The 72,089-nt window shown below is 38.7% G+C and overlaps 1 protein-coding gene across 1 annotated transcript; it reads right to left on the reverse strand.

Moving 5' to 3' along the window:
- Positions 1-15,382: 15,382 nt before the first annotated feature.
- Positions 15,383-41,469, reverse strand: HTRA3 (HtrA serine peptidase 3). Its single transcript, XM_027642987.1, has 9 exons — positions 40,752-41,469; positions 31,583-31,682; positions 29,590-29,812; positions 28,738-28,932; positions 26,113-26,145; positions 25,374-25,488; positions 19,301-19,349; positions 17,505-17,600; positions 15,383-16,358 (listed from the first exon to the last, which is right to left on the reverse strand). Exons 1-9 carry the CDS (start codon positions 41,173-41,175, stop codon positions 16,193-16,195), a joined length of 1,401 nt encoding a protein of 466 aa, XP_027498788.1. The 5' UTR covers positions 41,176-41,469; the 3' UTR covers positions 15,383-16,192.
- Positions 41,470-72,089: the final 30,620 nt, after the last annotated feature.

The raw sequence follows: 72,089 nt of genomic DNA on the forward strand, positions 1-72,089 counted from the left end.
TCAGTAGTAGCTGGGGTACAGGCTGCACACACACAGAGCAAGTTCAGTTGTTTTCCTGAAGCAGTTCCAGTCCGCAGTAGGAAAGGAGACCCAAGTCACTGTGGTACATGCAGCAGTCAGATGCCTAGTTTTCAAAAAGTGATTTGAATTCATTTATGCCCCAGAAAGGAAAATCCTAATAATAGTCTTATCAGTACTATGACAACTTTATTTGGAACTGGAAAATAGGGGTGTAAAGGTTCTTTTCTGAGATCTGCCAACTCTTCACTAAAGGATAGAATTTTATTACACACTATTGAGGATCGGATTAAAGCTATTCTGTTGGAGCCTTCTTAAACTTCCATTATTGGCCATACGACCTTCTGTATCACCATAAATGGATTTAGAAAAGGAACTGGAAAAAGATCTGAACTAATTGCAGAAGTAAGTACAGACTTAAGATTCAAGGCTATGATGTTATGGGTTACTTTTTCAGTTTTCAGCCAAAGATTTTAAAAAGTATTCTTATAATAGGCCACCACTAATTTGGAGATTATCCAAGAGGAACAAAATATCTGCTGTAAAGAAACAGTTGCCACAATTTGTGGAGTTAAAAAGGTATATCTATTTCATATTCAATTCCTGTTTGAACAACAGGATATTATTGCAAGACATGTCATGAGAATAATTTCATTGTGTATCAAAAAATGCATCTCCACGCTATGAGGCTAGGAGCAACCACTAAAGTTGAATGTTTCTATCAATACTTCCAGCTCTATAACAAACTTTATGAAACTGGCTTTGGTGTTGATTCAAATTTTAACCTGCTGCAGTATTAGTATTGAAAATATAATTTTGTTAGTTCTGTGTTTATGCACTGGAGGTCGACTGACATGCTCTCACAGTATTAGAGGCTGGGACCAGATTTTTCTCTTGCATCTTATTCTAATTATGTGTTGGATCTGGTATTTTGAATAGGAGGTTATTATTTTGATTCTTGAGATACCCCTTCACTAACCCAAGAAAAAATTAACATGACATCCAGGCTGTTTCTATGGAACTGTGTGCTCTGTTACTCTTTCAAGTAATCACAGGTGCTTGTGACTTCATATTTCTCACTTTGACAGCAGCATTGGCTATCTATAGTCTAAAAACCTTCATCATTTAGGAAATGCTAGTGCAAAATACAGTTGCCCATCTCTTCAGTGACAACTTGGGTACAACTCTTGACTGATCACATACTTTAGTGAAGCTCAAGGTCCCAATCCCTTTACTGCAAAATGGCCAATATCTGACCTATGTATGTGGAAATCTGCCCACTGGAAAAGGACCTGGGTGTGCTGGTCAACAGCCAGCTGAACATGAGCCATCAGTGTGCCCAGGTGGCCAAGGCGGCCAATGGCATCCTGGCCTGTATCAGAAATATTGTGGCCAGCAGGACCATGGCAACAGAGTCTCCCTGTACTGGGCACTGGTCAGGCCAAACCTCAAGTTCTGTGTTCAGTTTTGGGCCCCTCACAACAAGAAAGACATTGAGGTGCTGGAGTGTAGTCAGAGAAAGGCAACAGAGCTGGAAGAGGATCTGGAGGACAAGTCCTGTGAGGAGTGGCTGAGGGACCTGCAATTGTTTAGCCTGGAGGAAAAGGAAACTCAGTGAAGACCTTATCACTCTGTACAACTACCTGAAAGGAGGTTGTAGGAAGGTTGGACCTGGCCTCTTTTCCCAGATAACCAGTTACAAGGCAAGAGGAAATGACCTCAAGTTATGCCAGGGGAGGTTTAGATTGGATATTAGGAAAAATTCATCACGAAAAGGGTTGTAAAGCATTGGAACAGGCTGCCCAGGGAAGTGATTCAGTCCCCACCCCTGGAGGTATTTGAAAGATGTGTAGATGTGACACTTTGTGACATGGTTCAGTGGTGGAGTTGGCAGTGCTGGGTTAATTGTTGGACTCAACAACCTTGGAGGTCTTTTCAACCTAAATGTTTCCATGATTCTGTGACCAAAATTCAGGATACACCTAAGCTGTTCTGAAATTCATCCTGATCAGAGTAAAACTCTTCTGAGGGCAACATTTTCTTAGATGTTAAACTTACTTTGTTTTATTTAGCTAAAAACCACAGACCATTACATAATCATATTACTTTTACCGACTGTATGCACTCCTTGAGAAGAGTATCAGAGAGTAGTACCTTGTGACTGCCTAGTCACATTTTTGTTTATTACCACAATGAGGTCAAGTCAGGTCAGAATAGGACAGAATAAGACATAGGATAGGATAGGATAGGATAGGATAGGATAGGATAGGATAGGATAGGATAGGATAGGACAGGCCTGATCAGGCCAGAACTAGACTGTCGTCCATTTGGTTTGATGTATCTGCAATTTACCTCTTGTAATGTTTAAAAGGGATCTGAATACTTTTAGCTTTGTTTCTTCAGGAGTCAACTTAGTAATTTATACAGATCTTAAAACTGGCTGTATATTTTCCAGGTGGCCACTTGGCTCAAATCCAGGTCACTCCTTCACATAAAATTATAGCTGTTTCATGATGAATGCAAAAGGGCTTTGTTGCTCTTAGTTCAATTCTCAACAGTTTGCAAGTAATCACAAAGACTAGGACCTTATCTGTACTTGCAACAAATATGGAAGTGAGACTCGTGTCTGGATTTACTCTTTGCCTTTTTCATACTGCTTCTCAGTGTCACCACTGAAAATAAAATCAGTATTTATCAGATAATGGTGTTTTTTTACTAAAAATGAAAGTTTATGTTTTGGAAAATATTGTTTTCCATCCTATAAAGAAGTTTTTTTGTTTACCTTTATTTCATGATAAGCAAATAAATAAATCTTACCTCACTAAATCCCTCTCCTCTGATTTACAATATTTAATGTAGGTAATAACAATGTAGCTACTCCTGTTAAAAAGTTAGAATTTCTCAGATTTTTCTGTTCATAAATCCTGCCTTTCTTTGCCTGACATTTCCCCAAGCTTTGCTGCAACTATTTGGCAAAAAGCAATGGGTAGGAGTGGAAAGATAGGATAACAAAGCTAGAGATTATTTAATTTGACAACTTGATCTAACTGGTGAAGCATAAAACATACATAATTAGTATGATCCCTAATGGCCCTTCTAAACACTTTACTAGCAGAAAGGCTAGATCCTTTCTTGCATGTTGAGGAATAAAAGAAAACTACATAAATCTTGTCTTCTGTTTTCCTCCTCAATACTGGCTTGCTCAGAAGTCTTGCCAGTATCAAAATAGTTGACTGATGAGTTTATACTGTATAATGTGCACAAATTACTTACCTTATATTAAAATCACCTGCTGCTATATTATTCCATGCACAAAAATAGAGAATGTCAGCCAGTCTACGCACATTCTGCTTTCTAACAGATTTATGAGGAGGCTGACAGGTGACTTGTAGTTAGCCACTTCTAGCACACCTTAAAAGCTAGTTTTCATAGCTCGAACACTCCAACAGCCCTCAGAGGTTTCAGATATTCCAGAATCAAAATACTGTTAATGTGAAAAGATGTTTATGCAGGTTTTTCCTGTCCCTGACTGTTGTAATGTCAACTTACTTTGTAGCTGGCTGACAATGGAAGCTGCTTTCCAAAAAGACAACCTTGTCAGACAAATATTTGCTGTGGTTGTGCAGACAAGATCTGTCAACACAGGCACAATTTTTGCACACTAACACATTACTCCACAGCACCGTGTGTCAGGCCCACCAGCTGCTGACCATGGGCTGACTCCTACCTGGTTGAACACAATTTGGTAGATACATCACCTTTCAAGCACCGGATACAGCTTATAGATATGAGTAACTCATAGAATCCTAGAATGGCTTGGATTGGAAGGGACCTTAAAGACCATCTAGTTCCAACCCCAAGAACGTGCCCTCACTTGTTACTTGTCAACTTGGAAGGTAACAAATCAAATTAACGAGCCCAGATGTCTAAATACTAATGCAAATATCTTTCATAAGTTACTCCGAGTTTTTTGTATCATATAATTAAGAGAGCAGCAGGTCACAGTTCACAAAGTGTTTCCCATTGGAATCCATATGGGATTTTTTCCTCCAAGCCTTATAAAAAGTGGAGAGCATCCTTGCCCTTTAACTTCTCTGTGTTTTGACTCAAACCCTGGACATTTCATCCCCAAAGGTATAAGCAAGTGGAAGATCTTCTGGCAAGGCTGACTTTATCCTGTTTAACATGTCAGCTTTAAGTTTTTTCAGTAATAAAAAGCATGGCACTTGCTTATGAAAGTTAGATAAGAAACGTCCTAAGGGATACTTTAATTTTATATTTACTCTTCTGTCTTTAGATTATAAGAATATTAAAAACTTATAAGAATTTTCTAGTTTAGACTTGACACACAAAGAAAACATATATATATATATATATAAAAGAAATGCTACCAACATTGATTCTTTCTGGCAAAGGGAAAACAGAGTATGAATTTAAGGCAGAAAAACAAAACACGCTAGAGAATGGAAGGTAACTTATCAGGATTTTAAAAAAAAAATCATTGAAATTTAAACTGTCAACTGAAAAAATCACTCCAAATTAAATGTTAAGACGCTTAGAGACAATACCTTGACTAATTGGGTATGTTGTCTTTACCCTGCTGAGACACTAAATTCAGACATCTATAAAAGCTCATATTCACAGCCATGAGCTAAGGTTTCAGTGAAGGGACTGAACATCAGAGAGGAGGCAATGTCCATTTAGACATCTGTCTTCTTGCAGACCACACAAGCTCATTCAATCTCATTGTTTCAATCAAGTAGAGACAGTATTTGCAATTTGATAGCATAATCTTATTTTTCTAAGCTTTCAGGGTGCTTCATCTTAACATTGTTACCAGTTACACCTAATGGATGCAGGAACTGAAGCAGAGTTGAATAACTAGTCCAGCATTGATCACAGTCTGCAACAGATCTAAACATCAAACCCCCTACTTTTCAAAAAAGTTGCAGAAAACATTTTATCTGTATAAATGTGCTTCTTTACCATGGCCACCTCCTCCCTCACTCTCTAAATGCCACGTGATTCCCCTTCCTGTGGTTTGCACAAATTGCAATCAAAATCATCCTCTTAATTCCAGAAATTTATAATTTACAATTTCAGTTCATTTTTTCAGCTGCAAAGTTATTAGTCTGTCTTAAAAATTGCATCAAAATCCATGCTTCGATGCTTATTTATATGTTCATCAATTAGAAGCCTTTGAAATTGTCAGGGATCTTCCACTCTCACTTGGAGCAATTCATGAAGCATCACCACAGTTCTAAGTTTTACAGAAAGATGACATTAACTATTAGACAGTTTGGACAGTTTTCAAAACAGCTAAAAGTTATTTGAACCTCATGATAAAATAAGAAAAAAAAAAAGAAAAAGAAAGAAAATAATAAAAAGGGAAAAGGAAAAAGAAAGGAAACAAAAAGCCCTAGCTCTAGACACAGCTGTCTAACTTTATCCTGAACTACTGTTGAACTGTAAAGTATTTCATCATTATCATATGAACTGACTCTCACATTTGGTACTATCTCATTTAACAATACGTCTGTACTAATCACAGAAGCAAATATCTGTTAGACACTATTTTCTGCATTAATGTCAATATTTCCAGCAGTGCTTTTAACTGATCAAGGATAAGGACAACTCTTCTAAAGTTCTCAGAACCAGATTTTCTAATGTCTGATAGCCACAAAATTAATATTTGATCTTTGATTTACCTGGTGAATACCTCTACAATTTTTATATTCTAATTTATATAAATTCTTACTTTTTGTATCTTATATTTGTACAGACTGCATATGCACATAAAAAATGAATGCATGGTGTATGTTTTATGGTATCTATAACCTGGAGTGAATTAGGCATGTATGCTATTGTGTTCATCACTCATGAGATCAGGGCTACTATGGACTTGCTACTAACAGCAGATGAAATACATTGGCAGATCATGATCACTCAGTTACAGAGATTTGGAGGGATTTTTTAGTATTTGCAACATAAGAATTCCAGCATGGACCAGATCTCAGTGTTCACTAATGTATTAATCATGTGCTTAACTTCAAGAATATTTTTTCCTTCCCAGGTTTTAGGATCAGGTCCTAGGTTTCTATGGTGTACTTGTGCTGGGCCCACAGACACTTTATTTGTTAAGCAGATGCAGCTCCAGTGTCTGGAACTGAAAAGCAGATGATTATTAATTTAATGGATAACTAATCTACCTGTTTTCACTTTTAGGTTTTTAGTTGCATTACATTGTCAATCATTCTCCTGTTTCGAATGAACCAGCATGGTGTTTTACCAAGGCTCTTGAGATTTAGCATGGAAAATGAGCAGAGTTATTTTGATTCATTGTTGTAACAGACTATAAACCTCTCCTCTGTTTTTAGAAACATTTACCATAGCAGCTGAAAAATGATTTTTCAAAATACTATTGCTACAGCCATGGGATTAAGTCTTGGGTTTAACCCAAAACACCCTCTATGCCACTAACACCCCCCTTTTCTAATCCTCCTAATCTCTGCGCACACACACACACACACATACACACAAGAAAGTTAAATAGCACACTATTTCTCAGGGAAAATTCTGTTTCTAGGGGAAAATTTCAACCTAAAACCAAACCTACAGTGTGTACTACGTTACAATCAATATGACTTTCTATTTGTTAATGTTGGCACAACTAGAGGTGGAGAATTATCAGTGACAACAAGCAGAATATTTTTTGGTTCCAACAGCAGAAAGACTTCTGCTACACATTTCTAAGCAGTTAGCCTTAATTTCATGTAGAACTTTCCTATTTTGCATAAATTTAAAAGCTGGGTATGAAACAGATTCTCAAAATGCTGTGATTTTAGCTTAAGATGCTTACTACGGAGTGAAAATACATTTTTAAAATTATTATTACCATATAGCTGCCATTAAAAACTTAACTAATCGTGTACAATATCAAAATATGCTTGTGATCGTTGTCGTCTGTTTGCCAGGTGTTGGTGGGATTTCTTTACCTACCACTCGCATAGAGTCTAGGATTCAGATATAGAATCGACTTAATAATAAATTTCTGTGCTTTATAATATGTGAAATAAAATTGTCACCTCTTGCCTTACCTTCTCTATTTGCTCTGAGATGTAAAACATTTTATTTTTTTTCTGTCTGAGCTGCTGCTCTGTTTGTAGGAAGATAAATGAGTCTCAAAATGTGTCACTGTAATTGGAAGCATCAAGATGAACTTGAGGGAAATCTTTGCTCCAAGAAAGATGTTTACATTCTGACATCTTCTCCCCTAAATCAGGACACAAACCAGTGCTGTGGTGTCAGATGCTGCCACACGCACATAAATTTTGTCTTATGGTCAGTCTCCAGGAAATATAGTACCCATAAGCCACACACAGTGAATCATGTAATCTATAAGGTATTCATGGCATACCACCTACATCTTCTGGAGAATCTGGACCTCAAATGCCATGGGAATGGGACTGTGTAAAGATACAGACTGTTAAATAAACCTCTGCATCATCTAACCACTCCTGACCCCAGGAAGAGGAAGCTGAGCTTCAGGCCATGATTGCTTTTCTCTTCTCCTTCATTTTCCTCCGTGCTAATAGAGAAAGCGGGATGGTGGGGAGCTCATTTTTCACTCTTTGACTTCTCCCTTCTTTTTTTTTCTCTAAAGATAAAAAAGGCCACAGAGGTTTGGTTTCACAGAAGGTACATCTGTGACTATAAACCTGTGCTGCAAATGCAAAATGAAAAACTGTGCCAAGAGTTGCTTTTGTTCAAAATCTAAGATTTTTCTAACTGCATAACTTGCTACTTCCCTGACTACCTGAAGCCTAAAAATCTCTTTGCATTTATCGCCCAAAGCTCATTGAACTGAACAGGGCTATAACTGCAGCAATTTTTTACGTTAGAAGAGGAATGTGGGTGACTTTAAACAGGAATCAAAGTTTTCTGGAAAAAAGGAAACATTCTCAAACCTGGTCAGACGGAGGTGGATAAAGAAGCTCTGCCATCAGCAAGCAGGGGGATATAACTTCTCCCCAGCTACTGTAATTAATAGCAAGTGCTGCAAACTCTCACAGCCTTCACAGTTACATAAAGAGGCAAATGTATGCCTGGCCTGCAGCAGCCAGTAGAATCACAAAAATCTACCCCAAACCAGTTTCAAAAGTAAGTTTTTCAAATACTGTTCCAATGAGAAGCAAATCTATAATGCCTACCAATGAAAAATGTGTAAAAATTACTGTTTTTCTTTTCAACACAAATATTAAATTACTTTATTACTTTAAATAAGCTGTAGAAAAGCTTGCTTTATTCTAAAGGGTAGTGGTGATATACAGAAGTTTTCCAGGCTGCTTTCAGAGGCTGCTCAATTTCAATTTGTCAGAATTTAATGCTGTGTCTATCTTTTCCTGCAGCTGCTGCTACAACAAAAACCAACAAAACCAAAACACACAACCCCCAAAACAAACAAACAAACAAAACCCAAAGAAAACAAGACAAAAAACACAAACCCCAAAAGCCCCATTGAGCTCCCTCATACTAAATTTGATTTCTGTTTGTGGTTGTGTAGCCTCATGTCAATAACACTAAAGATATTGAACAGTAATGTCAGACACCTATTCCTTAAAAAATATCAGGAGCACTGAGAAAATTTACTGCAACAAACCCAGAAAAAACTTAGACCATATGTACAGATCTTTTGGGGACAATGTATCAAACAATGGCATATATTCATCATTGCACCTCTCATCACTTTCTCAGATTCTGCCCACTGATTTCTCCTCTTCATATAAGATCTGACATCTCAATCCACTGAGAAGCTGTAAAGGGCTTTTCAAAGCATCAGAACTCCCTTAAACCACCACAAAAATTTCTCTGCTTTTCCCTAAATGCGGATTTCAATGTAAGATTTATGGGCCAAAATGGCAATATTTTAGTATACCAGAATGGCAATATTTAATCCCAGAGGAGTAACATATTTCAGATGTTGAAGTCTTTCTGTAGAGGCACAACTGGCAGCTTTATGCCCCAAATGTAAGCAATAGCTAGTTTTCCAGAGGGATATAGAGCTTTCAGTAGGTGACATGCATAACTTTCAGAGGGAAACAGAGTGCTGGTGTCCAACCACAGACTACCAACATGCCAGACTTCCAAGTTCAGGTATTTTTATTTACATAAAAAAGGTATTTGGGAGCATTTCTGCTGGTTTAGGTGTATTTTCCTATGTTCCTTGCATCTGAATTTATAGACAGGAAAGAAACAGCTTTAGAGGTGAAACAGCTTTAGAAGTAAAACAGCTAGAAAGGCAAATGTAATTAATGTGTTTCAAATTCTGATAGGATAACTTTTGCTGGGTGGCTTTGGTGGGCATGTCATGGTGTAGGGAGCTGAACACCTGACCAAGGTAGGATCCAACATTTTCCTACCTTCAATTGAAAACCTATCTAGTGCTCATGTAGACAAACCTACATGATACCATGAAATATCACGTATTACTAAACTCATAAAGTACATTTCTCCCATTGTCACAGAATTTTCTGGTTTACTTCTCCTGGACAAGGAACAAAGTTGAGATTTTTCTTTTCACTCCTTCAGAATTAGGATTGAACTTTAACTAGTAACCAAAGGTGAAACCTTTATTATTCTGAATCTGGTTTAAGATTGTAGGGTTGCAAGTCGTCTCACCTAACTTGGGATTTGTACAGTGCAGACATGTACATCAGTTCAGGTTATCAGAGGCCTCTTGACAGGAAAGAGGCTTCATAGTAAACATTTTTAGGGTACAACTTTTTGGACTTGTTTTGAACCGCTACTTTCTGAGAAGAGGAAAGCTACTGTTTCTTTCCCCTGATGCTAAGGAACATCTGGCCATGTAGCTTAGATGAAATGATCAGCAGTCTACGACACCAACCCTGAGGGGAACTTCTTCCCACAGAAGAACAGAGCAGATGGAACTACTGTTGTAGTGCTGCACATCCTCTTGACCAAGAGATGTTAGAAAATCATCTTCAAAAGCATTACCACCATACTCTCTAGCTTCAGTCTCTCTTTGACATTTATCATCTTACTGAGAAGAAACTTGAAGGCTTTTTGTTTTCTTGTTGTGTGTTGGGTTAGTTGTTAAGGTTTGGTTTTGGTTTTTTCCCAAGCTGCTCCTGAGATTTCAAGTAGCAAATCATCATGCCTGGCTATTTATAGTAACAGAGGTAGAAGATCATTTCATAGCAGAGCCCAACTTCAGATGGAGGCAATTGAGAAGTCATTGAACTTCACAGCTGTGCAGCTGCGTCACCAAAACCCTCATGCTGCCCAATTATTTTCCTTGGCGACTGCTTCATTTAAGAACTTGTTTTTTCCTGACTATGCCTCAGTTGGCTATTTGTGAAGGCCTGGCCAGTGTTTGTTGAAGAAAGAAAGAGCAAGGAGTTGCTTCTGTTATTCTCCAGAGATCTTTATAGGGGAAATGCTGTTGAATATTGACATATTCTCACAGTCTCTGGGGGAGCCTTCTGACAGAGAGGGAAGGCAAAAAGAAGGGAGGATGAGTGGCAGACCTGCACTGTCTGACCTTTCTCCCCAGAGGATAAAAATCAAAAGAGAAAAAACAAATATATTTTTCCTCCTTTTTTTTTTTTGTGACTGCCGCAGCCTGAAGTTCGTCTCCTCTATCCATGCTCTGTTCTCCCCAAGCATTAGTTCACTGCTAGTGAATATAATGTTGTCCATTTTTGAGTAAAAAAATTAAATATAACATTGTCTCTAATGTCTGGTAGAAGACAGAGAATTGGACCAGCCAGCAAGGTCTTCTAAGCAGTTCTGTCTTAATTGGCAGTGGTTTTTCGTTCTGCCTTGTTTTACAGCCCATGGTATCAACCTGGAAAGTTCTTCTACAGCAAAGCTCCATCAAGCTGTTGTGCTGACACTAGCTCTGGGAAAGCCTGGATAAAAGACCAAATCTACTATTTGCAGAACACCAAAGTTGCAAAAATAATCTGCTACTGTGGGAATAAGGATCAGAATAAACACAGACCTGGAGGCTTTCCCTGGGCATGTCCACTTAAATAAAGATTACAGAAAGCCAAGTAAATAAGAGGAATAAAAAAAAACCCCAACAAACCCATGCTAAACTCCCTTTCCCTTCCCTTGTTAAGTCTTCTTCCTACTTCAAAGTAATCCTCAGACTTCAGTCCTGTATGTGGGTGCAGAAAGCATACACATACTGTCCATACACACCCACTTTGAGGTAAGCCCTCAGCCTTGTATGTCTTTGAACACCAATTTCTGGCTGGTGGTGCCTAAACAAGTAGCATCACCTTCTATATACTGCAGTGTCTTGTGGTTAAATAAACTTTTCATCAACCCACTGCCCTAGTATTTTGCTATGGACTTGAAATGCTCAGCACAGCACTCCAGACTTCAGAGCTTGGGAAACAAAAAAAAAAATAAATTCCTCCTTCTTCCTGATTTCTGCTAAACCAACAAAGCCTCAAGCAAGAAACAAGCAGTCAAAACAAACTTAAAAGAGTGTAAGACCACTGTCTGGGATATTCAGTGGTATGGAATAGCTGGTGCAAAGCCATAGGAGAAGAGCAAAAAGAGCAGCTGCTGCTGAGGGCAAAATGCAGAGGTGCATTAATAATAACCCCTGCAGCAGATGCTGTGGGGAAGTGCTTTTCATGGAATAGCTGGTGCAGAGGCAGTCCCAGAAGATGTGCAGAAAGGAGGGACTGCTGGCTGCTGTGTGGTTGTGCAGAACACACAGAACAGCAAGCAGGGAGCACGTTGCACAGAAGAGCTGCCATGCACTCATCTTCTGTGTGACCACTGAGGTTCCCCAGTAACTTTTATTTCTGCTGCCTTTTCAAAACTTTCAAGATCTCCACAGGCCAAAGTTCCTGGAGCTGCAGCAGGTAAAGCTGCTAGACCATGAGAGTGCTCTGGACAACACAACAGCCATAGCCTGCAAATCACCAGCTTGCACACAAGCAAGTGTAAAAGCATGAGTCTTGGCAAGCACTGAGACTCACACACCTCATTTCATGCCCAGTTCCTTGAGAGGTACAGGATACACTATAAAGGAATTCCCTTGTTTTTCCTTGCTTGCAAGTAGAAAGTGCCTCTCTCTTTCAAGTGACATTTTTTAACTGATATCAGAGGTAAAAATGTGTTAGAGCACTCATACACTGGGGAACAGAGAGTCACAATCAATCAGCCACAGGAGCTGCTATGTGGGGTTCAGGGGAGATGACAAGGCATGTGCCACACTGACTGCATTCTAAAGGCTCTCTCTCCATTACTGGTTCTTCTTGGGGAGAATCACTGATGTTTTGGGATGTTACCTAGGACGGACTAGTGGGAGGGGGAGACCTTCAGGCTCTGGGTGCCAGCCCATTACCTGGAAGGTGAATGCTCTTCCCCCCTGCCCCCACCATGTGGCCCGATGACCCCATAAGGAGCACACAGACCACCAGGGAAGGACGGACGAAAGAGGAAGTTTATTGTGGGGTCGGGGTTTATAAGGCTTTTAGGAGCGTCAAAAGGGGACCAATCACAAGTTCAGGGTCACATAGAAAAAACCAATCAGGTAAAAAGTCAACAGCCAATAGGAAGGGGTTAACAAGGACCAATAAGAAACACCTCAGGACATCTTCCCAGGACACTCCTGTATGGGAGACAAGTCCCTTACAGGGGGTGTCAGGAAAAGGGAGCAATGACTCTGTAGAAAAGCAAGAGCCATTTTAAAATCTGTTTAAACCACATTAAAAACTTCTGTTTCTATAACATTTGAGCTGTTTTCTTTTTCTTCACTAGTCCATCTCTGACAGGACTTCTTCCATCCTACATATGGCAAATCCATGGCCACAGTTACCCATTTTATACTGCTCTGAGGGTAGAGTTATAAGATGCCATCTCTTGCAGAAAGGGGTCTGCAAGTACCTGACAGCTGCACAGCAGTCTGGCCCAGTGTCATGCCCATTTAGTTATAGGAAAGAAAGCAACTGACCTAACCCCTTTTTTTTTTTTTTTCCTAAGGATATCATTATTTTCTTATTCTATGCTGTTTTCTTGCTTTCTGTCCCACCTGTACCTTGTCTTCCTAACAGGTACGATCTCTGTTTGTGAATGGTACTTTATTGGGCATGGTGTGTTCTCATTCTTTTTTTGTACTGAACACTGAGCCTGAGAAGTTGTCCTTAACATTCTCAGCCCCACTGCAGGCACAGATGAGCAGGACAGGTGAGAAGGAGCTCACCAACAGGGGTTAGTTTGCTGGTGGGGCTGTGCAGCTCCCACTGCAGATCTTGCTGGGCTGAAATACTCATATCTGTTGTATTGCCACTGGTGTGTGTTTCTCTCTCTCTCATTCCTTATTTTGCTGATTAGGCCTAGCAGAAGTAACGAGGTCAGTGACCCAACTTTGACTTGGAAAAGCTGTAGCTGCCAGTCCAGTTCCTTTGAGGGATGAATATCATACTTTTTTTTTCTTTTTTTTTTTTTTTTTTGTCCTGAGAGACACAGCCAGTAACTGCTTATAACAGAAAGGCTGCCAGAACATTTTATTTTAAAGGGACACTGACTGCCATCTTACCTTCTTTTAGCCAAGAAACAGAGATATCAAAGTTGGGTCATAAACTCACCGTTAACTGCTGGCATCGGTAGGTGCTGACTCTATCTTTCAGTAATTACCCTTTGCAGTTCTGGCTGATGTCAGGGGGACAAGTGGCAATTAATAAAGTCTACTCGTGTCTCAGCAGACAAGGGTCACACCACAGATGAAATGATACAGATGCTCTTGCAGCCAAAGGGAATGACAATGCTTGCTTTTTAAAAGAACCTCATCTGACCCTCGTTACCTCAGAGTGAAATCTTGCTACAATGCCATGGCATTTGCAGAGCATTAGATGTGATGTGTGAGTTCCACGAGGTTTTCGGAGACAGCTTAGAAAAAACAGAAACTGTTGGTAGAATGCAACATTTTTTGTTGAGTAAGGAAACAGCCTTTCTCCCCACACACAGCGACCTGATTAAAAGGCCAAGGCAGTTAGCCAGCACCAACAACAGTGTATTCAATTTTTAATAATGCTATGTCACTTCCAGTCTCTATCTAGTCTTGCTGTAATAAAAGTTCTTATGCAATTTATTTCAAAATCAGCAATTTGTTATCTGGAAGCCAAAAAGTTTCTCTTACAATAAAAGAAGTTGATCACTCTGTGGGTCTTCCTACCAAACAATTTCTTGGCCAAAATCTGAAAAATTAGCAATAAACTCAGAAATACTATAATTTCTTTACTATTATTCAATGGTCACAAACAAACACCTCTCACAAGCTGTAAAATGTCGGTACTAGCATGGCACACATGGATGGTTAGGCTTGACTTTAGCCATGACAGGATCCTTCTGCATGCTACAGCTATCCTAAGTTCAGAATACATGTAAGCTTTTTGCAAGCCTGGATGCTGAGGTTGTACTTTAACAGAAAGGAGTTGGAATATTCGACAGGTACAACTAAGCGCCTAAGGGGTGAAAACAGCTCTTTGTTTAGTGACAGCAAGGGGTGATGCCATTAGTACAGGCACAGGCAATAATGTGATGGATGGAAACACTATTAATTTTTAAAAGGATGATACCCCATCAACCTTTGAACTGCATCATTGCAGTCAAGAGTCAGCCAGCAAGGAATGAACAGATTGCTCTTTTCTGCATGTCTGGCATCATAGAAATGCAAAGAGGTAAGGCTGGTTACACACAAGTCAGTTGGTAGAACCAGAAACTCTAGACATGATGGTAACCAAAAGGGAAGGTTCTTGATGCAAAAAGGAATTACTCTTTGGGGCAGCAGAGCATAACAAAGACACTAGACCCAAATCCAGAAAGTACAAAAGCACAACTTGCTGTAGAAAATGCTCCAGAAAGAAATGCTCTTCTGCCTCTAGGGGAACTGTAGCGATACTCAGTAAGGAAGAATAGAGTTGTTTGGTTTAGGGTACCTAGGAGATTTGGATGTAGCTCTTAGTAATTTCTCTCCTGGGTTTATTACTCAAAAGTCTGACATGCTCTATAGTTCTTCCTTTCTGCTTCTTGTCACGTACAGGCAGAACTGAGGACGAGCATCCCAGCTAGATACTCTCTAAGTGACATCAAAGCACAATTCATAAATATGGAAAAACGTGTAAATAAATGACTTGTGTGCAAAGCATTTCTAAACATAGTCTAAATAAGGGCAGCATAATTATATCACAGGATGCAAAGGGCTGTCACAACATCAGGACCCAATTTTCTGCGAGAAAATGTTCTCTTGGGAGAATCTATTCCAGTCAGACAGAAGAGACAGGAAAGACTGACTTTTTTAAAAAGAGGTTTGCACCAATAAAATATTTGTGTAAACTTTAATCTCCTTACAGTAGAAACATACACGGTCCAAGCCAAAAGTAGTGTAACAACTTTACAGTAAAGCTTACCAGTAAAATGCAAAAGTAGTTTGTATCAAATTCTTAAAAAACTGTGCACTTTCTCAAACTTAACTTTGTTCAGCACATCGTTTTGATTTATATATAAGGCATTAATTCTATAAGAATCATTTACTATATCCCAAAATCGCATGACCTAGGTGTAACACTCTATAACCTGATACCATTTTTGTTCCTTTCGATATTTACAGATTTAATCTACCTGCATTGACATGGAGCACAGAAGCACTAAGAACAAATACAGGCTTTGCCAATAATAGGTTCACATTGAAAAAGTTACATAGAAAAAAAATTAGCTCAATTATGCATTGCAATAGCTTGGGTCTGCTGCAGCCATGACTGTAGTTTTAGAATAATTTTCCCTTTCTTGTGCTTTCTCACTTCCAGTAGTATTTTGGTCTTTCAAAATGCAGAACTGAACCTGCTCTGAACCTGAAGGAACTGGAAGTGGGCCCCATTTCTACCAGCTACACAAAATTTGGTTTTCTCCTCCTCCCCAGAAGACAGTTCTTAAGTTTCTCTGAAATTTAAATCTTCTATAAAAGGCATCGCTTAAGTCATTCTAGCTACTATGTACAGAAATGGCTCAGGCAATTAAGTAAGTCCACCTTGTCATTAGTCAACAGGAAGTATAATTACTGTAGCTGTAAAGGAGGTATCTAGTGTTCCAGAATACGTGAGTTTAATTATGGTGAGAGCTTCCTCAATTCTATTTACATGACAACTTCAGGCTCAATGTTAAATAGCAAGTCATCATTTCCTCGTCGAACTTCAAGTAGTAGAGGTGATTCATTCATCACAGCCTCTTGCAGGTCACTGGAAGTCATCAAAGGACGCCCATTGACTTTCACAATAATATCTCCATCCTGGATCCCTCCTCTGCGAAGACAAGAAGAAAGAGACAGTAAGTATGTACTCCACACAGAGAAAAAGCACAAAAGCTATTTACCTCCTCTTCTGCTGACGTGATAAATTGTTACTTGTTTTTGTTTCCATTGAAGGGAAATCCTACCCTTTTGACTGCAAAAGAATAACGAGTAGTACTTGATAAATGCAAAATCGGGTTTGGGTTTTTTGATTGAGGATTTCCTTCTAAAACAGCAAAAACTATGAGTCTTAACTTTCTCTTTGACTTCCACAAAATTACAGCAAAGGAGAAACAGAAAATACTTTTATCCATGGTTGACTCACTTCATCCACTTACAAGATCATGCTTTTATGTCTCCAGTATTTATTTCAACCATTGGAAATTAAACTCCTCTCAAAACTTCAAGACAAGTAGAGTGCACCAGCTGAAGTACTCGCAAATTATTTCTCTCTTGCTGTTCAAATGTAATCCAGAATAGCTGCTTTCGTTACTTTTTAATAATTCCTAAAATAATTTTTGGATACATTTTATTTATTTTGCAACTGTTCTGTCAAATAGTCTCTTCCTAAGATGAAGTATTGTCGCTGATAACAGTTCTGACAGTCTTATGTGAATGTCATCCTGTCTCCTGTTTAAATTTTATCCAAATTTCTATTTATTAATATTCAGTATACCTTACAAAAATAAAATTTGTCCACTGTATTTGGGGTGCCTCAAGTTGCACGAGGGGAGGTTTAGATTGGATATTAGGAAATATTTCTTCACAGAAAGGGTTTTCAAGCACTGGAAGAGACTGAGCAGGGAAGTGCTTGAGTCACCACCCCTGGAGGTATTTAAAGAGGTGGAGATGTGGCATTAGGGACATGAGTGGTGGCCTTGACAGTGTTGCGTTAATGGTTGGACTTGATGATCTTAAGGGTCATTTCCAATCTAAACAATTCCATGATTTAAACAGCTCTGATATTGAAATATTTAATTTTGTAGATGTGAGTAGAATCTTAGTACAAATATTTTAAACCTAAAGGCACAATTTTTAATTGTTTAAATACAGATCAAGACTGGTATGAGAAATTGCTTAAATATAAATAGAAATATTACCTTATTCGTATCTATTTGGAGATATAAACATGGTGAAGAAAATAATGTGCTCTACATACCTATGGGAAGGTGAGTTTGGAACAACTTCATGTACATAAATTCCACTTCTGACATCAGGAAAATCAGCATTGTTGTGCTTCAGTTCTTCCACCAAGCTAAAAGAAGAAAACACCACTGATTACACCACACAAGAAGAAGCATTCAAAAATTTTTATTTATTTATTCTTAGATTTTTTGTGGTAAAAGAAGAAAGACTTAACAATTAACTGTTTGCCCCTTGTTCTGTGATGAAAACGTAGGGTATTTCAATTTGGATTTAAACAAGTTACATAGATTTTGCGAGAATCAAAATTACTTAATGGTCTCATACATCTTCTGCAACAACCTGATTTTGCTCTCTGTAGCAGTAGCACAAGGACAGGAGCACTCTCTGTCCTAGATGCTGTACAGGGACAAAAGATATTTCTGCCCAAAGAGTTAAGGCTGGTGATGGGGCAGAAGTTTGCTACCTATTTTGCTTTTTTTATTTTGCAAGTTGTTCCTAATTTGTCTTTATCTAGAACAATAGAACTTTTGATAATTTCAGCCAGCAGATAGATCAGAACTATGAAACTTTTCCAAGGAAACTTCAGTTTCCTCAAGTTTTCTTCAGGAATTGTTTGTGCATCCCTTTTTAATGAAAGAAGACAGGAACCAGCTGCAAAATAAAGGCTCTACAAACATCCCCTCATTTCAGAGTTGATGACATCATTTCAGGTCTGTGTACAGCGTGGGTTAAAACCCATTTCTAGAAACAAAAGGGTTTAGATCAAGGATGGATAACTCTGCTGTCTGCCACGAAAAACTGGGGTCCTGAAGATGGAAAGCAAACTAAAATGGCTGCAAAGATTCCTCTTCACTTGACTCTACTCAGGAAGCTAACAATTAAACGACGAAAGCAAACACACAAAGGGAAGTAGTCTTTTTCTGAAAAAAGGCCTGCAGACACCTTACATGGCTTCATAACATGCCAAAAAAGCCGTAAGATCTCACAGTGTTCACTTCACAATTACTCAAAGGAACATTCTGAGTTTCTTTCCCTGATGTTCATGCCATTACACTGATTCATTCCAGCTGAGGATCTGACCCTTCAGGGAAGATTGCAAGAGTGTAACCCGATAAACAAAAATGGCTTCACTACAAACCCAGCTGGAAATTGTCTTGTTTAATTTCATAGTCAACCGCCACACTGGAAATGTGCCTACTGCTGGGAAGGAACACCAGCATAAGAGCCCTCATTTGTTATCCCAGAATATATCTGGGTAATGGCAAGGCACAAAGCAACGTAAGAGACAAGAGACAGTAAAGAAGTGCAGGAGGGTGTCCATATTCCGGCTTTGTTAACATGGAGGCGTGGAGCTTTAGTTCAGCATTTTGACTGGAAAGAAAGTAGTTGCTAATGGTTAGGCACCAAATCTTACGTCACATGGCCTCCACTGATACAACTAAACCCAAACTAACCCCCCTGTCAGCTGATCTGTCATTGGCACTCACAGTCACCTGAAAGCAGTAGCTTGCTTAAATGTCACATAAAACCTGGTATAACTCCAGACCTCCTCCTCATGAGCCAAAATCTGTGTTCAGGCTCTTCCTAATTTCCCTCAGCTATGAACATGGCATCCACCACTATCAGTATTTACAGAATTTTCAAGTCTCAGAACTCAGATTTCACCAATATCATTAAAACATTTGCAGACTTCTAGAAACTAATGACCACTTCTGGATTCTCTGGAGATTTGTAATGAAAGCTGAATGAAGTTCTGAGCCACTACTGACCACATCTTGTATGCATGATCATACATTTTAAGATACTTACGCAGGTGTTATTGTCAGCATTCTGATGCCAATAAAACGTTTCTTCCCATCTGAAAGTAACACAGAGGATATATAAGAAATTTAGGCAAACACTGACAAAAATAACTACTCTGATGACCTAAAATATCTGAAAATTAAAACAGGATGTATGAGCTTAACAAAGCTAAACAAAATCATAAGCATCTACATTCAGGTTACTTTTTAAACTCTGGTTAGCCTTGGTGTACAGAATAACAATCCCTCTCCCTGGAAGTGAAGGCAAGAGAAAAGCTCTTTACACTCTGTGAGAATTTTTCGTTCAAGAAATTCCGGAAATTTCTGTGATCTGGTACCACATGTTTTCAGCAAATGGAAAATTTCATAACCTACCACCATTTAATCTGAAACTTGTCAAGACAATTTAATCATATGCTGTTCTCATTAAAATGTAGAAATGAGATTTAAAGAAATTTAAATTTCCACCTTTCTGAGACAGGACAACCAAAAGACTCACACTGATTGTAATGCAAATGGCTTGTTATTCTCACCCCAAAGAATGAAAAGCAAGTTAAAAAAACCCCAACACTTAGATCTTAGCCAAAATGATCACAAAAATGCTTGGAGGGCTGGAGCACCTCTGCTTTGAGGAATGGATGAAAGAGTTGGCACTGATCAGCCTGGAGAAGAGAAGGTTCCAGAGATACCTTAATGAGGCCTTCCAGTACTTAGAGGGACTTATATGAGATGGGGACAAACTTTTTAGCAGGGCCTGTTGTGACAGGATGAGGAATAATGATTTTAAATTAAAAGCAGGGAGACAGAGGCTAGATATAAGGAAGAAATTTTTTATGATGAGAGTGGTAAAACAATGGAACATGTTGCCCAGAGAAGTGGTACATGTTCCACCCTGGAAACATTCAGGGTCAGGCTGGATGGGGCTCTAAGCAACCTGATCTAGTGAAAGGTGTCACTGACCATTGCAGGGGGGTTGGACTAGATGACCTTTAAAAGTCCCTGCCAATACAAACTACTCTAAAATTAGCCAGGACTCTAATTTTAAATGGTGAAAATTCACTCCTTTAGGGAGAACACCACATTTCTGTAGTTGGCTTTTAGTAGTCATAATATTGCACAGCTGTCCTATGAAAAAAAATGCATTTTTTTACTTATGACTTCCTGAAATGAGTGCTCCAGTACTTAGTTACATCCGGTATGAAACAATATTTCCCCTTGTTCCAGCACAAGTGCTTCACAAGATCTTTGAGTTTCTCCAGGTTCTCATGCGAGGAAAAAGATGATGTACACGGACTCCTCTAACTCTTATTCTTTCCAAGAAAAATACTCCCAAGTAAAGGAACTAGTTCTGAATCTTATGCATGTCCAATATTCCCATCAGGGTCACTGAAAATGTTGACTACTAAACACTGGATTTACTACACTCTACACAGTCTTACATCTGTAACTGTCATCCCTGCTTTGCTCTGAAATGTTCTCTCTCCTTTCTATTTTGAAGTGAAACTATTAAGATCCAAATCAGCTATTGTGAGAGTGTCATGAAGTCCAATTACTCAGAATCGAAGTCTCAAGAGGGCCATGAACAAGCTCATACTGCTTCTCTAGTCTACATGGCATACATGTAAGCTTTCACTTTTTAAAAATATCCAAATGTGATAATTATCCCACCTGAAGATAATCCCCTGGCCCCTGCTATGTGGATAGTTAAATGATGACAATTAAATGTGCCCTTCAAAAGGCACATCAGTGACAGACTCTCTAATGACAGTTCTCTGCATTAAACAATTTGCTGTTGGTCATTGCCTCTGTTATACAGAAACACGCAGAAGCACAAAGGATACTCTGGGGGCTGAGACAGGAATGTTCCCGTGAAAGAAAAATGAAAAATGAAAGAAGGGACAAAAGAAATTCATTTGGAAGAAACAAACCAGCAAGAATGAAAAACCACAGCAGAAATGCTGCTGAGTCAAAGGGAATTATTTCCCCAGTGCCTAATGATACATGTAAACATAAGGCTTTAGGGAAAAAAATAAATCTAGTAACTAAAGACTTCAAAACTAAAAGTTTCATTCTATCTTCATCTTTGTGGTATTATTTCACCCCTGTTCATGTGTTAAAATTCAAAAAGGCCTTCTGCCCTCTCTCTGCAGTAAGCTTACCACACTGCAAATAGCAGTTGTACAAAGTAAAACTAACATCTGTGAGCTATGAGTTACTTTAGCAGCAATCATGAGGCAGAATGAAAAATAATTAGAAGAACAGGAATAAAGTGAGGTTTTACAACTGATGTACTAAGTACATCACAAGTGTGCAGTCCCAGCAGTAGTTAAAAGAAGGTTTGTATGTTGGAAAAATCAGGTTGAGCAAATGCAAAACCATTGTGGCTTAAAGTTGGAGCAGAGCACAGCAGAGAGAGATACTCAAATCTCATTTAATTTTGTAAACACCAGGCCAGATTAAATACCAGTTCCAAAGTTAAAAAGTCAATCAAATCAACCTCAACCACTAGTTTAAACTTAAATCTGTTTTGTGTTAATAGAATGTCACAAGCAGCTAACCCCAAGTATCTAGAGCTGGTTCACTGTTTACAGAGATTTGTTCCACAGTATGGAAAACATTTGTTCTACTGTTAAACTTTATTTATTGATCTTGTAACAGTAGAGATACAAACCTGACAGATAAACACCAGCTGAAGGCAAGAGTGTTTATGGCTTATAAACCATGGCAAAAAGAACTGATAAATCCAAACTAAAGGGTCATCTACTCAAACTCTTATGGGCAAGAGCAACTCTCTGCAGTTGATTTCAGTGGCGCCAAGATTTCACCAAGATTTATAAGTGAAGAAATGGATCCTGTACTTTTTATTCAAGTGGCAGGTAAAACTCCTGTTTCTCTGCTATTTACTTTTGCACTTGAAGCTCATCTTGCAGATTGCATGAGCAGTCCTGAAAGCATGTATGATATTCCACTGCCAAACAGAAACCGAGGACAGCTCAAGTCTATAATGTGAACTGTGTGCAGTATGCCTTTTATAAGAACTGTACAGCTGAATTTAATCAGTAGTCTGAATCTATACTCAGCAAGCTTCCTAAGCAGCCCCTGTGATTATTGGTAATAATTATCAGTAATAATCATCCAAATACACAGATAAGCATATAGCTCAATCACAACTAACACAGTGTCCTGAGGATGTAAATGAGGATTCACAGAAACGATTTGTTGGATGTAGTCAATACAGAACTCCCCCATTTCTCCTTGCCCATCTGAAACAAGGTTTATTCTTTTTCTGTAAACATAATATAAGAGGCCAGGCTGACCTCTTAGGCTGAATTTTCTCTTTAATATTTTGTCAAGTTGCTAACTTATTCTCTTCCATCCTAAAGGATACAAGTTTAAACACTTTCTAGTTTTACTGTTTTGCTCAAGTCTAAACTACGAATAGATGATAGAGCCAAAACTGAAAGTAAGAAATTTTTACAAGATACTAAAAAAAGACACTGGAGTAAAAGAATCAGCCAATGCTTAAGGATAAATTACTTCCAGAGGTAAAGACAGAGTACACAGCTGGTTACAACTGAGATATAGATGGACACACTTCATGCACTAGTTTAGAAATTCCTAACTATGAAAGGAGGATAAACTTAAAATTAGTACAGGTTTTCAGACCAACAGACAAAATCTCTGTTGCAGTGCGGTAAATCTTCGGTAGAAAATACATTAGGTATTATTATGTATTACGGATGCATTAGGTAATATCAAATTTTTAGATAACAACAGTCAGGGCAAATATTTCATTCAAATGCCATCCTCTCCTTTTCTTCCTCTCTGCTTCTGTACTTTAGTAGATCAGATATTTACAGAAATGTACAACAGATGGGACTTTAAAGAATTTAGTTATATTTTATATAAAACTGATAGTTATCTGATCTCCAGAGTAAATCTGGAAAGAGGGGTATCCTAAAGGAATTTTATCATCTTCAGGCAATATGGTATTAAGAGTAATATGGTAATATCCTTAAGCTTCTTCCTATGACTTAACTGTACCATAAGGGAAGATTCCAGTGAAACTACTGCAATATAACTGGAGCAAAACAAGACATAATAAAAAAAATCCCAAAAATTCTTCTTCATAAATTCATTATGCCAAGAAATAACAAATATACAATAAACCTGAAAATTATTAGTAAAGGCCTAAAAATTACAAACCAGGGCTCAAATACATGGTGAAAATATCTCTATGCATCAAGAGATGCATCGATTTTAAATGACTTCTAAACAGCTGTTCTACCTGTAGCCTAAAGGTACAAGAGGTAATTCAGAGAAGCAAAGTAAATAAATAAATAAATAAATAAATACGAAAACAAAAAACCAACCAAACAAACAAACTAAAAACAAAACCAAAAAAAACCAAAACCCAAAACCCACCACATTAAAATTGCAGTGACAATCACACCGACACTAAGAGAAAGTGTGAATCCTTTTGATTAGGTGATAATGTGAATGCTTAAAAAAACCTAAAAATCTGTACGTTACAATCACAATATAAACTTGAATATTCCACAGTGTTTTTTTCTTGGGGTTCCATAGGCAAAGTTATCTCCGGGCCCTTAGCTGGGCTCAGCAGGCACATCATTTTCCAGAGGCAAAGGTGCCTGAAGGAGCAAGGTGATTGATTTCAGTGGTATCTCTAACCTTCACTGACTTTCCAGCCCATTACCAGGAAACCACTAGTAGATGGTGGGCTTTCTGCTCAAGGCTTGTGTTTGTGCCTCTAAGGCCATTCCTGCAGGATGAGCCACTGCTCCTCCCTGGTTTGGGATGAGAAGTTTGGTTCTGAATGGTAACCACTAATGGTACAGACCTGTTTGTTTCAAAAGCCAACAATCAGTTAGTAAACTGGGTGAATAAACAGGCCTTTTGACTTGTTGGCCAAAAACAAATTATGTCAGCTAATTTGAAATATACTTTTCAGCACATAATTAACAACTTCTTTCATCTACACCTCCCATAACTCCCCTCAAATCAACAGTGAAAATAACATAATTTATGGAATTAAGCAAAACACAGATGAGGAGACTCATCAGAATTGTGATGGTCTCATATATACAAGGAGATGTATAACTTTAAAACCTCTAACTAAGGGAAGTTTCTGAAATAACAGAATTTGAAAGAACACAGAGGACAATGGTGTGGGGAAACAACCCTGGCATCAGGAACTGGATGAACTCAGGAGAAGACAAGATTAATAGCAAAAAGATTCAAGAGAAGAAGCAGCAGCCAACACTCATGATAAAAGATGAGTAGTAGGGTGTGGAGAGATAAATTGGCAAGCAAAAGAGCAAGCAAGATTTGGCCTGCATGCAGCATTATTAGATCAGCTTCAGCTGTGCAGCATTTACTATGACACCTAGAACAGGGTGACAGATACAATGCAGGCACATAAAAAAAGTCCCAAGTACTGCAGTTGTCAGTTGCCAGTATATTTAGATTTATATGCTCTTTGGTGCAGAGGCCATTCTTTTTTTTCCTGTTTCTCTCCCATCTTCCCATGTATTTCTTCACAAATTAGTACACAGCCCTTCTTGCACCAGGGTCTGAGAGTCTATCATAATAATAGTACTGACATAGATGACCATGTTAAAATAAAGATCAGGTTCTACTGACAAGACATACACTACACTCCATCTGCGGACAGGTGTTTATAAAGGTTTTCACCTTATTCTCCACAGTACACCTTAATCTCCTTTTTCCTTGGACAATAAATAAAAGAAGACTCCTTCACCAAGTCATCATCTGTTCTCAAAATCATTTGAGACAGTGATGACTCATCTGTGTCCCCACTATCCTCAGAGGCCCTATTTCCCAGATTTCTAAAGATACTGTCTGCTCCTTGGGTGTTTGAGTAATAAAATATCTCTCCCACCTCTGTGAAATTGTTTTCTATTTCCAAGTCTGTGGTGCTTTATACTGTAAAATGATGCTGGTCCTTTCAGTAATAGGACCCCAGAACCCTGTCTTCTGGCACTTCACCAGGATCAGGATGATAATTGGAAGACGACGTTGTTTCTTGCAGACTTTACCTTTACTTTGCTTGTCTTGTGACTCTGTGAGAAACTGAGTGATACGGTCTGAAGGAATAGCAAAAGAAATTCCAGCTGTGACCTTCAAAGTGTTAATCCCAATAACTTCACCATCCTGTTGAGAGACAACACCCAATTAATTTGCTCTTAAGTGACAGGGTTCAGCTCACTGCCTAGCATTTCACATTAAAAGCTTGCATAAGAAATTTTGGAGTGTTGTAATCACTCCAGAAATAAACATTACTTGTAAGGGAGGATCTGGGCTCTGATTCATTATCCATTTTGCATTTAACTGGGATGGCCAGAGAGATTACAGTACAGTTTGTTCATCCAAGGACCACTCAGCAAGAGTGCTCTCTACTACCACTACAGCCACAGTTCACTGACCTGCAAAACCAGGGCTGGTTTAAAGGCATCTATTTTAAAATAGTTGTGCAGGTTAGGTCTCATCTTTGTTGTGCATCCCAGGTTCCACAGTGTGAATGAGCATAACTGCTCATACCACGTCCCATATTCCTCACTGCTATGTAAGATTTCGTCTGCTCTATGGGGAAATGTTTTCCTATGGTGTATGAACTGAGATCTAATTTGCACAGTTTGCACTGGCTTCATTAGCTTGAACAAATGGAAGCTGGTGTGACCTACGAATCTCTCCAAAAGAACATTCTCCCACTTATTTCAAACTAGCTTGAAACTAAACAAACCAACCGACAAACAAAACCAATTCACATGGACTTACCAGGTTAACTAGAGGTCCTCCAGAGTTTCCATACTGTAAAAATGACATAAGGGAACAATAAATTAGTGCTTCACTATAGGAAATGCAATTCTAATTTCCAACAGTATTTTGTTTGTAGGTAAATTAAAGAGAGGAGGTCATTTCTTAGGCAGCACTGATGGACACAGTATTGATCACAGAAGATTACAAGTAGGTTTTACCCCACCCATTCCTCAGCTCTTATCATTAGAATTATTTTCATTTCATAAACAGGCCTTGAGTTAGGATCTACAACTTACCACTCCAAGTAGTTAGACCATAAGTTTAAGAAGAGTTATTAAATAGCTAAAAACTAGTATTTTGATTCTTCTGAAGACTGTCAGAACAAGGTTTTGAAATAATTAATTGTTATTTAAAGTTATACTTCAGTGAGATGCTCATACAGTTTTATTCATCACTTTGGTTTGTAACCCTGACAGTCTCTCACTCTCCACTGGAGAAGAATGCAGTTTTTTCATACTTAATCACAGCATATTGTTATGAGGTAGCTAGTACAAAAGGATTGATTTAGTAACCACAGATATGCAACCCTCTCTAGGGACGGCATGTAGCAGCTCTGAGCAGCCCAAAATTGCCTAATACCTAATGGCTTTCAAAGGAAACATGCAACAGGACCACAGGAAATGAGCTGGGGAAGTTGCTTGTCCATCTTCGTTGGCTCAACAAGTTTGTTTTTGAGTGAGGCCAGAGTTTTCAAGCAGGTTTGCTGAACAGCCAAGAGCAGCAACTTACCAGTCAAAAGAAACAAAAGCTAAGTGATGCATGACAGTAATGTGAGACACAAACTGTTTATGCTTAGATAGCACTGCACAAATCTTATAGATTCTCAGGAAAATAAAGCAGACAAAGTTTATAAAATAGCTTCGAATTTCAAATTTAAACAAACAGATTGGTTCCTTATATAGTACCTCTCCACTTGATTTTTATGTCTGAATGACACAAAGGAACCAAGAAAATGAATTTCGGCCTTCCTCAGCACATCATTGTTCATTCACTTGTCTTCTGCTTGAAGGATGTGATAATGAAAGAACAGCACATGCAATATAGCTCCATCTAGGAACATATGGCCCTGTTTTCTCCTGCCCCATGTTCCTGCTGTCCCAGCATTTCTCAGAAGGCAGCTGCATGTACATTCCTGCAGCAAAGTCTTGGCTGAGCCACAGGAATGCTCTGAATAGACCAGCTCTGAAACTCCTCCCATTCTCAAGAGAAAACCAGTGTATTAGCTAAGCACAAAGCATCCTTATGCCAGGGACCATCTTCATATTTTGTGGTCTCAGATGGCAAAGCAACTCAAGTATATTGCCATTATCCTCACCTCCTCTGCTATCACACTCTTCCTTTGGTCTAGTGTTATCTGACACGCTTTGCTATCCTTGACTAAACCTGCTCATTAGCTTTGGAGGGCACTGACTACCTAACTATACACACCAGGAAGGAGTCTGAGCTTGAAAAATGTGTATAAGCAAGAAGTCAAGAATTCCACGTTCTAATTCTGTCTCTGTCTCTCAATTCAGTGTGTGTTCCCAAGTTACCCATCTTGCCTAAGTTTTCCTAGTCTCCTTAAATAACTGAAGAGAGTAATTCTAATTAAATGTCTGAAGAGGTTCAGTTCCTGGATCATACAACGCTTTTTGAAAAAGTTCACTTTTATGTCATATCTTAGCACAAAAAAATAATTACACTCTTTTATCCCCCTATACAATTTCTCTCAAGTCTGTGACAATAACCATTTGTGAAGCACTTTGTAATGTAAAATGTTGTGTTACGATATGTCAAATTTGACATTGAGTCCAACAAATAAATCTTGAAAATATTTTCCTTTCAATGTATAACAGATTTAAACTATAACATTTCAAGCTATTTTCTACTCCAGATATGCATGCAGTGCTCTTCTCAGAATCAGCACAAGTTAAATACACACCCAAGGACTTCACTTAAGCTCTCTGGATCCCTCCAGGTTGCTCTGAAGGGTCATTATTTTCATGTATTTTTATATGACATGCAGTGCTAGGACACTTAGTTCCAAACTGTATCTCAGTCTTTATGTTACTTCACATCTGGATTCTTACTTGGAGTAGGTGATGTGCAGAGGGAAAAGAGGAATAACAATAAAAAAACCCCAGCCCTTTAATTAAGTTCTTACCTGGTTGTCCTGTCACTAAATTGAAGCAGATAGTATCAATTTGATTACTCCATCTGGTTCTAATGTATGGAGATGAAAGAAACTTTGGCTCTGTTCTACAGCTTGCTTTGGCCAGAGCAACTCAGCAAGCAGAGAGAGAAGTGTATTGATTTACTGCTGGTTGATACAACCATGTGATACTGCACAAGATCTACAGAATGAGAAGGGTCTGTCCTATGCAATATCTCAACAGACAACCTCACAGAGGGTAGCTTTATTCGTCATACCTTTCACAGCACATCTTATAGACACTGCATAGTCACTTATAAAATAAGAGTCTATCACTGATTTTAAACAAAGCTGCTTTTATTTAGTGGATTCATTTTTCAAAGCAGGCATTTCCATACTGAATTGGTGGGGAAGGACTGTAAAGGGAAACTCATCACATGCCTAGTACTTACATTAATAATAGCATCTGTCTGAATGTAATCCATGTCTGAGTCCCGCAGGCCGAGTTCTTTGCCATCTCGCTGAGCAGTGCTGACAATACCTGTTGTCACAGTGTTCTGTAAGGCAAATGGACTTCCAATTGCCACCACAAATTCTCCTGGTCTCAGGTCAGCAGACTGTCCCAGTAACAATACTGGTAGTTTTTTCTTAAATGAAAGAAAGAAATATGCATTAGTTTATACTTGAAAATAACCTGATTGGGAAGATTAAAAACTAGCAACAAGTTAGCAACATACACTTTCCATTATATTAATGAAAGAGCCACTCACTATCATATACCCAAAGCACATGCCAGGAGTGTTGCTGTTTTAAAGTGTCTTCAGAAACAAACAGTTAGCAGTAGTTCCTTGCAATTTCACCCAGGAAAAAAAAGCCACCAAGATTCTGAAAGAGATTTCCCCATTTTTCAGCAGATTGTTCCCTCCTCCTCCTAAAAACAGCATACAAAACAGCTGTTGATCAGCCTGCCACTCTCTCTACACTATGCACCACCCTGCAGTCCTTGCATATTGGCACAAAGGTAGAATTAGCCAAAATAGCCTGGGTCTTCAGGTAAAGATAGCAGAATTTTGCCACATATGAAATGAGCTGCATTTTTTTTTTATTTAGTTTTTAGCAGTTTCTAGCAGAGAAGACAAAGTAATTTAATTTTAAGATATGAAAAATTTCCAAGCCTGGAAATTGTTTCCCACAGATATGTTTCCAGGCAATCCCTAAACATATATTCCAGCCAATTGCTCTGTACTAAACAAAACTGAAATAGAGTTGCCAAATGAAGTCATTCATCTCTTTATGCCACTCACCTTAGGATGAATCTTTATTGTTGCAATGTCAGATTTCTTGTCAATGTCTTTGATGGTTGCTTCATAGGTATCTCCATCCTGTAGCTGCACTTTCAGTTGTTGTCTCCCTGATATTGCATTGGTGCTTGACACCACGTGGGCATTGGTCACAATTAAACCAGAATCAGACATAATAAACCCAGATCCACTGGAAAGTGGGACATTTCGACCAAAAAGAGGGTGCCTGTACAAAAAGCAAGTAATTGTATGTCATAAGGGAAACACAAGAGAAGATTGCATTAGATGTCATTTACCACCTTTCACCCTGAGAAATAACAAAGCATTTGATGGTGAATTTTACAACCCTTACTAAAATTAAATTAAAAAAAAAATTACAAAAAAAAGGATCCTCTACTGAAAATTGTGACTTCTTTTAGTCAGTCGGGGATATAGGAACTGAGGTTTACAGAAAACCAGCAGGGTTCTTTTCCTTTGGTTTCCAATTCTGTCTATAGGCTTCCTTACACAGAGGCTAGGTGACCAAAAAAAAAAAAAAAAGAAGCAGGAGCCCATCTGATCCCAGTAGTAGTTGTTTTTATACGAGAAGAAAACAATGACAGGAAATAATCGGTCTGACAAATGGACTGATCCTCTACTGGGAAAAGGGAAGAGGAAGAAGGAACCTTGCAGCTGGACAGAGGCATAAAAGAAGAAGTGAGGTCTAAGAGGATCATGAAGCCCAAGCATAGACTGGCAGGAAAAAGCAAACCAAAAGGAAAATTATTTTGGAGGACAAAAGGACTAGAAATGTGAAAGAAAGAAATGAAAAAGACTAGCAATGGGTAGAACCTGATGGGAAACAACATGTCCTGCAACACAGACAGTTAAAAAACTTTATAAACTGTCTGAAGTACTATGACTTTTCTCTCTGAACAGCTGCAGTAATGACCTTAGATTTGATGGTGGAACAGAAAGTGCCTGGGTAGAAAATGAGAAAAAGGTCCACAAATTCTTCTTTCTTCCAAGATGTGGTCCATATTAGGATATTGTTGGAAAGTTGTGGCCTGTTCAGCAGTAAAGAATCGGAGCCAATCCCAGGAAGACGTATCACAATTAGTGCCCAGGATTAGTGCTAGACAAACATCTACTTATAGGGAAAGCAAAAACAATCTTAACTACATAGGAAAAGGTCTTAAACATCTACAGCTGTAACATTGTCTCAAAAGACCAGTCACCATGTGCATGAAGCTATGTCTCCGAAAACATGATTTTCTTGATTTTGCATATTAAAAAAAGTCTATAAAAATTCTCCAACAAATTCATAGGCCTATGTCAAGTCAGAGTACTCCAGGTAGAAAGACATTCAGATAATGGAGTACATGTAATATTTGCAGTAATTTGTTCTGACAGCAGGTTGTTTTTAGCACTCTCATTTAAACCTGCCTCCTAGGTTGTTTTGAGCACTCAATGTTGAACTTGCCACCTCAGCTCCAGCTTCAGTACACTGAATATTGGTATGTTCTAGTCAGCAAATTTAGCACTTTTTTCCCCATCAGAAGTAATTTCTGTATTTAGATAGGTTACATCTGGTCAACATTCTACCTCTTAGTGCTCTCCCTGCCAAAATAAAATCACCTCTCATTAAAAGCAGTATAAGCAACAAAGAGCTATGTTTTTCCAGCTTACCTTCTGGATTATTTTTTTTTTATTTAAACTGAGATGATAATGTAACAAGCAACACATGGTAGTGAAGGCTGAAGAGACCTTCAATGATGAAAGAATTATTTCAGGGCAGACAGTATGTAAAGTACTGTAAAGACTGTAAACCCAATAAAATCTACTGCACAGGAACAAAACACACAAATGTGTGGTTCTCTGGATAAATGAGCCTGCTGTAATGTTTCAGAGTATTTTGTAAATATCACAAATTCAAAAGGAAAATTACTACACTGAAAAAACTTTGTAGACCTTTGTTAAACAATGGAACTGAAACAAAAAGAATGGAAAGTGTTACCTGAGGAAAAGTTCGATGTGAACAACTGCAGGTGCAATCTTTTCCACCACATCTGCTATGAAGTTGAATTTGTATCTTGGGCTGTTGGACTGTAGGTGACCTATACTAGCAGAAAGAATTGGATATGTTAATAAGACAATACCTTTTTTTAGCAAGGAGGAGAGATAAACCTGTCTTGAATTGGTCAGTTTCTCCTACTACAAGTTTCCAAACAGGTATTGGAAAAGGAATCAAAGTCATTAGGATTGTTCAAAACTTATCTAGCATTTTGCTTGGTCCTGAGAAAATTAAACATCAGCATAACAGCTATAAATTCTTAACTTAGCTATAAGTTCTTTGACTTTTCTTAAAGTCTACAAGCCCTATCTCAAGCATTTTTCTCAGGACAACTACTAACTACTGACCAAAACATACAGGATTGTAGTATAGGTAAGGTTGGAAAGGAGCTTAGGAGGTCTCTAGTTCTACCTCCTGCTCAAAGCTGTGTCAGCTACAAAGGCAAACCAGGCTACTCAAGGGCTCTGTCCAGCTAGGATTTGCAAAATTCTGCCAAGGATGGAAACTCCAGAAACTCTAGGAAACTTGTCCCACTGCTTCACTGTCCCCTGTGACGTAATTTCTTATAGTTAGTCTGAACCTCTCTTGTTGAGACTCATGTTTCAACTGGTGCCCATTGTTTCTCATCCTCTTACTATGCATCCCTGTAAAGGGCCTGGCTTCATCTTCCTCGTTACCTCATGAGTACAGGGAGGCTGCTGTTAGGTCATTCTTGAGCTTTCTCTTCTCCAGGCTGAACAAGCAAAGTACACTCAGCTTTTTCTCACAGGAGATATGTCCAGTCCCCCCAGCCATCCTCATGACCTTCTCCTGAACTCCATTTTGTCAATGCCTTTCTTATATTGAGGGATCCAAAACTGGATGCAGTATTCTATATGTGGTCTAACAAGTGCTGAGTAATACAGCTGCAGCATTTGGGAGCCACATTTAAAACCCAAGTTCTAATTTTGTTGAAGTAGACACATTAGAAACCTGCTGTAAATCACCACCTTTGCCCCTAAAAAGTTTTGCAAATTCACATTTAAGCTGCCCCATGCAGCTGGGCCTAGCAATAGATTACTAAAAGTTTTTACAAAAGCCAGTGTGGTACTACATTAAGCAGCACTACACAAAGCATTTATAAATAGTGAATATAATTGTGTGGAATGAAGATCTTACAGAGGAGAAAAAAGCCCACAATATCCTGGCTTCTAATATCTAAACCTCCTGGATTCTAACATCACAACATCCTAAAGTAATACTACTCCTTGTGCTAGAATGTCCTACTTTCTGCAATCCCTAATACACAGGGACATATCACCACATATGTTAAACATATGACAGGGGACATATTACCACACTCAAATAGCAGTCTTTCATGTTTACAGTCTGATGCTTTAAAATTAAATATAGGGTCTAAGGAACAGTGTAAACAAGTTGTAACCAGGTACAGCAATAACATTTGACTTTTTCAAATCTTGTACAACAGCACATGTTTATCCCAGGAGATACACTTTCTGCCATTTAGTCAGGAAAAAGAGGCTCCAAATTCTCATTTCTAAATATTATCAATTCTTTGGAAGTGATGCTTTGCACTATCATGATTTACTCTAAGTTCAACTCACGCTGAAGGATGAATTTACTCCACAGTAGCTCTTGCATACGAAGTCAAGACCTGGTCTTAAAGATTTGAGATTTGCCTACTTCTAGGTCACATAACATAGCAATGAGTCCAGACACAGATTCTGTCTTAAGAAAGTATATACTTTTCTTTCATCAGTTGCCCCTTTAGCCAAGTCTTTAAAAGGAAAGCAGGTAGGAGGCATCAAACAGAAAGTAAAGATACACAGAAAGGAGAGAAATGTTTGAGTTCTCATGCATTTTCACAGTCTGTGTAATTTTAATTCTCTGATCGTTCTGAGCAATCCTTATCTACAGGTGCTTTATGACCATTAAACCTTGTAACTTGTAAATTATTTGGGACAAATATAAAGATTACAGCACAAAGGAGTCTAATCTATTGACAAAAAAGATGTGTCACTGGTCTATTCTATTATTTGAATTAATTTATTAGATAGGGAGTGACAGAGAACTGTTATAGTTCCTACAGTCTCTCAGGAAGCTTTCACTGGAAAGTGTCAGAGGACCTTTGAAGTCAGTTAAGTGCAAGGCCTTACATTACCACAGTAAGCAAAAGACCTAAAGCAAAGACAGGAACTTAATGAATGGACCCAGCACTGGTACAAAAGAAAAAGGATTGAAGAAACCAGGTCAAGACAATTGGGTATTTCTTCACAGAAGTCTGTGAGTCCTTTTTCCTGTTACTGGGTATGGGATTTACTTCTGAAGGGAAAGAAACTATGCTTACATTTAGCAAGCTAAATTTATATGATACAGAATAAACAAAAGGAACAGCTTGGCAAGACTAGATTCAGCCCATTATTTTTATGTACATTCTCATGCATTCTGAAAAATCCCTCTAACTAACTGAATATGCTTGTTTTAGGACTTAGTTTAAAAGAGACATTGCAAACAGGAATCACAGAGGACAGTCAAATGTAAGCACAATATACTGTTATTTATTTTGCTTACTAGGCCACTGAAGATTTATCTTACCTTCAGTTCACAAGCAGCTTGCCTGATTATGCAGTATATCCTTTGAAGTCTACTAACATGACTTTGAACACTTGCATATACAACAAGTGGTCCCTGACAGGATATAACATTACCATCACATTTTTCTTAGTAGACATGACCATGCATCAATGAAAGACAGTTGGATAGACCCTCAGCTGATAAACTAGCATGGAACTGGGGGGAAAACAATGATGAATGCAGGCTTTCAGTTGGTGTAAATCAGCATAGCTCTATGTGAGTCAGGGCAACTAAATCCCTTTGCATCTGCTGAGTGCTGAACTGTTCTGCCCATGCCAAATTGTTACAGCACTGCACATGGCCAAAAGCAGAGGAAGATGCCTGCCAAAGAACTCAGTTTTGCATCACTCCTGACTAGCCACCAGGTAAACATCGTGGGTGGCAGTGGCTTTCCAAGTAGGATTTGGGGGAGGCAGAGAGAAAGCGTCTGAAAGATGCAGTGGATAAACGTAAGCATGGAAAGAGATGAAGGAAATAAAATGCAGCATACAGAGAAGAGACTGTAAAACTGAAACAAAGTTTGTCTTCTTTTCATACCATAGTGGAAATATTTCTCAGTCTGAGCAGAAGTCCAGAACCTCCCTGCTCTGGTCAGAAGACAAGAATACTCAAACTTGAAAATAAATCCAAACCTGCACTATATAATAAAGAGAAACCCGAAACAAAGGAGGATCAAGAATTAACAGAGACTCAAACTTTGTATGAAAGATGTGGCTGAAGATCTACTGGTCTGATTAGAGATGAACTGTTCTCACTGTTTTCTAGTGGGGATCAAATACTGGTGAAAACTGACTTACAAAGTTGAGATGCCTTCATGGAAACTGATCTTTCTTGAATCAATTTGTGCAAGCTGGAAGGGATCAGAACCTTTAAACACATTATATGATGTGCCAGGACCTCAAACTATGGACTTGGAAGACGTAACTGCAAACTCACATTTACTCTCACATATGCAGCCCTATTTAAGGGAACTGAAGTGTTGGTTATTATTAATAGCATTTTAATGCATAATTATTACACTGACGGTTTTAATCAGAAGTTCTCAATACACTTCAAAAGGGAGGAATTGCAGCCTGAGGAACAGAAGGAAGCAACATACAACACTGTATAAGGTCACCCTGAATACAAGTGTTACAACTGTAGTACTAGAATTAGTAGTAGCAGAATCTATCCTTTAATTTGCATTAGCTGGTAGACACTAGCTGCTGCTACTGTTCTTACTAAAATATAAAATTAAATATGTATCTCCCTACATACACATTCCTGCTGCCTTTGTGAAGCCCCACACAGCTCTTGGATCTCTGCTGGGTTGATCATGTAACAGCTCTGAGTTCACAGCACCTTTGCAGATTTTGACCAATTTACCCCCTGAAATTTGCCGTGTAGTTTTTCAAAGGTCTCTCAACAACATGCATTGTTTCCAATGGTATTACTGAATGTTCAAAATCATCTCAAACTAATCACAGCTAATTTGTCTCGGCAAGAAGACATAATTTAATCCAATTAACCATCTGTTGTATAACCAAGATATCAAAGGTGCTGCAACCAGGTCATACTTGAAACAAAACCAAATTTATACTGTATGAGTCTTTAGCTGTCTACGGATTTCTTAGTCAAAAGAACTAGATTTCCCCAAAAATCAAACAGATTTTCAGCTTACTTGAACTTTGATCCTATCATTTCAATTAAGCTATTAGATCTTCAGGTCTCCAGCTCCTCTCACAAAACACTCAAAATCCAGATTTTGATGTAAGTGCATAAAGAAGAGCTAAAGATTTTCAGCCTATTTTGTAAAGAGTGATCTTACATTTCCAGTTCTGTGGGCTCCAACTACACTGGATTTGCATGGCTAAGCTCAAGTGCCTGTCACGTAGGAGTATCCTTATTATTACCTTAAGATTTTTCCTGGATAGTGACGTTATCTACAGGCTATGAGTTCATTCAATAGTGTTTTATTTACTTTACTTATCGAGACAATAGACCCACTCCAATCTCATTAACACTGCTGTAAAACCAGGAACAACTCCAACAAATCTGTAGTTAACCTAGTATGAAAAGAGCTGGAAAAAAATTTCAGCAGAAATAATCATCATAATCCCACTGAAGACAATAAACCCGGACCAATTTACATTTGCAAAAGACTGAACATTTCTGAATATCTGCCAACTTAGTCTCTGTAGAATTACATCAAATCACATTCACTGCTTTCTTAAAGACAATACATTGTATTACAATCCACAATTTTATATTCATTAAGAATTTGTGAGCCTGGGAAACTCATTCTTTTAAGGCTATTTCCCCATCCCCCTTTTAAAACCAGCTTCAGAAAAGATCTGTGCATTCAGCAAAATTATTATGTCTAAGGGTGGAGTGCAACCTGGCAGATCTGATCACCAGGGATAAACACTGTCCCTACTGTGCTTTCATGGAAAGAAATGAAAGACAAATAAAAGATTATAATGTCTCTGCTTAAAAAACAGAAACATCTGCTGGAAACATAGGTTCATGGGCAGCTTTTCTGATGAATTCAGCATTAAGATCAAGTTGCATAGCTGTGCACTGACCATAAAGCCTTGGTGAGTTTAATGCCACATTATGGTTCAGGCAACTTGTTTATACAATGGATGTCTACCGTGCACAGATGAAAACAATCTGGTGAACCAACACCAAAGTGGCTTTCTCGTGCAATGCAGCAATCCCAAGGGCCAGACAGAGACAGACTGGCACAAGCCTTCCAGCATAGACACCTCACTAACTTTACATGCTTGTTATTCCTCCTTCCCAAGTGAATCTCAAAGAGATGCAACGAGAACCTCCCTCTCCCATTAGCTATCCTATACAAAGCAGTGAAGTTCTATACTCTGAATTATACACCAAACACGGTGCAATATTCATCCTCACCTGCAGGAACTCAAACTAAACAGACATAATGAAAACAAACAGCACAGGAATGCGACTAAAGTTTGGTTTTCCAGTTAATATCTTGCAGAGCATTTCCCTAAATACAGCTGCAGGCAGCTGCAAGGCTTTGATGACAATAACACCAGTAGAGGACTTCAATATCTCTTACTGGACCAACTTCTTAAAAATGCAAGTAATTGTACACTAAGTTATTCCTCTCTATCTTCAAGGTTATGTATGGGTACACTCCAAACACCCCATGCACAACCATGTGCAATGACTCCACTTATCCATTAACTGTATTTCAAACATTTCTCTTAAGAAATTGAACTTTTAGGATCGTATCTTGCAAAGATTTGACTGACATGGGTGAGGCTTCACATCATGACCACTTTCTGAGAGTGACTTCAGTTTAACAGTGCAGAGGACAGAAACCAGCAAATGATCAGTATCAAATCCAGCCTCAAAGGTTTTCTAATCAATCTCTCAGTTTCCTTGTTCCACTGACAAAATAGCACTCAAAAAAAAAATTTTTTTGCTTCCTCATCTTAGGTAAGAAAATACAAATTTTTTGACATTTAAACTCTCTTCACAGAAACTATTAGCAAAATAACATTGCAGGGAATTCTTAACTGTACTAAGAAAGTTGTACTGAAAGATCAAGAGCAGCCCTTTGTGCAAAAAACTGAGTCTGACATAAATTGATCTTAGATTGCAAGTGACCAAGTGAATTCTTTGAGTGAAGAGTTTGACACTTTAATAGACCAATACGTGTCATTGTTAAACTTGCTCCCCTAAGAAACAGGGCTCTGTATGAACGAGTCTTTGATTAGAGGTTGTCCTCCATAAATATTTAGTGTTGAAGCAGGGAAAAAATCCCCAGTATTTGTAGCATGGAGTTTAACTTCGCTCTGAAGTTCCGCAGGCTGTTCCTACCAGCATCTCTGAGAAGCCCCTGGGTCTGTTCATAAGATGAACTGCGTGAGTAAGAGTTTTCAGGGCACAGGCATGTTGAAGAACACCAACTATGGAGCTCCTGTACCTTCACGCAGTATGTACCTCCTTTAGTTCATTGTATGCAGAACTTGGAATTTGGCATTGTGTTCTTCAAGCTAATCCAGGACTTCAACAACGAAAAAGCCATTTTAAATGTCAATTTTGGAATTATCACTCAATCACCCTGAGCACCTCTTTCCTCCCTTCCTTCCTGCATCCTTTACTACTCATTTTTAATGCATCCTTGTTCACCAGACTCCTGTCACTAGGAAACCACAGCTAAGCTTCTCAGTCACTCTTGGCTCATCCCAGCCAGATTCCAACTAAGCATCAACACAAGCAACTGGAAAAAGGACAGGAGTAAACACTTCAGAAGCTACTCCTCAGGGTCAGTGCATGTTCTAAAAAGGGCCTAAGTCATACTGATGGAGGCTTCCATTATCCAAAATTGTTTTAGTATATGGATGGTTAAGTAAAACTGGCTTTACTTCATAACTAGCTTATCCCTTCAAACTGAGTCATCTGAGGCCAGATTTCTCTCAAGAACAGGGAAAAGAGAGAAATTGACAGCAATTTTAAACTGTCAACTTTCTTCCAAGCCTCTCATTACAGCCATTGCATGTTATTGTTTTTTTTTTTTAAATACCATAATTGAGTTCTATTCCTGGCTCAACCACCAACTCAGTCTGACCTTGGGCAAGACACTCAGTTTCTTTGAGCTTCAGTTTGTGCAGCTGTAGAACTGAATAAAAAAAATTAAAATTTAACAGAGAACCAGATGCTTCATCTAAGCTGAGGGTTTCTGGGACAAAAAATAAAGCCAAAATAAAGTGAACACTAAAATAGTTGCTTGAAAAAAAAACATGCTACCTCTGCCTCACGGCTCCAAATTCCTAAGCCTATTAACAGTAGATACAAGAGGATTCCTTAAAGAAAGTGTCATATGTAGCAAATGCCAAGGACTCAGTAAGCCCTCAGATGCAGGCTAGCTCACTCATTTTGGTTAAACATTCTGATTATTTCACATGGATCAGTTCCAGCCAAATTTTAGGAGTACTAAAGCTAATGGATTCCTATGCGAAAAGGAACAGGTAAAACCCAATTTATAACTACAAAATACTAGAGGGACTGATCATTGCAGCTGCAGGCTGGCATTTGGGGCAATTCTTGGCTCTGGCAAGATACTCCTAAAGCAACTCCAGGAATACCCCCTGTTTGAACTGGTTTACCTTCTCTCAAGAGCAGGATGTATGAAAGGTCCCCTGTTCACAGAAAGGCTACAACAGTAGCCCTATTCCCTCTGATCCCTCACAGTAATTTTGGCCAGTTTGCCTTGAATAAACAGGATGGTTAGTAGTTCACCAGACATAAGTGAAACACTAATGCACGTTTTAGAACTCCATTATGCACAAGACTTGTCTTTCCAGGAACTCTATGAGAAAGGTAGCAATAGCAAACCCTTAAAAATAACATATCAATAAGTACATGGAAAGACTCTGGGAGCATTAACACCTCCATAAAGAGACACATTTTAATGCTAGAAAGAAATTACTAACTTAAATGATTACTAAACTTTCCAAAGTTAAATCATCAAGCCTGAAGTTGCCATAGTATCTCACAGTATTCAAGCAAAGGCCTCAGTACTTTACTACAAACAGAAGACCATGTGATATCCTGTCAATATTTTTATATTGTAAAAGAGGTTCTGAGGCATTTTTTCCCCACTTAAGACTCTACAAGACTATAAAACCTTTCTATGAAGAACATAAACCAGGTGACACACTATTGTTTAGGTGGTTTATATACTACTCGGTGCTTTTCCTGTCCTGATTGGTTTTTAGAGGCATTTTCTGCCTAGTGATGTCTGTCAGGTGAATCTGATTAACACGCCCACCACCAGGGTGATTGAGTGATAATTCCAAAATTGACATTTAAGGATGGCCCAGGAGCACAGGTGCTCCTGGGTCTCCACTCCGTTTGTGCAGGCCGTGCTGCTGTGGGTCTGCTGTACAGCCTTCAGGGGCCATGCCACCCAACACCTCAGCTGTCACCACCAACACGATGCACAAAGCTGACACCAGCAGGATGAGAACAAGCTTGTACTGCTGCCCTGCCAGCAAGTTCTGTCCTGAGAAGGGGAGACGGCTGAGGATGTGGGCGCTGTGCTACCCTGGCAGCTGAACACCCTCCACCCCTCAGGCTCCTGTGCTGTCAAGTGTGTTCACCTCTTCTCACAGGTGCACTGCAGCAGCAACCTGCACATCACCAAGACATCCACAGCCATGCTACCGAGGAGAAACCTTCCAAACCCAGCCCGAGCCCACGCTGAGGACTGAGGAGAAGGACTTTGTTCAGAAAGGACCTGAGCACCCATTCCGCACACCACAGCTCGCTGGTGTCATTGGCAGCTGGGTGTGGTGCCACGTCCTTGGAGCTTCTTGCGGTCCCTAGAGCGGTCCCTAGAGCCACCCAGTCTTCCCAGGCCACTGAAAATCACGATTTTTCTTACCCTGGAAGCCAGCTCTCCCCCGCGCCGCCCAGCCACCCACCCAGCCCACGACAGGTCCCACCATGCTCCTACCCGATTCACAGGCTCCCTTCTGGACCTGGGCGACGGCGGGCAGCCCGTGCTGCAGCGCCTTGCGGCTCACGGCCTTCAGGTGGCAGATGTTGTCGTAGGTCCGGCCGTCGCTGCCGCACACCTGGGCGCTAAGCTTGCACTGGCACACGCCCTTGGCGAAGCGCTTGCCCATGGGGTAGCGGCAGTCGAGGCTGTCCCCGCACGGCGGGTCCTCCTTGCGGCCGCAGGAGTCCCCCTCGCCCGCGGCGCAGATGAGGCAGCAGCCGCAGCGGTCGGGGACGTACCCGCTGGGGCAGCTGGGGCTGGGGCACTTGGACACATCGCAGCGGGCCGGGCACTTGGCGCGGGCGGCCGGGAGCTCCGCGGCGTGCGGGCCGGCGCTGAGGGACAGCAGGAGCAGCGGGCTCAGCAGCGACACCCGCATCCTCGGCGGGGACAGCGGCGGCGAAGCACGGGGTGCGAGCCCGCCCGGCCCCGGGGCAGGAGGCGGGAAGGTGCGATGGCGGCGCGGCGAGGGAAGGGGCGGTCGGGCTTTGTGCACCCGCGGGCGGGACAGTGTCTTCTGCCCCGGGCAGCGCTTCTGCGGGCGGAGCGGGGAAGGAGCAGCGGGCGCAGGGCAGGAGGCGGGAGCACAGAGCCGGTCCGTGCGAAGCTCCCCGGGACTAGCTCGCAGGGCTGAGGCGCCGGGCCATGACCAGCTGCCGGTGAGCGCCGTCCCCAGGCGGCCGCGGGGCTCAGTGAGGGCAGCAGCGGGCAGGACCGCCGGCTTTTATTTGGGACGGGCCCGCGGCCACCGCCTCCAGCGGCTCCAGCCGGAGCGGGAGCTCCGCGGCGGGGAGGGCGGACAGGCTCCACCCCGGGCGGGACGGAAGGACAGACGGACGGGAGGGCTCGGTCCCCTGGGCTGGGTGCTGCGGGGCAGAGCCGCCCTTCTGCACCGTAAATCACCGCTGCGAGCGGGGAGAGCCCCAGGATGAGTTGGGCTGTGGACATCCATTGGAACGCCAGCAGCTGTGGGTGCCCGACGTGGGCTAAACAAATGCAAATAGATACATGTGAGAAAATATACATGAAGACAGCGGTTGAGACCTCGGGGAGCACAGGGGCAGAAAGCCGGCAGCCGCTTTGCCTTCCTCCACGCTTTGCCTTCAACGTCAGCGGTAATAAAGACATTTGTGGCCACTCGAGGTTCAGCCTCTATTGTAACACTAAACACACCGGCACTTGGACATGAATCCCTCTTTGCAGGTAACAAGCAGGTCTCTGAACCAAAGACACAAGGAGCTGAACACAGTCCTTGTAGCCACTTGTTCCTATGTGGCATCATGGCACATAGTACGGGACACTTTCCGACAGCCAAAGGGAATCTACTGGCCACCCCACCGTCATTTAATTCAACAAAAGATTTGGCAGCTTCTCTACAATAGTGGTTGTAATTATTACCAAAGCCTTAATGTTCGAGGTTTGGGAGAGTTTTTTAATCTATTATTAATCACAAAGTATTCAGTAAGACTGTCAGGTGGAACAGCATCTGGTGAGCTCTCTTAACTAGTCACACACACCGTCTGCATACATGCAGAGTAATCCTTGCCCATGTGTACCATCTTTATCAACAGAACACTCACTTTTGCTCTAACTTAGCAATTTGTCATAACTTTCAAATTAATTAATGCAGATAGGGGTTGAGCTGGCTTTCAGAAAAGTTCAACTGACTTCAGGAAAAAGACCTCTTACAGCTCACCCAGAGACTATACCTAACTTGGCTTACTTGCTGTATATGACACATTCAGCCTTGACTTCTGCCTGCAATTCCCCTCTTCCGTCTTTTTCATGCAAGGGATAAAATTCATGCAGTCCTGCAAGGTACTACCTCAGGCCTTCTCCTGATGGGATCCTGTGAACAAGATTTGAGTGGGCACAACCTACTGAACAACTGTATCAGGCTATAGGGTTGTAAGAAGGGAGAAATTAAAGTGCTCTCTTCTAATTAAGAACCTCTTGAATGCAGTAGGCAGCAGCCAGAATCTTCTGCTACAGTCAGTGTTTCGTTGTTCCCTTTGTTATAGGGGCAAAGTTGGTCCAAGGCTTGATTTTCCAAGCAGCTGCAGTCTCACTTATGGGAAAAAAAAGGTTTATGTGATAGATAAAGATGCAAAATGTCTTGTGACGAGAAAACTGTAAAATTTTGCTGTAGCACACATTTTGCCACTTCTTGAAAATATAAGATTTACTGAATAACTTTATAGAGTAATAACTAAAACATGAAAAATGTTAGTGTTTTGACATAAAATTACCCTTTAAGGAAACAGGAGATTAATAAAACTGAAAAGTGTTTGGTTTGAAACATGGATCAGAAAGAAGCCACAGTGCTGTATGTAAGGTGATTATTTTCATTATTTACCATGGCAGTTACAAGGAAGAGGTTGGGGAAAATCTTTCAAATTACAAAGTCTGTGAGTTACTGCTGTTACCACTGTTGGACTACAGAATATTTCACTTGGAGATTTCAAACACAATATAGGAAAACAGGGTGAATATGGACAGATAAATACAGCCACCTTGACTGGAGAGAGATTGCAATCTAGGATGAGGGTAAAGGGTTTCACAAAATCATTCTTAATTGACTTATCAGTCTGCATCTCATTCATTTAGGATTTAAAGAAAATCTAAAAGGTCTTTTCTGCTGACTGTTGCCTTTAGCCAAAATAAACCAGATGAAATAATTTCTCTCAGATAAGCATTAGTTTAGTATACCTCAGTATCTGATAGCAGGTTTTTTTCCCCAAAATTCATTATTCCAAAAGAAGAAAGTGATGCAGAGAGTAAGGCTAGGAATAAAAACGAAAGTCACAACAAGTATTGGGTGTGTTCTTCTTGAGAACAGTGAGTAAAGTTTGTTGTCTCAATGATACTTGTTGAACACCTTTCACTAGAATTTGAATTCGTTCAGAATTCAAATGTGGCAGTAAAAGTTATTTAAATGATACTTCATTCAGTAATAGTTCTCCATTACTTGGAAAAATGACTGTTTCATGGGTTCTGAATCACCTCCGTCTGGTGGAAATGATGCTTACTGCAGAGCTGGAAGGGAGGTACCTTCAAGACAAATCCAGAGCAATGCAGAAGATGTTACTGGTGACTCAGTGGATCTCTGTCTTCTCTCTTGAGGGCCAAATTGTGTTTTTATGCAAGTCCCAAAGGGCAGCGATGCATGCAGTTACCATGTCCTTAAGACAATATCAAGACTTAGCTTCAAAACTGATCTACTGTGTTCTAAACTCTCTTCTTTCCTTTCTCACAATAGGAATGAAGTTGGCTTTTTATGAAGTTAATTGCACTTTTGTGCTTTCTTGTTTGCACCTCCTGGTGTACATGCAGGGCAGGTTTATGGTCCCTGGCTGTTCCTACTTGTGCCTGGCTGCATATGTGTTATTGGAGCCACGGGTGCTGGTCCCTTCTGTGCTGAGTAGTTCACATAGCCATGACAGGGAAATAGGGTGGCACATGACACTACTCAGAATTAAAAGTTAAATGATGCCTTACTGCCCCACTGGGGATCTAGATGCTGCTGGTAAAGGAAGTGCCATTTGAATGATATCTAAATCTAAATTTATGACCCTATAACCATTAAAATGCATACTTAATTGCTTGAGTAGAAGAATATTTTCCACTCAGTCTTGTCCTAATCCAAATTGGGTAATTATGTGTCAGCTGTTTAAATCTCTGTGTCTCTCTCTCAGCTTAAGTCACAAAGCATTATAATTCACACCCTGTCCTAAATTCTATTATTCTAATTCATCTCAGTGTATTCATAAGTCTTACAAGTTTCTTTGGAGTTAAATTCTATGTAATTCAAATTTATTGTTTTTCTTTACTATGGTTAAAGATCAGACTCATTCACTTCTGTTATAACCTCACTATACAGATTGTGTAAGTTGAAGACCCTCTGACCGTGCCATTGAGGTCCCTAAATTAGGAGCACATGTTTAATATTCATCCTCAGTTCCTCGTAGGAGTATTTTGAAAAGAAATCCAAAGCATGCTTTAAACTGGAGTAATAAACACTGTTTATTTATCAGATTTTCTGCATCTCATTTCCTGAACTAAACAGCTAAATTCTGTTTGCACTTCTGATGTTGCAAGTCTTACAAGCTGATCCAAGAGAACATATGTCAGTTTGTTTTCGAGACTGGACACTGTAAAAGAAAAGAAGAGGTGGGAGGAGAAAGAAGACTTTCATAAAGAGGTCAGTTCAAACAAAGTGAGAACTTTCTCAGCTGCCTTCATAAGCCAGGCAAGCTGTGCCTTAGAAATATAACTTTAGGGACATTTCCTTTCTCTTTCCTCTATCCCCTAATAGTAATTAAAAAGCAGAGGTCATTTTTCTTTCCTCTATTCTGCTGAAACTGATACTAATAAATAATTTTTGGAAATGTTAATGAATCCAAAAGTGTATTCAAGAAATGCTCTCAGAGTACGCTGAAAGCAAATTAAAAAATCAGGAGCTTATTCTCCTCTAGCATGATACTCAGCTACTCTGAACTCATTGCATTTGGTGCAAGAGAGAAAAGGTAGGCTTTTGGCACAGAGACAGGATGATCTGAAGGAAATGCCACAGCCTGCTCTGTTCTTCACTCCCTTTCTAGCCAAAAGAACAGTTTGTGTTAGTATATTTAAGAGGAGGAAATTGAGACCGTTGGTAATGGAACAGGCCTAGAAATCATGTGCTATAAATTCTGTCACAGTTTTAACAGGCTTTTTGCTAGCTGTGGAAAGGGGAATTGTATCTCAAACTTTATCATTAAATATAAGTTAGTCTGCAGTGAAAATGTAAGTGTATATATGAGCAGGTGTTTGGGAACAAAATAAGAATCTATTTTTTTTTAATAGAAAATATTGATTCATAAAAATGAAAGGTGTCCAGAGGAACAAAGCATGACAGCTTGCATTTTGAAGAGCTGTTTGATGTGTGAGGGTGTTTATAGGGAGACAAGGGTAGGTCAAAATATGTGTTTGAAGAGGGAAGAATGGAGAAAGAAAGCAAGCAAGAAAAGATCCATTTGTTTTTTCCCTCCATGAAATCCAAGGAACAAAATTTCAAGTTTTTTTCCTGAGCTGTAGGAGACTTAAATTCATTTCTCTGATCTTTCTGGTCAAGAACAGGGACTTGGCTTTGATGTTTTGGTGTTGCAGGTAAATATTCTATCTACGCTGGAAAATTCAGTTTTCTTATATAGAGTGTTAGAAGCTTTTGGTTTTTTTACAGAAGCAAAAAGGCAGGAAAGCTCGAACCCACCTATGTGTGCAGATTTCCTGCTTTGCAGCCCCCCCCCTTGCTGCAATGTGCAAGCTCAGGTAGCTGCTGAGTGGGGTTAGGTGGGCTTGGCAGACCTAAGGCCGAGTCACTGCTCAGCAGGATGCTTAAGTTTGTAGCTCTTCAAAAATATTGCTGTACTGTTCCTCACCTCCTGTTACTTCTCCAAAGAGAGATACAGTGACACCAGCTACTATCAGTTCAGTACATGTGGGGGTCTCTGAAAGAAAGAGAAATTTCCTTCTATTCAAACCACGCTTTTGTGGGTTCTCCAGACAAGACTGTGTCTGCTCTAGCTCAGATTCGTGTGTGTGATTCAAATTTATGGAACCAACAGTCACATGGAAATGATTGCGAAAGTCACACGAAATGATTTGTCATAGAAGCTCCTTATTCTTGTCATAAATGGCTATAGTGAGTTAGAGGAAAACACACAAACATAAATGGGATTTTTGCTTCTTTCTGCTCCATGCTCTGCTTTGCTGTTGAACAACTGCCTAGTATTTCAAATAGCTTAATCCCAGATGACGCATCCCTGTGAATATACATATCCTGCAAGGGACTTCCACATCAAAAATTATACAGTGCATTAAAGAGGAATTCATTTCTGTGGAATGAGTTACAGAGATGGAGTCACTTTTAGAATTTTTTTATACTCGGCTGAGCCAAGTAAATGTATTGGGTTATGTTTCACCTTAGGATGTTCTTAATGAACTGCCAGAATCAACCTAGAAGTGCAGTTCACAGTAGACTGAAAAAAATCAGCTTATAAGCCTTCAGAAGACCATAAAGTAATACTTAACAGACATTATGATTAAGAATGTACCATGTCTCACAAACCTAATTTCACCTACAATAGAATAATTGGTATTGTAGATTGAGTAAAAGCTGTGAGTGTCATATAATTACATACTGATATTACTAATATTTTTTATAATGTCTTTGATAATATTTTTGTAAGCAAACAGTGACATTAAAATGTGAGTAAAAATTCATGATCTACAAATTCTTGGATTTCTGCTGTCCGAATAGTCATCAATCTTTCATAGTCCATCAGAAATTACGTTGGATGTTTCCATAGGAACACATCTTGAGCCCAGCATTGCAGGTGATTGCAAAACAAAAGAATAGAAAAATTGAAATTTAAAATTAGTTTTTAAAATGGAGAAATGTTTCTGGTAAATAAGATGCAATTCAATAAGGATAAGTGCAAAGTACTACATTTCTGCACAAGTAATGAGCACTGCAGTAAAGAAACAGGGACTAAGTGGGTCAGTTCAGTTCCCCATGCTAGTTGTCAAGCTTATGAGGAACACCACCACCTCACCCCTCATATTTCCTCTTTCCTCACTCCTGGTAGGGTCTCAGTTGGAATTCTGTGCCTAGATTTGCATTTGCTGCATAAAAAACAGTACAGAAATCAGTCAGAGGGAATCCACAAGAGTGTAAAATCATTAGAGGTTTAGAAATATACCCTAAAGCCAAGCTTGAAAGATCTGAAATTGTTTAGTCTAAAAAAAAAGAAGACAGAAAAGAGACCTGATAAGAGTATATAAATATGTAAAAGGTTGCTGAAAGAGAGTAACAAGCTGTTCTACATGTTCACGAGAGTAGCTTAAAAAAGGAGATGGCTCAAAGTGCTGCTAGGGAACTTTAGGACTGATACTATGAACATCTTCTGAAGTGTAAAGGGACTGATATTTTTAAATATTATAAAGATAGCAAAGGACTGGAACTGAGTTTTGTGAGCAGGATGTCGAGTCTCTGCTTTTTAAGGCTGCTTTTATAAGAAAGCTTGCGTAGTTATTGTTCAGAAATTACTCTAGAAATGACTGATCCTGCCTTGGATAGGTAGGATCTTGAACTCCATTCTTTATTTCTGATTTTATTACCCTAATGCAGACAATCTGTCTGATTAAAGAGTATAAAATCAGATATCAGAAGTCCTTAAATGAGTTCAGGAAGCTAACTCAGAATTTCAGGATAAAAGAAAGAGAGAGATGGATTGAAATTAGAGATGAAGAAGTTTTCAGTTAAGAATATTGCAGACTAGTACTTTTCAGTAGTGTGATAAAACCACAAGGCAAAACCCAAAGAGAAATACGGTGAGTTTGAAAGTGAAAATGGTTGTACAGCCAGAGTTTGAGGTCTAGGGATGATCAGAGGATAAAGTGCTGAGGGTGGGGGGATCAAAGAGAAATATATAACAGATGGGAGGGGGGGCGAAAGAGAAACATTTCCTCCAGATGGCATATATTACCTCCTGGAAGGATTGGCAAGATAAGAGAATCTTGCCAAGAGGATATACTGTGAATAGAGCTATACTAACTATATTATATTAAATTCTATTCAGCAAGTAAGAAAAGACTTCTTGTAAATTAGTTACTCGTTCAAAAGTGCAGATTCCATGTAGTAATTCAACTTTCTTCATTTGTACTATCGTTATTGGTATCACTAGGTATTCACTATATAACTATGCATATTTTCTCAAACATCACAAAAGCAACCTCCTTCTGTTTTCCATCTCTTCCCTAACATTCCTTCTTGATACAATCCCATTTTATGTGACCATTTTTTTCCTTTTTGGCAGAGTAAGAAGGTTCAGGGGCCTGCAGATTTTATGAAACTTTTTATGGTGACTTGGCTTCGTAGAAGGGTAGTGTGGATGTCACTGGATATCAGCCAATCTTTCTGTGAGAGGGTCTGCACAGTGGGTGCCAAGAGGGATGGGGATCAGAAGGCTGAATTGTAGAATTAATTACAGAAACAAATATAGAATTAATTCTAGAAATCCAAGTTAAAAGTTTAAATTTAGGAAGAAACTTTTAGCCTATTCAATCCATTAAAGGACAAATTGTTCCATTTAACTTGGAAACGGTTAGGGCATTTACCATAAAAATGGTGCCTGCCTAGAGTATATGATGCTTTTCTCATAAAATTTTTCTAGTTAAACAATCAGTCTAAAGCAATGTTGCCGAAGAAAGGTGGGTTTAGGATTCTTGCCAACCTCAAGTTTTCAAACTTCTGGGCTTTTTGCTATTTATTAATTTAAAAATTAATAACCTACATTTGGGGGGATGTGTTTATGGTCTTTTTTAATAAAACTGGGAGTTGTGTTTTTGAGCCTCTCTCTGTGAAATGAGAAATGGAAAATTGTTTTATTATGGAACAGAAACTCTCAAATTTCTGCAGTAGTTAATGTTAGAAGAAAACCACTACATTTTCAAGATTTGCCATAAAATTATAAGAGTTGGAAATTTTGGTTTAAGTTAGAGGCCTAAAACTTAAAGGTAAGTAGAACTACTGAGTAATTAAAGAAGAGACATAAGCATGATGAGGAAAATTATAAAACAGCTTCAGTTTTCCCTGTGAAGGCTGAATGATGGGAGAAGAGAAGAGTTAGCAGAACTCGAAGAACAGGGTAGGGAGGTTGGTAGGATGAAGGAAACCGTAAAGAGGAGAACATGGGATCAAGTGTGGAGAAGATAAGAAGGTTAAGTGTGGCTTTCACAGTCAGTCCAAAGGACCATGGTCCTCTCAATTATGGTGACTTGAAACAGATGCTTGGAAAAAAGTAAAGGAAGTCTGAAGTGACAGTTCTCACAGTAGATAGTACTGCTGATTTGGAAGCAGCAATTTTCTCACATTCTGCCACCACTACTATGTTTTAAACTGGAACTCTCAGCCTAACTCTGTGATTCAGACTAGCCTTGAGCAAAAGGTCTGGACTGCAGAGATGGTTGTTAGGCCCTCTAGCCCAAGCTATGGACATTTTTATCAGCTCAGACCTGTGAAATCATTGGCCAAAGCAAGCTAAGAAGACAGGTGTTCCTGTTAGACCAAGCTGTTTGCCATTAGTTTGCATTTGCTTACCCTGGCACGTTTCATATGATGTCAGCACACAAAGAATGTTTCTGCAGATAAAGCAAACGGCCAATGATTTCATGAGCCTGTTTGTGACAGATGTGTGCAGTGTGAAGAAACATTGTAGCACAAACTTGCCGAGATCGTGTTATTCCAGCTCGTTAATCACATTTCTCTGGTTTGTCTCCACGGATGACTATCTGTGAAAACTCACTAGTGGTCACGACCAGGCTTTCTGCTTGCCACCCCCTCCACATAGATGCCTGTTGACATTCTTTGTATCGTTATCGAAGCAACAGTGAAAGACAGATGGGTGTTGTACCTCTTTCACGTCTGCTTCACACTCCTCTTCCATTCAGGGCCAAGAGCTGCCTTGTATAGGAAATCTCCCACAGCTTTGCAGAATAAAAAAAAAAAAATTGGTTTAATCAGTGTTCTCACCAAATTATCAATGTGCCTTATCAAAATAGGTTAAAACCATCATTGCTTTTTTTTTTTTGGTGGTAACTGGATAAAAGAAGAATAAATAATAGATGCTCTAAATCAGAGGAATTTGCATAATGAAATTACTGAATAATATTGCTACGGTGAAATCGGAGCATAAAATGTATTTGGAAATGTGCAGATTTTAGGGGTATTTTTTTGATGGGAGAAAGGAAAAAGAGGAGATGCTTGTTTTCTCTCCACTCCAAAGAACCCAAGGGAATGTATATTTATTGCTATCCCCAGGATTTCTGTGTGCTCTTGGCCCAGTCTTTGGAAAATTTTGCTAGTCAAGGAGTCATGCATGCCTGTTTTCTCATCCTTTACTTGTCATGGAGCAGCTGCATTTCAGAGTTGTTAGGAAAGAGCAGTGACTACATATGGAAAAGAACAAGATGAATATATCAGTTATTTGCAGTCGAAATCAAATCTGAAAATAAACAAATAATGTGATGTTCATCCTTGCAAGAGAAAACAAGGATTCAAAAACTCCATCTGTAGTGGTGCACAAACTCCACAGACAAACGTTTTACTGTTGGACATTTTTGGCAGGATGATTTGGAAGTATAGGTTCTCTTATGGTTCTTCCAGTTTCTTGCTATTCAGGCACAGCAAGGGCTGAGAAGGAGGTGATGTGTCTTTTAGACTCTTCTTACATGATATTTCCAAGGTATTTGCTGTTGATGCAGAACTCTGCCATTTTTGCCATGTAAGTCACTCATTTCCCTCATTTAAATATTTCAGGGTAGGCCCACTGCTTGATTCCTCTCTACATTATATTCTCTTTTCTTGAAACTCAAACTTCTCATTCCCATTACAGTCTCTGGAAGTAATTTTAATGTCTTTTAACCTCATCCATACCAGCTCCTATTGGCTCCTCATCTAATCTGTCAGTAGTGACTTCCCCAGGTTCTTGAGAGATTACCTCATCAGAACTACTTTGTTTAATCTCACCTTTGTGTTTTCATCTGGCTTCTTGAAGAATCTCTCTCCTCCTCTCCTCCATTCACACTCTGCATCCTTCATCCCCCACATTTAAAGAGGTGATTCTTATCCCAGATGTCAGATCTGGATGCAATGAACTTCATTCATATAAATGATATAATTTGTTGAAGTTAAATTAGTCCCTTTTCAACATATAGCTAACTTTGTCAAGGATTCTCTATAAGGATCTCATTTTATACAGTTTCACGTCAGGCTGAAAAGCTTTTTGAATGGCAAAATATTCCATGGAATATTGAAAAAACTGCTGCTAAAGGTGTATGTCAGTTAGCTTAGGGAAAAGTTGTGCATTTCAGTGCAAATTCACACTGCTCTCTCAGACACTTCATGCAAATATCCCAAAATTTTAGCTTGCCAAATTAATCAGTAATCACAGAGTCACGGAATGATTTGGGTTGGAAAGGACCTTAAAGATCATCTAGTGCCACCCCCCTACCATGACCAGGGACAACTTCCACTAGGCCAGGTTACTCAGACCCCCACACAACCTGGCCCTAAACACTTCCAGGGATGAGGCATCTTCTCTGGATGCCCATCTTCTCTGGGCAACCTGTTCCAGTGTCTCCCCAGCTTCACAGTAAAGAATTTCTTCCTTATATCTAACCTAGACCTGCCCTCTGTCAGTTTGAAGCCATTCTTCCTTGTCCTATCACTACACATCCTTGTAGAAAGTCCCTCTCCAGCTCCCTTGTTTCCTCTTTACATACTGGAAGGTGATAGAAGGTCTCTCCAGAGCCTTCTCTTCTCCAAGCTGAATAACCCCAGCTCTCTCAGCCTGTCTTCATATGAGGTGCTCCAGCCCTCTGATTATTTTCATGGCCCTCCTCTGGATTTGCTCCAATAGGTTGACGTCCTTCCTTTTTTGGGCATCTCAGAGCTGGATGCTGCACTCCAGGTGGGGTCTCACAAGAGCAGAGCAGAGGTGGGGACTCACCTGCCTCCCCATGCTGCCCACACTGTTTTTGATGCAGCCCAGGATACAATTGGCTTTCTGGGCTCTCTGTGCACATTGGTGGGTCATGTCAAGCTTTTGATACACCAACACCCACAAATCTTTTCCTCCAGGTCTGCTCTCAATCCATTCTCTGCCCAGCCTATATTTGTGATTGGGACTGCAGACAGTCAAGTCTCTCTGTTGTACCCAGTCCACAGGGTATAACCAATCCAGTCAATTGTGATAGTATTTCTCCCCGCATATCATACTCAAGATATTTTCAAAAATTTCACTTCTTCATATGTAAATCAACCTGTCCTTCCTATTTTTTTTCCTGTTAAGTATTCCCCATCTTATGTTTAAAAAAACCTTTTAGATTAAAGCATTTATTATGTTGAAATGTTTTTATCAACAAATAGCAACTCATCTGGTATCAATATTTAGTAAGTAAATATGATTTAGTAACACTAAAAGGTTTTTTCCCCATTTTTGTAATGCTCTTTTCTAAGTGCCAAAAATATGTTTTTCTATTGCAGTTGATGTTTTCTTATAAAGACTTTTTAATAGTAGTGGTCTAAAAACATCTGCTTGTGGACAGAATCACTTGGGATTTGGGTTGCTTTTTGATTCCCACTTCTGTCTTCAGAGTTCAAATAACTCCCACTCACCTGACAGCGTCAAAACCAAACCAGAACAAAAGTCCATCTGCTGCAGGTTTCCCAATGCACAACTGACAGCAAATCTAGAAGGGAGTTGAACCTAGGGCCAAGTGCAATGCAGCTTTTCATTGGTAGAGCTCATGTGAATTCGGAAGGCACCAGAAGAGATCCTGGCACCAAACTCCACAAAACTAGACCCAAAATGTTCTAAACTTGTTTTTAATAATAGTGTGTAATCTGGCCAGGACACTGAGGTTAATGTCTTTTCCCTTGTGAAATGTTCCATGAGATCTTTAATTGACCACAAGCCACCAAGAGTCAGGTTTGTCTTTCTCAGCAGTACGGTGCCTCTTTGAAGCACATCAGACACTGGTTTGGTGCCGACTTGGAGGGAAGACTGTCATCTTCTGAAACACTGCCACCCTTTCACTGCAGCATCTGTCAGTTCTTTGAGATCACATCTCCCATTAAGATTTTAGCAACTCGGAGCCTGCATTGCTTTACAACACCCGGAGAGATCATAATAAATGTTTGTATAGTGTTTGACTTGAAGATACAATTTAAGAAACCTTGAAATGAACAGCTGATAACTAGGTTCTTTACTATACAGGCAGGCTAAAATTTCCAGAATACGTACAACTTCCAAAATACAAATACAGCTTTCAAGACACAATTAGAGATATCAAACTGAGTTAGCTAGTGAAAAGGCAAAATGTATTGAGAACTTAGATGCCTTATTGCAAAGTCTGTCTCTTCAATCTGACAGCTTCCTCATATATCTAACTCTATGGTTAAAATGAAACAGCTTTACTCAATTTGCAAGAGATACAGGAAAATCATATGAGCTGAAGAGCCACTACAGTTCCCTGAGGAGAGAAAACCCTAATGTATCAATCTGAAGGCACTGGCAGAGGAATGAAAACTTCAGCACAGTGTTGGTTATCAGCCACAAGACAAAGGCTCTTCAAGACAAGCAAAGCATTTAGTTCATTTCATAACAATCCTCAGTGGAATTTAAGGTGCAATTAATTTCATCAAATGTGGGTGTCTACTTTCAGGTTATAGAAATCAGTATTTTACTGATATATTAACTCTACTAATACTAAGATTAGCCTGGACACCTAAATTGCATGTGGACATGTACATCGCAACTACTTATGACTCAATCCAGTCACACACATATGGATCTATTGCCATTTGAGCTGCATTCTATCTGGTCTGCAGAAGGGCACTGACACTCCAGAAGGGCTTAGCTCTCCCATATGCCCCATTTGTCCTGGCAGCCCTTTGAGAATGTGTTGAATACATTAAAATGTTTAAAAATCACAATTTTAAACTGATACTTAGTTGAATTCAGACCATTAAGACTAATGTGAGAGGAATCACATTCATTGTGTCTTGTTTCATCTGAAAGCTTGGAAAGAATTTAGTTCATCTTTCATAGAAGACACCGTTAGTCTTTCCCCGGGTTTAGGTGGGAATCAGATCAGCTGTGTGAAACAAAGGTAACAGCTCAGGAGACTGAATAGCCCTCCAAACTGACGCTATCCAGACTGCATTATTTAATTTTATATAAAAGCAAAGCTAGTCAGAATCAAAATTTACACTCATCTAATGGCTGTTTTTTTATCTCAGTCCTGTAGATAGATATTTGCATCCCTGATAAAACCAATGAAGTTGATACCAGATATGTATCCAAGACTCAGATTTTATAACACAACAAATGAAGTTTGATTCACTTTGTGAGCTCTAAAGTTCTGTACTTGATAGTCCCAGTAGTCCAAGCAAAGGCCATATAGGTCTGGCGCTTGCCCTAACAGCTGGGGGTTAAGGCAGGGCACTCACCCCGAAAGTTACAGTTGAGGCATATTGTAGAGTGGAAAGATCTTGGTACTGTGAGTCCTGATGAACATTTTCAGGAATTTCTGTCAGGCACTGAGCATCCACACTGCTTATCAGTTAAAGAAATTTGTGGGGTGTCTAGGGCACTCTTAAAACATTCTGGACAATCCAGTTTACCCACTCTCTCACTGACAGCAGTGGAGGCATTCCAGCTGACTCGGGAGTCAACAGCAGTGGGACTCAGAGCACACTTCCACTGCCAGAACTCTCAGAGCAGAAGCTCTTTACAGTAAAAAAGTCCATTTATGAGTTGAAATGCAATACATGTCATTTTCCTTTTAAAACTTCCTTACACATATAAAATTTTGTTTCTTGGCTTGCATACAGTTGTCCTGTCCTGACCAAGCTGGATATCTAGCTGTCTGTTTCCTAATAAAGCCCCTTACAACTCACGCTGTTGGTATCTTTTTTCCAAATTCCATTTATGAATTCGTTTCACCGGGATGTTCATGTACACCCAGAAATCAGTGAACAGCAGACACTTCACATTAAGTCATTAATCCTAAATTCATGCAAAGACTCAAAAAGAAGAATAAGGAGACCAATATCTCTTTTTCTTGTTGCAGCTGTTTTTCAAATTTGGCTTTCCTTTGACAGAAGAGGGAGTAGAAGACCATGGGGGGCTTAAGAATTGTCCCTACCAAACTCGTGTTTCATCTTTTAGCTAGATTTTCACATTTGAAAATAACATCAGCTCCTTCCCTCTTACTCAATAAGACTTTTTTAGAAAGACATTAGAGGCAACCATTTTCTAAAATCCTAATATAATGAAACAGCTGAAATAGGAGCTTAAAAGAAGGCAACTGAAAAAGAGATGTATTCCCCACCATGATCATAACTCAAAGCTATGTGTTTTGAGAACTCTAACAAGCTAATCTGTCTGGTTTTAGTTTTCAGTCCCAGATGAACTAACAGCCTCTCATTTAAGTTACTGCATGGAACCACTATGAGCTTAAAGAAGCATTAGTCATTTTATTTGCATTCAAAGTGTTGTGTTATTTAAAATGTAAGGAATATCTCTTCCCTTAAGAAAGGAACATATCCTGCATAGCAAGGATTAGCAGAGAGGCAGGAAAATCTGTGTTAGCTAAAAACTGATTACATAGACTCGTTTGGGTTGGGCAAGGATCCTTCTGTGTCATCAATTCCATTCGACTGCACCAGTACCAAACTGATGATACCAATTGGATTGTGGGATGGAATAAAGTATAATTTCAGACAGAAAGAACCTAAAATTATTTCAGTGTATGTGCATGAAACTAAGGACCTTGAACTGTTCTGATCTCTCTACTGTAGAAAACAGTAGCAAGATTTGCAATATTTTCGCCAACTTTCTCCTTAATATCCGAGTTTGATATTCAAATTATACATTTTAATTCTAATTGTTTGTTGGTTCCGTTCTCACTGTTTCTTTCAAGAACGTTACTAAAAGTCCTTCAAGAAATAGTTGTAAGTAGATTACTTGAGATTTAGCAACCATACTTTTACCACAAAGCAAAGAAGGTAATACAGGACCTTCAGCTTGTTTGCTTCATTAAGGCCTGCAGAAGTTAATGAAAACAGTTCTAATTGTGGAAATATGCTTCCATTCAAGGAAAGCCGTGCTGTAAGTGAGCAACTTTATTCACAACAGGCTTCCTCCTCCATAAACTGTTTTAACTTTTGCTCAAGTCTGTTGTAGTTTTTATGCTGCTTCCATTTGGCATTGGGTCAGGCCTCTTCAACAAAGAGTTTCAAACCCTGATAGATAGGAGAATACTCTATGCGACAATAATTCAAAAAAATTACCACGTTACAGTGGAGCATAGCGGAAAATTCTGCTGTAGTAGGAATTCTGGTCTTTCATTTTGGTTTTGACCTAGAAATTATCTGACATGCTATAGACAGATAAATTGTTACCATTTTTTGATTGTATACATAGTTTTAAATAAGCTCAAGCAGCTTTTTTTCAGTATGCTTTCTATTTTTTTCATATCATTATCCCTTAGTCCAGTGCTATCACTATCAATTTCATAGGCAGGCAGAGACTATCTTTAAAAAAATGAAATTACATTATCCTTAACTTACTAACTATGTGTTCTTCATTTCTCAGAGACTGATAAAGCAGCACCCAGATAGGCTTAGGACTCTGTTACCTTTCATTCAACACGTATCTAAGTCAATATGTATCTTGTTTTCCTGTAGATAGAAAACTGATCAGACATGATTACATGGCAATACATCCCAGACTTTTATACTGTAATATATTTCAGTTCCCAAGGAACCAACCATAGGAGGTGAAAACTTTGTTCAAAGTAAGCATTTTAAGACATCACTGTGTAAGGTCTCAGGGAAAGAGACTGCATGTGTCTTCCTTTCCAAATAGCTCCTGAAAAAATGCCTTATGTATAACTTGGGTCAAAGACATCCAGATTGTTGAATGGAAGGACAGAACAAAGCTCTGAATTTCTGTAGCCAGAAAAATTCCGTGAAAGAGTGATTTCTGCAGTCCATGCTATGGTACTTATGATGGTCATTTGTCAAGGGGGGAGAGTTTCAGGTTTTGAGGTTGGGGGGGTGTTGTTTGGGTTTTTTTAGTGTGTTCTTTACCCATTTAGAAGCTTCAGTATAGTGTGACTTTTTGTGTGGCCCACATCTATCATTAGCTGTTGTTTCTGATTCTTAGTACTTCTGTCACCTTTTCTATTAGACTATAACAATTTAGGAAAGAGGGTTATGGTTTTCATTCTACAGAGATAGTTTTGTGGACACACATGAGAGTATATAGACATCTATGTCAAGGAATTTCTTTCCAGACCTCCTAGGGGAAATTTTCGATTTTCTTTGCAGGCTTTGAGAATATTTGTTCTCTGTGGTGTCTGCTCTGTTACATTCTGGGTAATACTGGTAGAGGTTCCGGAAGCTGTTTATGTGAGAGGTTAGTAACTCATTTACACAAGCTGTTATTCTCCCAGCCAGCTTCATAGTTCTCTTTCACAGAAAATGGGGTTTGTTTTGCTTTGCTTCAGTCCTCATGACATAGGTCAAGATTTTCCATGGACAAATACAATCAGGACTGGTATAATTTCATAACTCAAAATGGCTCATAAGTCCACAGAAATTTTCCATTGGTGAGAGATCAAATTTACCTCAGAAATCTGTTTTTATGAAAACCACAGACAAAATATTCTTGAAGCCATCTCCTTTCATATGCATGGTAATAGCCATTTTGCCTGAGAGTGCATTTGGAATTGTTGGATTTTCAAGTTAAAATTTAATAATAAAGGAATGTATTGATCTCACTCTTCTTTCCTCACTAAGTCACTGGTCCTTTGGAAAGGAAAAAAATTCTACACTTTTCTAAAATTAAAATTTATACTAAATATTTTATTTTCTCAGTATTTTTTATACTTTATTTTCTCACCAAAAGGAAAGTAATTCTTTATTTTTAAAAAATATTTACAAATCATTTCATATCTGTAGTACTTACAGTAATGGGCTGGCTATTCTCAATAACACAACCAGGACCACATCCTCCCTTATGGCACATAAGGATAAACATGATGGAAACCATAGCTTTAGTGTTGTCTTTTCAGTCCACTAGTCTCAGGAACAAATGTGGATATCCATTAAAATTAAAGGAGCTCAGTAAGAGTAATCAGGAGATAGTAATTAGGATCAGTCTTCTGACAGGTGTATTCTATAAATAACAGCAAACAGAAATAAAAAAATGCATGCTGTAATTAAATAAAGTCTATCACTAAATTATGTCTAGCACCTGTGGAAGACAGCAGTCAGCACCCAGCCTATAAATTTAATATTTTTTGTTCACATAAGCAAGTCTTATTTCTTGCAGATTTGCTTCTGAGCTCTGCCATTACCTCACTGAGGATTTGTGCTCACGGGTGTATTTGTGTTTGTGTAGCAGTGGAAATTTTTTTTTCAACAAGTATGAAAAGAAAGCCTGCATGTTTTTCAATTTTGAAAATATTTTCCTTGGCTAGGAAAGTGATAAACTCAGTGGCTAAATATGGTGTACTTTCTAGGGTATATTTCTTGGTTTATACCTGAAATAGGACACCAAACGCAATGACAACAAATCTCTTAGGTGACCAAATTAGCACAGTAGCATGAACTCTGCCAATTAAACACAACAAAGCTCTCATTATTCTAGATTTTTTGAGTTATGGAGTGATACAAATAATTTATTGCACATATTGTTGATTTGGTACCATGGAATGTTTGATTGCATCTTTGTAAACTTCGCTGTGTTACTGGAGAAATATTGTAGTCACTAAAAAAGCAAGTTGTCTTTTAGTCTTCAGGTTGTTTACCTGAGTTTTCATCAACTTCAGACCACAGTGCCCAAAGCTGAAAGGCCAATGTAGTCCAATCAACAAAGTCAACTGGATGTGTAATGGAAGTTTCCAACACTGGGATTATTGTACTTTACATACAACTGAGACCCAGCAAAGGCAGGCATGTGGCAATTGCCCCACTGTTTTGCTGGTGTGACTTCCTCTTCCAAAAGGAAACTTTTATTCCAATGAGAACCTTCTTTTCAAACTGCAAAGCCCACATATGATTACATGAGACCTTAGGATAAGTGCTAAGATATTCAGTAGTGGTGCCCATCAGTTTGTGGTAAACCACAAAGCCAGAAAGGCTCCTTGTGATTTCACAGTCTTATTGGCCTATTTGGAACATACTGATAGAACTTCCCTCATTTTCTGTTACCTTTTCCCAAAATTAACAGTGCCTGATGGGTATGGAGAGCAACCTCTTTCTGTTATTTTTAAAAGACTGATTTGTTAAGCGAGTTTCCTTTCTGGAGTGAGGTGTCAGTCAAAATAAGCAAAGGAATATCTCATTAGCAGACCTTGATGGGACTTTAAGGTTTGAGCTATTCATGATGTAGGAACCATGGTTATACCACAGGAAGAACATCTAGTCAAGAGAATCCAGTAACCAGAATTATAGGTGTCTATGGACTTCAGATTGCTTGAAGCAGCTGATAAGTATGAGTTTGGAGGACTGGAGCTTTGGTGTCAGGTGCTGAATATCTGACCATTCATCTGTTTAACCCACACAATAATACTTTGATGTATTTTCATGGAGGGTGATGGATGGAAAAGAGATGTAAGCCAGTAGAAACAAATAACAAGAAAAATTATTGGTAAAGATTATGTGTCATGCTTCACCCACTATTACATCTGATTCTTCCTGATAAATATTGTAAAATTTTGCAAGTAGCTTCATTTTTCAGTTACAATTAAGGAGTCTTACATTCAGCTGAAATAAAAATGTGCATATAAGCCAATTCTGCCTATAAAAATGTTTTAGTAGTGGAAATTAATTGCTGAACAGACCAGTAACATGCAATAAATGTTACATTTCTGTTCTAAATTATTGGTTTGACGTCCAAGATGTTAGTGACAGCTGTTCATTAGTCTACACTCCTCTCTCAATCTCATTTCCTAGTGGACAGGCACCCATATCAGAATCATCAGTCTTGGTAAGTAATAGTTTCTGCATCAGCCTGGAGACTAAACTATCCTCCCATAAACTGAGAAAGCGTTTTAGCATCATGTATTTCACACTGTGCCTGTGCTGTGCCTGTGCAGATAAAGAAATTTTGTCTGTCTCTTTTGTTGTCATATCTGCTTTCACTCACAAGCACTAAGCTTGTCTGAGCACAAGAATAATAAAATGAAAAAGCTAAATCTTCCAAAAAGATTTTTAATTGTTTAGCTTGGGTATACCAAAGCCCGTCCAGTCACTGTAGGATTTGGGATTTCTCTACTAAGTATCCATCCGGTGTTTTGGTATAACCACCATTCAAAATCTCTTCTGAACTCTTCAACCTGATTAAATTCCATGTATGCTTACAGCTTTGTCACTGGTCACATGCACATCAGCACTGACAGTGCCAAAGATATGGCTATACCCTCAAAAACCTGAAAGAAAACAGATTTCCCATATCTCTTGCTCTAGTGATGTAAGCATAGTTTGTCTTTACAGAACACAACCAAGGGAAAGAATGCCTTTTTAGTTAGTGGTTGGACAGCTAGACATGAAAGAGTCTGAATCACCATCTCCTTTGGCTTATATCCATTAGGCTCTGTGACACTTACAGATGGAAGTCTTTTGATCCCTCCACAGGTTAAACCATTCCGTTTCGTCAAATTAAACTCTGAAAGCATGCAAATACAAGGGATCAGAAGGATCCCTGGGGACCTAGTGCAACCCTGAGGCAGAAATAACTACAACCAGGACACTAAATATTGAAAAAAATTTTATCTAATTTCTTTTTAAAAAGTTGCAATGAATGAGACCCTCCTTATGTGATAGATGTTGGTACTTTAATGAAGCAGTAAAAATATACAATATAAATCTTATTTTCCTTTTGCCTGCAGATGAGAAGAGATATCTTCTTCCTAAAAGGCTTTTACATTGTGAAGTGTGTTATATCTGCCCTCGGTCTGTTCTAGACTAAACAAACATTGTTCCTTCAAGTCTTCCTCAAAGTTTATATTTTTTAAACTTCTTATCAGTTTTATTGTTCCTCTTTGTACTCTAATTTGTCAGCATCTTTCTTGTGTTGTATTGTGCCTAAACTGATACAGTTCCAAGATCTCACTGGACAGAGAACAAATTTCTCTTTGTTGTCTGTGACACTTCTACTGATTTGACGCTTGCCATTTTTGTACTACAGCCAAAATGTTTGTTCATGTCTGACTTGTCACCCACTACAATCCTCCTTCCGCTTCTGTTACCCAGTCAGCCATTCTCCATTCCACATCTATTTTCCATAACACAGGACTTTAACACTAGTTTCCTTTCTTAGAGATTTGAATTTTGATCCTGCCCCTTTCTATTTGCCATTTAGGGCAAATTATAGGCATTTGGATTTCTTTAAAACATCTAAACAGGCCCAAAAATATCCCTCTGAAGGTTGATGTTTGAAACCCTTTCATTTTGATAGTATGAAGTCCCAACTGCTACAGTATATAAATCACATATTTACATGTTCTTGTACAAGAGGATGTATGATCTGACACTCTTTTATAAAATTTGGCTTTTATTACTTCACCTTCATCCACTGTCCCGTTAAAGTACTTATTCTGGAAAACTCTGGAAATGAACACAAAGACAGTTTACCATCATCTTGGTATTTCCTACTGCCAGTCATAGGCCAGTGGTGAATATTATGCCTTTCTTTTATTAAATCTCACATCTGAGATCCTTGGGGTTCCAGAGGAAAGATGGCTAAATGACTGCTCCAGGTTTTACAAATTAAAAGGACAATGGTAATCCAAGAATTGCAATGTTGTTGTCAAATCCAAACTGCAGAGACTTTATGCTTTTCTGCTAGACTCTATAATAACAAAAAAATTCCATCCAAGAGTAAGCTCTTGGGATTGAACAAGATTTGTATGTTCTTTGGGAAAGGATGTGTGAAATAAATTTGTTACAAGATCTTTTATTTTAATAAATTCAATTATAAATACATAAACATATTCCTAAGTGATGATTTAAGCCTCTACCATTTTATTTGCATTATGATTTATTCCAGAGACTTTTATTAGTTTGTTTTGATTCATGAAAGATGAATTTAAAGAATGAATATGATTTTCGTGTACAGAAGTGTATGAACCAGATGAAACGTTATACTTTACTCCACCCAGCAATGGAGAGCCACTTCCCCTTAATGGATTAAGCATTTGAAAGGAAGAAAATAGCTTCAGATTTTTTTCAGATGTTTTCTAAAAGTTGGATGAATGTAATCCATTCTGTTTCCCACTATTTACTCGGAAGTATTGCCTCAAGATATGGATGATTTTGTACACTGATATTCCACCACACCCTGTAATACAACAATTAAACATGATAGTAAAAATTACCACATTCTTCTTTATTATGCCTGAATTCAGACATTGGCCAAGATTGTGAACATATCTGAGACATTTAGACTCAGTTGACAGAAGCTGTAGGCCTGGGCAACTCAAGGGTTGTAACTTCAGTATTTTATTCCGTGAGGTGTAACTATTATCTTTGTTTTCATGTATCTTCCATAGTGTCCTAATCCTCTTTCTATAGTATGAAAGTAAGTATTGCAGTCACTTTAAGCAAAATAAAAATAGGGCTAAAACCTTAATATCAATTGTATGTTTGCAAAAAAATATAGATATGAAGAATTTCTGAGCTGGAGTAAAGGAATAAAACTACCACAGATCTGGAAAACAGACATAATATGCCAAATCTTAACTTTGCAATCTTCCATCCTTTTGTAATTTTTTTGGTACCTTTTCTTGTACATTTTTTACCTTTTTTTGATTTTTTTTTGTGGGTTTTTTTTTTTTGCTTTTGTTTTTTGTTTGTTGGGTTTTTTTTACCAAGAACTTCCTATGGGAATGTATCTAACGAATGCTTGAATCTTATTGGCATGCACATTCTCCAGTTACCAGTTTAAATCCCTTTGCATAAACTATGTTACTACCAGTAACACAGGAGTGAGCAACTTTATCTTTAGTTGCTATGACATAACTAACCAATACCACAACAAAATATTATACTACTTTTGAAGATGCAATGAAGATATTAAAGATTCAGTGCTGCCCTGTACTTGTCTAATGCACAGATTTATTTTTTTTCTGTACTCTGAAAGAACTGTTTGCATAATTTATTCTAGGATGCTTTCTAGGATGCTCTAGGATAATTTATGCTTGGACTTTTTGTGAAGTAGAAATAAAGTCATTAAAAGCAGGGTAGTAACACTGTATTACTATACAAAAACAGATAAAAAAACTCCAAAAAACTCCAAAAAAAACCAAAGGAAGGAGGATCTAGAAGTATCATGAAACTGTTTTTTCTAGGTTGTAAGTCTCCAAACTACTTTGATCACAGTGGAAAAACACTGTGGACTATCCCACACGCATTGTTACTTTAATAAAATCCCAGATGCAGATTCTATTAGATGCTCACAAGAGTACTTTAAACTAGCTGAGTGATACTGAAAATACATGTGCTTGCTTAATCTGAACATTTATATTTCTGAAATTAAAAAAGAATATGTGAAAATATAGCTTGATACACCTTTTGAGAAATAAAAATCATTCACAGTTTCCCTTCTATTTTCTCTTAATTCAGGAGAACTGAAGGCTCAGTTTTACAATTTCCTGACTCCCTAATATTCAAAATTAAATTATCCTCTCACTGATATTCTCTCATGCAGTCTAACTGATAGGCTAACTGTGGAAGGTTTCTGCATAAGATGACAGAAGAAGTAAGGAAGAATCCAAGCAGAAATTGTCAAAATCACACTCCAAAATCATCCAAATATTATCTTCATGAAAGTGTAAACAAAGAAGACAGTAACTTGGCTTTGGAATTGTGGAATGGAAGAAGGTTCTAATTACAGAAATATGAATCGGCCAATAAAGGATTATAGATTTTTTTCAGGAAAGTTAGAGACTGGTTACTGGTTTTAAAGCACGCACTTGTGATACTCTTCCAGAATCGGACCTCTCTAATGGGTCCTATAAACCAAATCCTGTAAAATGTGTCCCACTCTGCAGCCCACTTTCCAGTAGAACTGTTAATATTTTGTAGAACAGTAAAGAGGAGAGGAAGGTCACTGAGAGGACAAACAAAAAGAAGGATGTGTAGGAATACGCCAAAGTTTCTACATCCTGTGCAGAAGTGCTCCTCACAGTTTACTGCAAACACAACACTGAGGAAGTCTCTCCAGTTCATCCCTGCCCACATAACCCACTTCTCCAGACTCTCACACGGGAAAACACACACACACCAGGGCTGCTGAGCAGCTCCCAGATGGAAGATTCAGTCTCTCAGCCCACATTCATGCTCTGTTTCCACGAGTCCTTTCAACTTGAGCCTTTATGCAGGACCTCAGCTCTTAGCTTTTATCTCCTGTGGCAAGGGAATGTCGTGCTAGATATAGACCTTCAGCCAAAACTCAGATTCTTAATTTGACCCAGATCTGGGGCTTTATTTAATGGGGCTTAGCTGATTTACGTGAACTGAGAATGTAGCCTATTGTCCAAATTAGAATTCCATTTCTCAGCAACTGGGTGAAATAAAACCTTAACTTGTGAACACAGAGGTCCAAAGGCAGCAATATAAATATTTCTAAATGCACAACCTATGTTTGTATTAGATTTAACTTATTATAAACCATATCCAGGATATTTAACACAGGATTAGTTTATTAAAAAAAAATTAAAAATAGAAGAGAGTTCAGAAAAGATTAACAAATACATTTGGGTAATCCAGGTATAGATTTTAAAGTGAAGTTAAGAAGCACTAAAAAAGCAGCTTGCAAAACTGCAGATATTTGCACATTAACAAAGACTAAAACCATATAGAAATATACTCAGTGCCTTGTTTTAAGTTTTACCTCTTGCCAATTAAAAAGGATGTGTTTCAGACTGCTTAACCAAAAGCAACAGAGAATTCTGAAGCTTCTAATATATGATTGCTGTGAGCATGGGAGACTGGATATGATGTAGCAGCATCCTCAAAAGTAGCTCCCATTGCATTCTTCCTTGTTTTGAGCAGTGGATAAGCTTTGTTCATACTTCTCAAAGCTATTTTCTCACTTTCTGTTGGAAGTCTAGTAGGTTTATTTGCTTCACCCTCATTACAGCACAAAGCATACAAATGGCAGAGCCTGCTCACCCTACAAGATGCCAGTAGATGAAGCTTTCTCAGTAGGCATAGGATTTTGGTAGCGTGCTTCAAAACATCTGTCCTACGCAAGTTAAAATTTTTTAAAACCTTATGACAGGAATAATTTTTTATAGGAGAAAGTACATTGTTAAAGCAACCTCACTTTGCTAGTAAATCAGCGTTCCTGGTCACTAAAGCTTAATAGTGAACAGGTAAACAGATTTCATTTGGTCTGAAATAAACATTGACCAATTAGCGCACTTTTCTCTAGACTCATTCTTAGAAATAGGTTTGATTTTTTTCCAACATTAACTGGTATGTGGCAGACACCCAGGATCCAGCGAGGGTGATGAAAAGCCTGGCAGACCTAAACCAAAGTAAAAATGATGCCTAAAAAAGGAAAGCAATAGAGCAAACATAATTGGCAAAACATGCAATAAGGGCAACTTTTCTCTGATTTAATAAGAAAGCGTTCTCATCTTTTTGATGACCCAGAAAGTCACAGATGCAAATTTATATGCATTGATCAACTGTTATGCAGAAAAAGGAAATACATAATGATGTAGGGATTCTACACAAAAAATCCACTGTGAAAGAAGTAAAAATATGTCAGAAACAAAGACATCAATTAAAATTTGTTAGTAAAGGACAGATTTTTAGGCTAAGATGCTTGTTGACACACACCTCAATTTTCTTGAAACTTCCTGTAGTTACAAATCTTTCAAGCCCTTAAGAAACCTGTAGTTATAAGTTTAAAAAAATGTGCTATCTTGGATAATAAAGAAGGAATAATATTTTAGTCATCTAATTATCATTATTGCATGGTGAACAACTTATTTACTCAGCTGTGTGTTTGAATGGAAGACTGATGTTCTCTCTGGCATGCAGGAAGAACAGAAAAAAACCTTTTATACAGTGTATAATTGACAGACCTACAGCAGAGCATAAAAGAAAAACACTTTTCAAATTACTTAGTAAGCAATTTACAAGTGTTTTCTCTGGAGTTCAATTCATCACTACAAGAATGCATGATTTTTAACCAAGTCTTTATACTGTGTAAGTCTTGACCAATATGAGACAAAGACCCAAGATTTAAAGAAAATTAGTAGATTAAATGCAAAGAAATAAGTACAAATCTATGCCAAGAAATAAAAATTCAAAGAGTAGCAGTGCCCAGCAACAGGATGAGGAGCAATGGCCATAAACTGAAACGCAAGAAGTTTCACCTCAACACGAGGAAGAACTTCTTTATATTGAGGATGACAGAGCATTGGAACAGGCTACCCAGGGAGGTACTGGAGTCTCCCTCTCTGGAGATATTCCCAAACTCACCTGGATTCTGTGAATTGAGAAAAAATTGCCATAGTAAACCATATGTTGATCAAGGCTGAGGATACTTTTTTAAAAGGAACACAGACTAAAAGTAATTAATTTACATTTGAATTTCAAGAAAATATAGATGCTTTGCTGCTTTGCCACTGAAGAACAATGTATCTGCATTTGGAAATTTTTGTATATTATTAAATGCATAAGAATTGCTAAAGAGAAATGATAGAAAAATGCAGAAAATAACTTAGGGGTTTGCTATATCACTAGACCTAAGTCCTCAGTTCTCCTAAAAGCACACCCCCCACACACATATTCATGACCAAAGACCAAAATGTACTAGAACTCCAGAAAAGGAGGCAACATTAAGGTTCAAGTTCACTTTCAGTCACTTCTTAGGTGCTCACTTGTATCTCCTAATATCCACATGCTCTTGCTTTCTGGTATTACTGAAATCACCCTCTTGCACTGGTACTGGGTTAAATCTTCTCAAGGGAGAGAAAGAAACAGGTCTATTGCATCTCAAACATGCAACTATGGCATATATTAGCAAAGGCAGGGCACACAGAAATGTATTTTCACCTTAGGCAAATATAATACGAGTAGGTGGATAATGGTCTGTGGTTCTTCATAAGTCTTTCCCTATCTTCGGAATGAGTTGGCTCCTGAGAAGTTTCTGTCTCCCCCAGCTTCTAACCAGACTGATAGAACACAAGTATCTTAACACCAGCCCATAGTGTTAGATATACTTCAGGAAAGATTCAGAAAGAATCAATGCTATTTTTAGAAAAGCAAAAATGTTCCATTTATCATGCTCATTCCAACTTCCAAAAAATTAAATATTTTCCATGCAATGGTGAAATTCCCTTCTGTTGTCTTGGCAAAAAAAGGCTACTGTGAACAGATTTTGTACATCTGCTACATCAGGAAAAACACCTGCTGACAATTTTCAAGAGTTTCCCAGCACATAACTCTCGAGAGCCATTCAAAATCTAAATAGCATATAAGTTTTATAATATTGTAAGTCAGAGGAATTGTGTTTAGTTTGTCTTCTCATGCAAAGATGCAATCCATTTAGTATGTCAGTGCACAGCAAAGGCAATGTAACCTGCCACGCAGAGTTTCAAGTGCCAGATTGAAATAGATATTCTGGGAAACTAAGCATTTTTCTTATCTTCATTATCTGAAATGGCCAAATGAAGGCAGGAAAACATTAGGAGGAAAATATTTAGAGGAACATCTCTTTAACACTTCAGCAGGGTAACACCAGGCAGGCAATTTAGAGTAGGAAAACAGCTACTAACTAATATATTTGGTACATTTTCAGGAAAAGTTCTTTGTTCTTTAGTTTAAGTATTTTGAATGTCACTGCCTGGAATACTGTAAGTCTTGGCTCACACAAAACCATTCATGGGCCATTTCTCTTGACAAAACAAGTAGAAGCTAAAAGCTAACTATTTAAAAATAATACCAACAGTTTTCAGCATGTGCCTGCATCCGACCTCATTCAGTAGGTTTCTTCTCTAACACAATATTCTGTACTTGCACAGCAGTTTTCCTATTACAAAATAATCTGCATACTTCAGAACAGCCAACTTTCTCTAGGCTGTCTGTGGACAAGTCATAGAGCATTTCAAAGTAGCTTAGAATTATCATCTTCAATTACTTTTATTGCCTGCAAGCACTCTGTTGTTTTCTTGGAGCGCATTTCCTTCATGACAGGTGCTGTCTGGGGGAAGATCTATGTTTTTCTTGCCCTGGTAAAGTGATTTGAAGACCTGGCTAAGTTTTAGCTCATCAGTTTTTAAGGGTTTCTGTGGGGTATTTTTTGTGGGTTGTGCTTTTGTTTTAGTTGGTTTGGTTTTTTGTTTGCTTGTTTGTTTGTGTGGGTTTTTTTAAGAGATTTTAGCTGGACAGGAAGGGTAATGGAGAAAGTGCTACTTTTTTGAGGTTTCTGAATTCCTTACTTAACCTTGTGGGCTGGAGGGCACTGATGCAAAGCTAGAGAGTGCCACCGCGTGGTTAGAGACTCTCTGGGCTGACTAACACAATAGCTTCACTCTGCAAAAAATGAAGTGTTCAGACTGAATGGATTAGGGTCCTGAAAAAATCATCATGAAATCGGCTCGACTTCTCTAAGGAGGTTAAAATTGCAAAAATGGGGACATGAGAAAGCAGTGAAGTTCTTGCTCTCGTAAAGAGACTAACGGGACACCAAGTAACCAGGAATGCTGTGCACCAGTTTCCACTCAAGAAATTATTTTGTGCAGAGGTACATAATGCAAGGCTTTCAGAGTGTGGGTGATGGAGCCCAGCCATCCCTAAGTCCAAAGTGAACTGCTTAGCCATGAGAGGACAGGGCTTCACTCCCTTGTACACACGCAAAGCATGTCTTTTTAATCGAACCAGGAGAGAAGGACAGACCCCTGGACTACTGAGTACAATACTCTGTATTTTTCTCTTTAGAAATGTGAGCTTCTCTAGGTAGAAACTGCTTTCCAATAATTAAGTATTCCATACCATGAAAGCATCATTACAATTTCTTTCTCTGTAATACCATTTTAAAAATGAAGGGGTGACACTTGGCATCATTGCTTGATTAGAGAGCACCATAAATATGTCATTCCTGGATGAGAAAGTACTGTGAGTATCTAGTTCTGTCTCTGACAAAGTTCTAGACATGGAGCTGCTCCCAGGCACCAGTTCATGGCTTCCTGGAAGCAAAACCTTGTTATTTCAAATCAAGCAGAAACACCTACAGTGTGTTAGTGCCTGCAGAGCTTTTAACAGCTCAGCGGGACTTTTTGGCTCATTGAGAGTATCAAACTTTTGCTACTGATCATTTACATAACTTATTCTGGTTAGAACCTCTCTGAATCTTCATGTGCTTACTATGTCTGGTTTTCATTTATCATTCAAACATTCCATCCCTCACTGTCTTTTCTAACAAACAGACTGCAGAAATATACCCCATCTAGGAGGCATCTTTCTATACCCCGTCTAGGAGGCAGCTAGACTCCCTGTTGTTCAGCCTTTTTGCTTCATTAACCTGGGAGAATGTTCTACCAGTTATCTAGACAAAATTGATTATTTACTTAACAGCTATGGGAAAACAGAATTTTAGAATATCTCAAGAAAATCAGACTTCCATTTATAGAGACTTGCACCAGGAAACTCACCAGGTAAGATTCATCCCACCCACATATGGGATTCTACATTGTAGGCAGTTGATAATTCTCTCATGCTAAAGAGAGTAGGGCCATCTAACAGATGTCTCCTGAAGGGAAAATAAATCCTACTTCTCCTGATTGGATTAACAGGACTTAACAGCAAAATCCTTTAGCCCAGATTCAGTTCCTCCCAGAAGTTGTAAATTCCAACTTTGCTGTCCAAATGCATTGGTTGCATTTGTTATTACAGAATCATAAAATGATGTTGTGCTTCCTCGAGAAAAAAGGTGTATTTAAAGACCTCTCAGGTTTTGAACAAGTTTTTACAAATAAAAAAAAATACCATTTATATTTATAATAGGAATGCAGTTCTCTGAAATCCTATGTCCATGATGCACTTTAACCACACTGAGTAGAAAAAACACAGAATTCCCATGTCATCAGAGCAAGGAGAAAATTCAGATCCTGCTTTTTGAAAAGTTATACATTTTTATATTCTGTTCAACTGGCTTCAAGGGAAAGTCTAAGAAATTCCATGTACTATACACTGCTCAAGCACAATTTAATATTAAAGGGTGAATTAATAATATAGAACTAAACTGATATGAAAGCAAAAATTCTGTGGAATGAATGCAATAAGATGAAGTAGCCATGAAAGAAAGAAGACAAGTCTTGTCAGCAAAATTGAATTCCAGATAAGGAAGCGCAGCTTCCCTTCCGAGAATACAAAGAGACTGCCTATGATTGCGACAATCAGAACCAGCAAGAGATTATAAATTTGTCTAGTCTGAAAACCAAATGAAACGGAAAATAGACTGTCAAGCACTGAAAAGCAAGTTAATGAACAGAGAGCAACATCCACCATTTTCACAGCTCTGCAGAGATCATACAGGACTTCTGTTGAGTTTTCAGGTCAAAAAAATGAAGCGAATATGGGATAATTCATTTCCCATGCTTAGTGGAACAGCATGGCACCAGCATGAATCTGAGTCTTCAAGGTAAGTTCCTAATACACCCAAACAGTAAAACTTTCAGCTTCACAGTGTCAAAGGAAAAAACAAATGAAATGCTTACAATGCTTTTTGTGTAAAAAGCCTTCTAGAAATAGCAGGCACAAAGTCTATAAGCTCAAAGGTACAGTGCTAAAGGGCCACTTCACTTTCTGGACATTGAACTAGGAGCAGGACTGTAGAGGGTTACCTTGTCTACCTAAGTCATTAAATCTCTTTGAGGTAACAGGTCACAGTTATCATGGTAGTGATAATTATCTGTTATATAGACAGAAGACCAAGGAAGACCTTTCCTTGAAAGACCAAGAAAAAAGATACTCTCCAGGGAAGCAGGAAGTGCATCTTAAGTGTTGGTCTATCTCAATTTTTTAAATATATATAAAAAATATAAAATATATATATACACATACAAATACATACAGGTATAATATACATATAGTATACATACATATATATATGTATCCTTACTTCCTGTAGGGAAGAAGTAAAAAAACTGACAAAGAATTCACAAGGTCAAAAAGACAACAAAAGTCAGATACCGGAATGTATATATGGAAAGAATTCAAAACATGCTCTGAATGACAGATTTTAGAAAAAGAAAATTCTCAGGCAAAAAACAAAGCCATGAGATTACATAGACACAGATTAGCAAAAAACGTGGTTTGCACCTTTCCCCAGGTTTGACAGTATAAACAAATATATTATGTAGCCAACAGCTCCTATCTGGTTTCTGAGACTATGTGTGCAACTTCTAAAAAACACTTCCGTATTTCCATTCTTTATCATGCCTCTGAAGTGTGAAATAAACCAGCAGTTTCTGCAGGAAGTTCTTAGAATAAAAGGCATCATCTCATAATGTATCTGAATATTTAATTGTAATATTACCATACTTTAAGACACTTACATTCCTTCTCAAAATATGCAGCCTGATCTAGTATGTCATTTTTGCTATAGCTTTGGTATGAAAATGCTTTGAAGCGTGAAGATTTAGCACAATCAAAAT

Source organism: Corapipo altera, unplaced genomic scaffold, assembly GCF_003945725.1.
Source record: "Corapipo altera isolate COAL_440 unplaced genomic scaffold, ASM394572v1 22, whole genome shotgun sequence".
NCBI classification, from domain to species: Eukaryota; Metazoa; Chordata; class Aves; order Passeriformes; family Pipridae; genus Corapipo; species Corapipo altera.

Coding starts and splice junctions, on each gene's coding strand:
- HTRA3 (XM_027642987.1), bottom strand. CDS start 41,175: ATGCGGGTGTCGCTGCTGAGCCCGCTGCTCCTGCTGTCCCTCAGCGCC. Junction 29,813..31,582: donor CACATCGAACTTTTCCTCAG/GTAACACTTTCC, acceptor CTTTTTGTACAG/GCACCCTCTTTTTGGTCGAA. Junction 26,146..28,737: donor AGACAGATGCTATTATTAAT/GTAAGTACTAGG, acceptor TCATTTTTACAG/TATGGAAACTCTGGAGGACC.